We start from the raw sequence: 64,306 nt of genomic DNA, 5'->3' as shown, positions 1-64,306 counted from the left end.
TATGGTCCAGCTCCTACTACTGTTGAAGGATCTATTCAGAGTCCTGCTCCCAGAGGTTCACAGTCATTTGGCAGAGGAAGAGGCAGAGGTAGAGGCACTGCTTCAGCGATCATGCGCGATTGGTCAATCAGCACAAGGGAGTGCTTCAGCCAGAGTCTACACGATGAGACAGCGAGAAGAGGCTGAGACTTCTGATGTGGTAGCTGGTACATTCTCTATCTCTGCTCAAGATGTATTTGTATTGTTTGATCCGGGTTCAACCCATTCATATGTTAGTGCTAGCATAGTCAGTTCACTTGCTGTTCCATGTGTGCAAATGGGTTTTGAAGTGCTAGTAACTAGTCCATTAGGACAAGAGGTCCTGGTCAACAGAATTTATAGAGACTGTCCTTTGGTGATCCAAGGACATGTTTTCCTGTCAGACTTGATTGAGATGCCCTTCAGAGAGTATGATATTATCTTGGGCATGGATTGGTTAGCCAGGCATCATGCTATGATGATCAGAGATCAAGACGTCACTTTTGGTCTCCTCTCAGACGGTGATGTGGTAATACACGGGAGAGGCATTTATCGCCATCAAACATCATTTCGGCTGCACTAGCCGTAAGAATGATCGTAAAGGGGTGTGAAGCATACTTGGCACATGTGATAGACACCCAAGTGGGAGTCCAGATTAAGGGACATCCCTACGGTATGTGTCTTTCCTGATTTGTTTCATTATGAATTGCCTTTATTACCTCAAGAAAGAGAGGTGCGATTTAAAATTGATGTTATGCTCGTGTGGATCCAATCTCCATAACGCCATATAGAATGGCACCGCACTGAAAGAGTTGAAAGTGCGATTGCAAGAATCGCTGACAAGGGCTTTATCCGCCTAGTGTGTCACCTTGGGGAGCGCCGGTGTTGTTTGTAAAGAAGAAGGATGGCACTCTCCGCTTGTGTATTGATTATCGCGGTTGAATAAGGTGACAATAAAGAATGATATCCATTGCCATGCATTGATGACTTGTTTGATCGGTTGAGGGGTGCAGTGTGTTCTCAAAATTAACACGAGATCGAGTTATTATCACCGAAAGTACAAGAGCGAGTATTTCTAAATCGCCTTCGTAACCCGCTATGGCCATTATGAGTTCTTGGTCATGCCATTCGGTTAACTAATGCTCCTACGCTTTTATGGATCTGATGAACACTATCTTCAGACCATACCTCGACCAGTTTGTTGTGGTATTCATAGATGATATATTGGTCTATTCGAGGAATGCAGAAGAGCATGATAGACATCTGCGGATTGTACTGCAGACTTTGAGGGAGAAACAGCTATATGCCAAATTGTCGAAGTGTGAATTTTGGCTGAAGGAGATATCCTTTTTGGGGCATGTAGTATCAGAAGAGGGCATTAAGGTAGATCCAAGCAAGATTGAAGCTGTCCTTAATTGGAGGCCACCCAGAAATGTCATAGAGATTCGCAGTTTTCTGGGTTTAGCTGGATACTACCGTAGATTTGTGAAGGGATTCTCCATGTTGGCATCTCCATTGACCAAGCTACTTAGAAAAGATGTAAAGTTTCAGTGGACGGATAAATGCCAGCAGAGTTTTGATGAATTGAAGAGATGTTTGACTGAAGCTCCAGTCCTGACTTTACCTACACCGGGTAAAGAATATACGATTCTGATGATGCTTCTCACAATGGGTTAGGTTGTGTGTTGATGCAAGATCGAAATGTCATTGCCTATGCATCACGCCAGCTAAAACCGCATGAGAGGAATTATCCGACACATGACTTGGAGCTTGTAGCTATTGTGTTTGCTCTTAAGATCTGGAGACATTATTTGTATGGGGAGAAATGCTACATCTACACAGATCATAAGAGTTTGAAGTATTTGGGCACTCAGAAAGAGTTGAATTTGAGACAGAGGAGATGGTTAGAGTTTATAAAAGACTATGATTATCTGATAGACTATCAGCCAGGGAAAGCTAATGTTGTGGCTGATGCCTTAAGTCGCAAGACTATGGCAAGTCTACGGGTTACTCCTTTGTCTTTGGTACATGAGTTGAGATCATTACATGCCAGCTTAGAGATTAATGATGATGGGCAGACAGCAGTTGCATGGCATGTACAACGGTGTTGATTGATCGATTAGAATGGTTGCTCGTAATGATCGGGTATCGTGTCGTTGGAAGAAGTCCGGCAGGGCAAGAAACCAGAATTCTCAATAAGAGATGATGGTCTATTGCTACACCAGGGCAGAATGTGTGTTCCTAATGATGTTGAATTGAGGAGGATCATTTTAAAGGAAGCACATGAGTCTCCTTTTGCCATGCACCCTGGTGGTACAAAAATGTATAGAGGGCTAAAGGAGCATTACTGGTGGATGGGTATGAAGAGAGATGTGGCGGAGTTTGTATCCAAGTGCCTAACTTGTCAGCAAGTGAAGGCAGAGCATCAAGTACCCGCTGGGTTGTTACATCCACTACCAGTACCAGAGTGGAAATGGGAGAGAATAACGATGGATTTTGTGATGGGACTTCCGAGGACACAGAAGAGTCATGATGCAGTTTGGGTCATTGTTGACAGACTGACTAAATCTGCTCATTTTCTGCCAGTCCGGATGGACTACAGTTTAGAAAGATTGGCCAAGTTATACATCGATGAGATTGTGAGACTGCATGGAGTGCTAGTATCCATCGTGTCAGACAGAGATCCTAGGTTCACTTCTAGATTCTCGGGTAGTCTTCAGAGAGCCCTAGGAACTAGATTGAACTTCGATCGCATTCCATCCACGCATGCATGGCCAACTGAGAGGGTAATTCAGATCTTGGAGGATATGCTACGGGCTTGTGTGATTGAGTTTGAGGGCAGTTGGGATACACACTTGCCTTTGATTGAGTTTGCTTACAACAACAGCTACCAATCAAGCATTGGGATGCCTCCATATGAAGCTTTGTATGGCAGGAAATGTAGAACCCCGTTGTGTTGGGATGACGTGGGTGAAAGAAAAATGATTGGACCCGAAATTGTTCAACAGACTGAAGAGAAAATCAAGGTGATCAGAGATCGACTTAAAGTCGCATCGCATCACAAAAGTCCTATGTTGATTTGAAAAGAAGGGACATTGAGTATGCAGTGGGTGAGAAAGTTTTCCTCAAGGTTTCTCCTTGGAAGAGAATTATGAGATTCGGTAGAAAGGGGAAACTGAGTCCTCGTTTCATTGGGCCATATGAGGTTCTGGAGAGAGTGGGTCCTTTGGCTTATCGTTTGGCACTACCTCCAGAGTTGGAGAAGATACATAATGTCTTCCATGTGTCTATGTTGAGGAGGTATCGATCAGACCCATCTCATGTACTACCAGTAGAGGAAATTGAAGTGAATCCAGACCTCACATATGAAGAAGAACCCATAAAGATTCTGGCTTATGAGGTGAAGCAGCTACGGAATAAGCAGATACCGTTGGTAAAAGTGCTGTGGAACCATCATTCGGGCCAAGAAGCTACTTGGGAACGAGAAGAGGACATGAGGAGACAAAGACCCACACTGCTCGTAGATTGATACTGTAAAATTTCGAGACGAAATTTATTTAAGGGGGGGAGAATTGTAACACCCCTATTGGTATAGCCTGGTATATTTCACTGTTTCGGTGACCGGTGTCGGTCCGGACAATTAATGGGATTAGGGTCACACTTAAGACAATTTGAGAAGCCATAAATACAAATAATTAGTAATGTTTAATTAGTTAACTATAAATAAGAAAAACAGAACATAAGAGGTTAAACGAGCCGAGAGTCACAGCGATGAGTGACCTCCTCGGGAACGACTGCGAAGTCGTTTTAAACTCAAATTTCGAACCGTAAAAAGTGACGCTGCGGTCCTTAGGACCCTTATGAACACAGTGGAAAAGAGAAAATCACGAAAAAGAACTGTTAAGTCAGTCAAATAATTAGGTCAAGGAGCCGGAAGAAATATTGGATTATTTGCAAACCGGGATGAACCGGTGAGGGGCAATTTGGTCAATTGACCCCGAGAGCTGACTCCTGACCTAACTGTCAAATAAAATCGGAGAAAAGAAAATTTCGGAATCAAGAATTAAATTAAAGAACTAATAGAAAAATAGAAAAAAAAAAAGAGAAAAAGGAAAGAGTTTGGAAAAGTCAAAAGTTATGACATCATGCATGATGTCATAACTAAATTAATAAATTGAATTAATTAATTTGGATTTAGGGGTCTTCCATAAGCAAAAAACGTGTAAAAGGAAAACAAAGGAAAAAAATTTAGGGTTTTCTTCTTCTTCACCTCTCTCTTTGCCACCCCATTTTCCCCAAAATCCTCCATGAATGGTTCTTCATTTAAGCTTACATTTAAGCTAAATTTTCTTCACTTAACCTTCTTAACTTCCTTAAATACCTCACTAGAACCTTTAATCTCAACTTAAGCACAAGAAAGAAAGAGGAAAGAAAGAGAACAATTGAAGGTTTGGCATTTAAATTGAGGTTAGTATGCTAAACTCTTTATTTATCCATTCAAATGCATGTTTAGGTAATTAAGTGAGCTTAGAACTTGATTTAAATGAAACAAATATGGGAGAGGGACCAAACTGAAATTTGGGCAGCTTGATAGGAGTATGAATTACATGAAATTGATGCATTAGAAGGAGTTTAAAAGCTTTGATTAGTTGAATGGTTAAGGTTAAGTGCACTAGTTATGGTTAAATGCAAGTGTTAGTGAGTTTAGGGTTTCAATGCAAGGGTTTATGAACCAAAAATTAGAGAAATGCATAAATGGCATATTTGACCTATTGTGAAATGAAATAATGATCAATTAGGACCAAATAAATTGTATGGGAATGGTGGAAAATTTAGCTAAATTCGTAGGTCAATGGTCATGCTGCTGGCAGCATGACCAAACCCACTTTGAAGGACCAAAACTCAAATTTTACAAGTCCAATTGATATGCCACCAATTGGAGATGAAAATAGACATAAAAGAGTACAATTTTCATTAAGGAACCATGACAAAAAACTGACCAAAACTTGGTGAAACAATTGACCAAAGTGAATTGATTGCAGGCTGCCCTGCACCAAAACTGACCAAATGAACAGTAACTGTTCATTTGGTCATAACTCGAGCTAGGTAGGTCAAATTGACCTGAAATTTTACCAGCAATTAGATATGATATAGACCTAAAACTTTCATGAAGAACACCAACCCAAATTAGGCCATTAACTCATTCAAATCATTGAGCAAAGTTAAAATTACTGTACTGAAACTCTGCAGAATTTTCAGTTGAGCAGCAAGGTTTGGATGGCTATAACTCTCTCTAGAAAACTCGGATTTAGGCGATTCTTGAACCGATGGAAACCTGAGACATAGTAGAACATTTCATATGAAGAAAGTGAGACCAAATTATGAACTTAACTTGATCAAATTACTGACCAAAGTTGGATCAAAAATCTGCCAGCACCTAAATTGCAGTATGAACAGTGCACGTAAACAGTAAACTTATTTTGGCCATAACTTGAGCTACAAAACTCCGATTGAGGTGATCCAAAAATGAGAATACACTTAAGACAATAAGGAACATTTTCTATGAAGGAAGTTTTGTCAAATTCCAACAGTAGATCGACCAATGGAACAGTGTAACTTCGGAGAACCAAAACCGAAAATTGGCAATTTTGCCAAAATGACCTAAGCTTTAAACAAATGACCAAAACCAACAAGTTTGGTGACCAAAATGTGGTATGTGGGTGAAGTTGGAATTCCCATACCTATTAAGCCTTAGAAAGTCAATAATTTGACTTGAATAGTGCAGTGAATAGTAACTCGAAACACAAAATTTCGAGAACATCGAATTTAACACGTTAGAGCTAGCTAAATGTGAAGTTAAGTTTATTTTGGATTTATTTTAAGTTCTAGTACTGAAACATTGTAAAATTGTGTGTTTCAGTTGAAAAGAATATCGGGAAGGAACCCGAGGAACCGAGTCGAGACTAAAGGACGACTCGTTTGAGGTTTGTGCACAATGTATACTTTTTAATAATCATCTTTTGCATATTGTTTTGAATAATGTGAAATATTGGATTATGGCATTCTTATGATATTTGATCTAAATTGTCGAAATTTATTATGTATATTTGAAATGACAATGTTTAGCAAATTGTTAAGATAAGTTTTGAAACCACAGTATCATGACCATATATTTGAACACCTCACTAGCACGACTAGTGGGGGTAATTTGTTTCGAATTTTGATTCCTTCTCTGGAGAAGTGTTGAGGTGTGCCATTAGAAGAGGATGTGAATGGATATCCATATATTTGAGCTAGCTAGCCTTGTGATATGATTTCTCTTTAGCCTCTGGCTATTGAGATTCATGTGATTTCTCTTAGCCTCTGGCTATTGAGATTCTATTGGTTTCGAATGGCGAGATCTAACTGTGGGTTTTATGAAATGTGTTTGATACTTTGAAATGAACTTGGTTTACATGTAAAATCTTACAATGCATGATTGTATTTAATTTTCATGTTTAGCCAAATTTTTGAATGAATGTGCTTTAAGTTTTGCATAAAGATTATTTTAGTATATTGTGCACCACTGAGTCCTAGTACTCAGCGATAGCTTTTATTGCTATCGCAGATACAGAGACTAGAGGAGCAGCAGACTGAGCTGCTGAGGTGTGAGAAGCTACCAGCCTGAAGTTTTCGAGTATAATTTATACCCTAACTGTAAATACTTCTTTTGATGTATATATTGCACATAAATGTATGGACATGTAAAAATGGGTTTTGAGCAGCTTGTACACAAATTTGTATGAAGTTTGTAATAAAGTTTAGTTTGTGTTTCTTTTGATATAAATTTGTAAGGTTGTGTATAAATTATTTTGTTTTTAATGAAATATAAATGATATTGATTGACAGTATTTTGAGAATTATTGAACTTGTGAATTTTGAGAAATTGATTGAGTTTGATTGTGAAACCGAAGTAGTGGTTGAGAAAAACTTTTAGAAGTGCTTTTTACAGGTATTCGAAGAACGGTTTTCTCAAAATACAGAGGAAACTCTGTCAAAATTTTTATAAAATTTGCGGAAAACTAAAATGGCCAAAAATATTAATTAGTTTTAATTTCAACTAAATGTTTTAAACACTTATTAGAAATGCTCACCACTTATCAGAAATAAGAAAATTGTTTTAAAATCCCTTGTAGGGTACTTAATGAGTTATCGGTAGGTGAAGTGCGGTAGTTCATTAGGTATTCTACGGGATCATGTGATGCCTTACAGAGGAGTAAGGTGTGACACATATGATGGGAAGCTCCTGTGTCAATAATCCAAGGAAATATCCTCTGCGTACCTGTCAGCCTCTCATTGCCACCATTCTGACAAGAATTCAACATGCCCAGCAAAGCAGCCCACTACTCTTCATTTAATCCATTAAGACCCTTTCGATCTGAATCTGTCACAATTCCACACCCACCATCAACTCCAGTTGCTTGTGTGGCGTTGGCACGAGCAACTCCTCCCTTGCTACGTCCTGCTCCATTGCCACACTTTTAACCACCTCCTCGTCCAGCAGAAGTTCCACGTGGTCTATTACCCTACCATTTTGGATAACCTATCAGCTAGAAACAACTTTCAGCATCATGTCCCTCTCGGTTGCAATTAGAACAAATTGAGGATTTGTCTTTATCCCCCCCCTGAATTTCAACTACCTGCTCAAATTGCAAAACTCATAGGATTGCCTCTTTCTTCCTTAGTTCGTGTCATAGTTCGCACCCGCTCTTGCTGAACAACCATAGCATAGGCACGATTCAAATTGGGCAAGGGTTCAGTGCTCAAAATATTAGAGTGCACTGTTCCGTATCCTTCTTCATCCAAGCCCATCAAAAACTGATGAACTCTCTCTTCTTCACACTTTTTTTCCAATTCAATGGTAAGATTGCATCTGCAGCCTGCACAGATACACACTGGTATCTGATCATAGTTGTTTATTTCATCCCATAACGTTTTGAGTCTTCCGAAATAGGACACGATCGGTTGACCTTCCTGCCTACAATTCGCCAGATCCTATCTCAGTTGCTGCATTCGTGGACCATTCCCAATCGAGAACCTCTGTTTAATATCCTCCCACAGATCCTTTATGTTCTCCATGTGAGAGATAGTCGAGCGAAGCGTCGGTTCAATGGTGTTAAACACCCAAGAAACCAACATAGAGTTAACCGTCTACCAATCTTCGAGTTCCAGTGAGTCATCTACTGGTTGCTTGACAGATCCATCAATAAAACCATATTTCTTTTTGGCCCGCAATGCAGTTCGCATAGCGCCTGCCCATTCTTCATAATTCTCGTCCTTCAACTGAACTTGGGTAATCAAGTTACCTGGGTTGTCATTCGAATTCAGTGTGTAAGAACTAGAAGTTTCTTTCCTGATCCAGAACTCTCATTTTTCTTTTCATCAGCCATGGCTCTGATACCATGTAAAAGAACTAAGAAATTTTGGAATAAGAATTCTGATGTTTATTTCCTTAGAAATCAAAGATATATATAAAAAATTACAGCTAACAAATAAGTTTCTAATCAAGCTAAACTACCAAAATTATATCAGAATCATACAACAAAAAGGTAAGAACAGATATGCACACAAAAATTCCTAAATAAATGCCCTAAATAAATGCAAAATAAGTGACAGCTAACAGCTGCCTTTCCAATAGCCTAGTTGGGATTCCAAAAGAGTACAACTAAAATAATTATGTATTTTTTGCAGATGAGTGATGACAATCCTTATGTCATTCCAGAAATGGATCCAACTCTTAGAAAGCAAATCCAGGAATGTAATTGGCAAGTCGTAAAAGTTACAACCCCTGCTAATTACTTCCATGTCTTGCAGCGTCAGGTTGGTCCAATTAATTAATTGTTTGATGAAACAGCCTCTTAAAAAGATGGAAATCTTCATTTTCTTGTGTTCTATAGTTTTATGTTCCAGCTACACAGGGGATTCCGTAAGCCCCTTGTTGTGATGGCTCCCAAAAACATACTTCGCCACAGGGACTGCAAATCAAATATGCCTGAGTTTGATGATGTCCAAGGCCACCCTGGCTTTGACAAATAGGGAATCAGATTTAAGTGTCTCATGAGGATCAGAATGACCACTCTGATCTTGAAAAGGGTATCAGACGCCTGGTTCTTTGCTCTGGAAAGGTGTGTTATGCTTTCAGCTATTGCCTGCTTTTCTCTTATAATCCTATTGAATTTTGGTTTCATATCGAAGATTTAGAAGATATTTAATGTTTAACGTTTGAAACTCTTGCTTGTAGGTTTATTACGAACTTGATGAAGAGCGCAAAAAGAATGGTGCTTAGGAAATTGCAATTTGATTTGGTTCTATTTGAACCGAATACTTGGCCCTATCGGGGGAGAATAAAAACCTTATTTAATCTACATATAGAGTATATTATAACCTTTTTTTTTTTAAATCTGATTTTGATGTTCTGATTTTGTTTTTGAATTTGATTTTTTAAATCTAATTTTTAATCAACGCACAATTATGAAAACTGAGCGTAGCTTTATTTTTAATATGATATAAACATAAATTAAGAAAGAGAATATGTGTTGAAATTAACATTGGATTGAAATATGTATTGAAATTGTGTTGATTGTTGAAAGTAATTAAAAACAAGTCTTTAGAAATTAAAAAACAATATTTGAAAATTGAATTAACAGTGATTGAAGAAATAATTGAATGTTGGAGTCTTGGGTTGTTGATTGATCGATTAAGTCTTAGTTCTTAAGCAATTTTAAGTGTACACTTCCTCAGCTTCACTTGATACATTCAAAAAAGAAGGGGCACCCAACTTGTGACCATACTTTGGCGTTTACATGGTGCTTTTGCTTTTAAATGGCGAAAACATTTCACACAGCATAATGCAAAGCGAAAAATGGGAAAGAAATAAAGAAAAATATAATCATCAATGCATCGAAGTCCCATCCCATAACTTCCTATCATAAAAAAAAATGCCTTAAAATTTATGTATAGATATGTTTGCGTTTCAAGACATGCTCACCAACACACCAAGCCACCACTTTAGTAGACAATATTTTGGCTTGGTGCAATCAGCCTCCTTATCCTCTCTGCCAATGATCATCAGTCAGCACATTAAATTAGCAATGGTGTTTGATATTTTTATTATTTGAGAAGTGACTGCTCCTGTCCTCTCGGTATTGGAAAGAGATGTGGTTTTTAAGTATTCTCCCAATTTTGGTTAGCTAGTGGAGTCCCGTTGCTTCAAACCAAGACGTGCCGGTATTGTATTGTATTCCATGATATATATATATATATACTTAGTATTGTAAGCTCTCCATTTACAGAATAAGCTTCTGAAGAGAGGTTGAGAAAGATATAACTAGAGTTGGAAGAATATAACAAACTTATGGAATCCTGGGCTCAGTTTTTTGAAAAAGCCAAGCCATTTTTGGCTGTGATTTTTCTGCAGTTTGGGTATGCAGGCTTGTCCATAATTTCAAAGTTTGCTCTAAATAAAGGGATGAGCCAACATGTATTGGTGGTCTATAGGCATGCTGTTGCCACCATTGTAATTTCTCCTTTTGCCATTATTTTTGATAGGTCTCTCTCTCTGTCTTTCTCATGTGGGTTTCATGCAATATTCTCATTAATCATATTGATTTCAATAATTTTTTGTATCACAGGAAGGTAAGGCCAAAGATGACCTTCTCCATCTTTGCCAAGATACTGTTACTAGGCTTGTTAGAGTGAGAATCTTATAAGACAAAAATTTTACTAACGAGCTTCAAATTAATTTTATTTCATGCGTGTTTGTATTTAACTTAATTAGATAATGGCTTGCAGGCCAACTATTGACCAGAACTTGTTTTATACTGGAATGAAGTACACCACAGCAACTTTTGCTGCTACTATGTGCAATATTGTTCCTGCTTTTTCATTTCTCATGGCTTGGGCCTTAAGGTATTAATAATTCTCTGTAACCCAAAGAAATATATTTGTTGTATAGTGAATTTGATTATTCTTTTCTTGGTTGTTGTTGTTTTTTTTTTTTTCTTTTTTTTTTTTTGCAGGCTTGAGAAGGTTAATTTGAGGAAATTGCATAGCCAGGCAAAGATATTAGGGACTCTAGTGACAGTGGGAGGAGCAATGTTAATGACTCTAATTAAATGGGCAAAGTTTGATTTGCCATGGACAAAAGGATATGATCACCATGGATCTACAGTGTCCTGACCACACATGATGATCCCATTAAGGGTGCTTGTATGATTGGAGTAGGCTGCTTATGCTGGTCTAGTTTCATCATCCTTCAGGTAATAAATTAATTATATATATACTCCTTTAAATTCAATATTTTCTTAAGTTAATTTTCTAACAGTATAGATTTAATGATTGGTTCGCAGGCTATAACTCTAAAAACATACCCTGCGGAGCTCTCCCTAACAGTTTTGATATGCTTGGTGGGCACTATTGAAGGCTCTATATTTGCTCTTATAATGGAAAGGGGAAATCCCTCTGCTTGGTCTATACACTTTGATTCTAGGTTATTAGCTGCTGTTTACGGTGTAAGTAATTAATACTTGAAAGGCATTTCTGCTTGGAATTTACAGTATTTTTTTTTTTACAGTTTTACTCATTTCATTATATCACATATTTTATGCTCTATATATTCCACTGTAATCACTCAAGGAGATGATTGGTAGTATGTCCTAACTCTGGACTGAAAGAGCCTCTTTCACTTAAATTTTTTAATTATAAATATTTTATGTATTTTGGATGCAGGGAGTAATTTGTTCAGGAGTTGGATATTATGTACAAGGACTGGCAATGAAGAGCAAAGGTCCTGTTTTTGTGACTGCCTTCAATCCTTTAAGCATGGTTATTGTTACGATTTTAGGCTCCTTTGTCTTATCAGAGATAGTCTACTTAGGAAGGTGAAGCTCTCTGTCATTCTCCTCCTACTTGCCTACAAGTGTTACTATTAATAACAAAGAATAAGACTATTTTGTCTCTACATCTTAATCATACTAATTACTTAATTCTTTTATTTTAAATAGTATAATATTTAGTCCCTTATTCTTGTCCATGAACTATTTAGTCCCTCTAATTAACTTTTCTGTTAATCAAGTTAGTTAAAATAGAGAGAATAATTGTAGACAATGACTGAATAGTTGATGGATGTAAAATTATAAAAACTAAATAGTTGTGTTATTCAAATTATAGGAAAGGATAATTGAGTTAGGAAAAAATTTTACTTTAAAATGACGAGAGTGACTGAACAGTTCATGGATTAAAAAATAGAAATAATGTATTTTTTAAAATAAAATAATTAAGTAGCTAATTTTATTAAAATATAGAGATTAAATGATATTTTTTTTGTAATAGTAAAATGTACTTCTTTGCAAGGTCTTGAGTTCAATTAGAACCATTTGTAAAAAAAAAAAAAAAAAAAACCTTCTTTTTGTCATATTTGCTTAACCTCATGTAAGAATTTTTTATTTTTTGAAATTATGAGATCTCCAATTCGAATTTTAATCAAATTGTAATGAAACATATATATATATATATATATATATATATATATATATATATATATATATATAATGTTCCCTAAAAATAAAAAATTGAAGAATTTTGAAGTGCAAATACTGTCAAAATTTAAGTTTCTTATTAATTTCTCTTATTGTGACTTAGAAGAAAAGTATTTTGGGCATTTGTAGGGACTAAAACTTAGTTTATTGATGTATTATTGTAGGGTAATCGGAGCACTAGCCATCGTCATTGGGCTATACCTAGTTTTGTGGGGTAAGAGCAAGGATCAATCTCCATTAACTTCAACAAATGATAAGGTAGCTGCAACTACTGCAGAAATGGATACTATAAATGAGAGTTTTGAGACTTCAAATCAAGAATTTGTTGCCATTGATGTCATCAAAGTGAAACCTACTGGTGAATCTGCTTGAAGGAATTTTAATTCAGTTTCAAAAGTAATTAGCAATAATTGCATGGAATTAATTAACCAACCTTCATTCAGCTGGCTTTGTTTATTAATTTCTAAACGTGTTTTTGTCACAATCCGATTTTTGGGCCTGATAGGCAGTAGAACCTGGGTCGGCATAAAGCTCCTGAGGCCCGTAGTAAGCCTCACTATTCCCAAAGCCATATCCAGGATCAAAATCAAAGCTTAACATACAATAAAAAATAAAATAAAATATTATAAATTTATTCTGGGCCGACTCAACTCTATTTCTATCAGGAAACCAAAACTATGGGAGCCCAGCTTAACCTTGATACCCATAATGTACAAACTATTTAATGTCATAAATTTTTCATTAATTAATATAATATATGCATATAAACTATTATTACAGCGGAGCTCTAGTTATTAAACAAATAAACAAACAAATAAATAAATAGACACAATAACCTATTAACTAAGAAGCACAATTATGAAGGAAAATGCAGATTAGACTCGAAGAAATAAACTCGCTCGTTCTACAACTTGGGAAAAAATTATTTGAACAGGAATGAGCGTTTGACTCAGAGAGTTTAGATATTGATTATGGATGTAATTTTTATAACTATCTAAAACTAGTGCAATCTTACCATAAAATGCACATCGAACATATAAAACAAATAATTTACCCAATATTAGTACGAGAAGTTAATTTGGAGCTAATCACACACCCAGTGTATCACATTAATATATATATATATATATATATATATATATATATATAGCTCTCCTAATCCAATACCTGCCAGCGATGTTAACTCAAATCAGACTTTCGATTAATAATCCAAGTACAGGGGTCAGCGAGATCAACTCAAAGCCATACTTACCTCAACTTATCCATATATAAGGATCAGGTCCTAATAAGTCAAGCTCCGGCTGTGACTACCCGTCCTATCCATATCCATATCCACACCGTACTCACGCCAACACACACACACAACTCCATTTTATTCCTAGGGCGGCATTCACAAATAAATAACAATAATTAAATATATAGTAACCAAAATGCCCCTAATATATTAATTATTTATGTGCATAATTAATTATTTATAAAATACATAAGCATGCTAGATATATAAATAATATTGAAATTACAAAAATAATCAATACTCAACTTACAGACTGGTCGACTTGATTGCAGCTGGTCTGGTTGAAAGGAGAAAACGATTGTCACCAATTACCTAAACATACACACTAACCTCTATCAAATTTACTGACAGAATTAATTAATTAATTTAATCAAAGAAGCAAAAATAATTTCCTAAGGTCTTGTCGAAATTTTGGTAGTCTCCCTTATAACTGGACTTAACCTCCCTACAAAAAAAATGTAATAACAGCAACACATAGGGCGTCAGGCCCACAACAACAATTATAATGTTCATCTAGGGCCTACAAGAATCCTCATCTAGGTCTAATCCTCCAAACTCTAGCAAGGGTCCCTAACTCCTCTACAATCTAAATATTTATTTTCAGCACTTTAAAAATTATAAAATATTCATAGAGATCTTCTACATCATCATTGTATTAATTAAATTCATTTTACTAAATTTATCTAATCCAAGAATATTTTACAGATTTAATCACCTAGCTTAAATAAGGAACAAACTACACAATTTGAGTTAGGGATTACCTTTTTAAATTCTGCTACCTAGAATGCGTCTGAGATGTCTAAAAATGCTATGATTGCCTATAATATTGACTATGTTCCAGGACAAGCCACCGGGCAGTTGAATCAGGCTGAAAACTCGGTCTCGGGCACTGGTGAACTATCATCAATCCAAGTGCATATCCGGGATGCCCATGAGCTGCTGGTGATGGATTCACTGACAGTTCATCAAAACTCTGCTCCGATTGCCCAATATCAGTCGATTTAGTTTAGGCCATCCGATAAGCATCTTCTCCGTTCTATCTCTGTTCGAGGCATAATTGGTGTCAAAACGAAGCTTAAGGAGTGTAGATCATGATCGCTGGGTCTGATCGTCTAAACTAACTACCGGTTGGCCAGTATCTAGCCAGAATGTCACGAAAATCCAAAATTTCTCTCCTCCTGATCTCACTTATCCGACCACCAAACGCTGCAAAATTTGTATCATAAGAAAGCTCACAGAATAAGCTTTCCAATGCCATAAAAAACGTTCGGATCGGACTTCGGATGAAGACGGAATTGTGCCTGAAAAGTGGCACCCCTGCGTGCGCGTTGGAGGAGGAAATTCCTCCATTTGCGCTGCCACTACTATTACTGCTCTAGCCGGCAGGCAACTTATCGGCATTGCCTGGGCAGTGGTGTGCCTTGCCAACCATTGCTAGTGGCTGGTGGCTAGCCGGCCAAGAGAGGAAGAGAGGGTGGTGATGGGAGAGAGAGGGGGGAAAGAGGGAGGGGCAAGAGAAAAAAAAGTTGTGTTTTTTTTTTTTTAACATTTAATTATACTTTCAGTCCCAGAACTTTTTGGATATATGCAAATAAGTCCAAAATTCTTTTCAATTGGTCCCAAAAATACAAATTTATGAATAATTAAATAATAAAGAAAATATAATAATAATAATAATAATAATAATAATAATAATAATAATAATAAAATTAATAATAATTAAATTAAATCTTAGAACTAAGGTTAACAATAATATAATAATATATTTTAATAATTGATTTAACATTAATATTTAAAACTAATAGTTCCAATTAAAATTGGACTATTAAATAATTAATAAAATATGTTTAGAAATAATATTAAAAAATAATATAAATGAAAGTTTTACAAAAATTATAAATTAATTAGATAATATTAAAATAATATTTAAATACTTTATATATAAAAATATAAAAATTTTTATTTTAAAATTTAGATTATTGCAGTTTTTGTTTTTTTTTTTTTAATTTTTTTTTAAAAAGAGATGCATCGAGGGTTTTAGCAAAGTGAGGATGCTAAAATTAGTCTCTAACTTTTTTGTATTTTTTTTTTCTTATTTGTAGTTCGTAATTGTATTAAAAAGAACGTTTATCAAGAAGTTGGTTTTTTTTATTTACAAAAATGGGTGTATGGATAGGCTCGACATATATCCAGATGAAACAATATTGTACATTTTACATTCACACATATCTGAAAGCATCTCCACTTAAATGTCTGGAGTCAAAAGTTTGGAATACTTTTCAGTTTAAGCGACAATTTTGGGCTCCTTTGTGTTATCAGAAAGTCTACTTGGGAACTTGAGGCTCCCTCCCATCTTCTTCACGTCGTTGGCAGAAGAAAGGGACGAAGGTCCCAGAAACCCTAGACTCTGAGCGGAAAATCTCTGTCTAGAGACTAGAAATAGAAGCATCATTTTCAAAAATTTTAATCATTTTTAAAAATTTTAAGTCTCACTTTGGCTTAATATATACATTCAAAATAGCAGGGGCACCCAACTCGTGAACAGACTTTTCCCTTTACATGGTACTCTTACTTTTTAATTACATGGCGAAAGCATTTCAGACAGCATAAAGCAAAGCCAAAATGGGAAAGAAACAAAGAAAAATACTCATCAATGCATCAAAGTCCCATCAACTTCCTATCAAAAAATGCTTTAAAATTTACATATATGCTTGGTAGCGTTTAAGAAACGCCCACCAAGCCACCACTTTCGTAGACAATATTTTTGCTTGGTGCAATCAGCCTCCTTATCCTCTGCTAATGATCATTAGTCAGCAAATTTAACAATGGTGTCTGATATTTTTATTATGTGAGAAGTGACTGCTCCTGCATTCTCATTCTCTTTATATTGGAAACAAATGTGGTTTTTGAGTATTCTCCCAACTTTGGTTAGCTATTAGAGTCCCTAGACTTCAAACCAAGACGTGTTGGTATTGTATTTCATTCCATGATATTGATATATATAAACTTAGTAGGCAAGCTCTCCATTTATAGAAAAAGCTTCTGAAGAGAGGTTGAGAAAGATACGACTAGAGTTGGAAGAATATAATAACAAGCTTATGGAATCCTGCGCTAAGTTTTTTGAAAAAGCTAAGCCATTTTTGGCTGTTATTTTTCTGCAGTTTGGGTATGCAGGCTCGTCCATAATTTCAAAGTTTGCTCTAAATAAAGGGATGAGCCAACATGTATTGGTGGTCTATAGGCACGCTATTGCCACCATCGTAATTTCTCCTTTTGCCATTATTTTTGATAGGTCTCTTTCTCTCTCTGTCTTTCTCATGTGGGTTTCATCCAATATTCTTATTGATCACATTGATTTCCTTAATTTTTTTTTATCACAGGAAGGTGAGGGCGAAGCTGACCATCTCCATCTTTGCTAAGATACTGTTGCTAGGCTTGTTAGAGTGAGAATTTTGTACCCTTAAAAAACAAAAATCTTACTAATGTACTTCAAATATTATTTTATTTCATGTGTGTTTGTATTTAATTTAAGTAAATAATGGTTTGCAGGCCAACTATTGACCTGAACTTGTATTTTACTGGCATGAAGTACACCACCGCAACTTTTGCTTCTACTATGTGCAACATTCTTCCTGCTTTTGCATTTCTTATGGCTTGGGCCTTAAGGTAATTAATAATTCTCTATAACCTAAAGGAAAAATATTTGTTAGATAGTGAATTTGACCTTTTTTTTTTTCATGGTTTTTTTTTTTGTTCGGCAGACTTGAGAAGGTTAATTTGAGGAAATTGCATAGTCAGGCAAAGATATTAGGGACTTTAGTGACAGTGGGAGGAGCAATGTTGATGACTCTAATTAAAGGGGCAAAGCTGGATTTGCCATGGACAAAAGGTTATGATAATCATGGATCTTCCAGTGCTCTAAACACACATGATGATACCATTAAGGGTGCTTTTATGATAGGAGTAGGCTGCTTATGCTGGTCTAGTTTCATCATCCTTCAGGTAATAAATTAATTTATAAGTATACTCCTTCTAATTATGGATTTTTCTTGATTAGACCACCCGTTCACCATGATCCCAAGACAAAAAATGTCTGGTAACATCAACCTATTAAAATATGGATATCATCTATTTGTGTTTTTTGTCCGGTTAATTTTCTAAAGATTTAGTGATTGGTTTGCAGGCAATAACACTAAAAAAATACCCTGCGGAGCTCTCCCTAACAGCTTTGATATGCTTGGTGGGCAGTATTGAAGGCTCCATATTTGCTCTTATAATGGAAAGGGGAAATCCCTCTGCTTGGTTTATACACTTTGATTCTAGCCTATTAGCTGCTGTTTACAGTGTAAATAATTAATACTTGAAAGGCACTTCTGCTTGGATTTTTTCTTTTTTAAAATAGATTTACCCATCTCATTATATTTCATATTATATGTAAATATTTTGAATGCAGGGAGTAATTTGTTCAGGAGTTGCATATTATCTACAAGGAGTGACAATGAAGAGCAAAGGTCCTGTTTTTGTAACTGCCTTCAATCCTTTAAGCATGGTTATTGTTACAATTTTGGGCTCCTTTGTCTTATCAGAGATAGTCTACTTAGGAAGGTGAGGCTCTCTCCCATCCTCTTCTTGCATGTGTTACCATCAATAGCAGCAAAAATTATTATTTAGTCTATATATTTTAACGAAAATAACTACTTAATCTTTTTATTCTAAAAAATATACTATTAAGTCCTCTATTTTTGTCCGTAAACTGTTTAGCCCCTCTCGTTAAACTTTCTGTTAATCTAGTTGATTAGAATAGAGAGAATAGTTATAAATAAGGACTGAATAGTTGATAGATTTAAAATTACGATGATTATATAGCTATATCATTTAAATTACATGGATTGAATAGTTGAGTTGAAAAAAAAAATTGTTTTAAAATAACAAGATGAACTAAAAATTTCACGAACTAAAAAATAGAGGAACTTATACTATATTTTTCAAAATAAAAAAAATTAAATAATTAATTTTATTAAAATACAAAGACTAAATGATAACTTTTTCTTAACAGTAAAGCGTACTTTTTTGTGTCATATTTGTTGAACTTCATATGGGAACTTTTTGTTTTGTTTTTTTAGTTTTGAAATTTATATTATTAATCAATTGAGCTATATAAATAGGTTGTCAATGATCTTTAGTTTAATAATAATTTTTTTAAAATTGTAAGGTCTCAAGTAATCAAATTGTAATGGAATTCAAATCTTTTTTTTTTTTGATAAAATGTTCTCTAAAAAATTTTAAAGTGCAAATAGCATCAGAATATAAATTTCTCATTTCTCTTATTGTGACTTAGAAGAAAAGTATTTTGGGCATTTGTATGGACTAAAGCTTAGGTCATTGATGCGTTGTTGTAGGGTAATTGGAGCACTAGCCATCGCCATTGGGCTATACCTAGTTTTGTGGGGCAAGAGCAAGGATCAATCTCCATTAACTTCAACAAATGATAAGGTAGCTGCAACTGCTTCAGAAATGGATACTATAAATGAGAGTTTTGAGACTTCAAATGAAGAATGTGTTGCCATTGATGTCACCAAACTGAGACCTAATGATGAATCTGTTTGAAGGAATTCTAATTCAATTACAATGTAATTAGCAATAATTGAATGGAATTAATTAACCAACTTTCATAAAGCTGCCTTTTTTATTAATTTCTGAATGTGTTTTTGTCCTTTTTTTTTTCTTTTTTTAGTAAGAGATGCATTGAGGGGTTTAGCAAAGTGATGCTAAAATTAATTAGTCTCTATCTTTTTGTAATTTTTTTTCTTATTTGGAGATCCTATATTTTATTAAAAAGGAAGTTCATCAAGAAGTTTTTTTTTTTGTTTTAATTTAAAAATGGTGTATAGATAGTTGATCACACACAATGGCAGAAAACATTGTGCCTTTCACTCCTACACACATTTAAAAGCAACCCACCACACCTATTTCAAAGACTAAAGTTTATGATATTTTTGTAGATGAGATCAATTCGACATAGATATATTATCACGTTTAAGGATGTGTTTAGTAGAAGGTTAAAAAATCAAGTGGTAAATGTTACTCTTATAAGTTATAACTTTTAAAGAGGATAATTATTAACTTAGCCCCCCATGATAACATTTAAACCCTTAAGAAGATATAAATATTAATGAGATGAAAAATTAACCTAATCTTTTTAAGTATCCAAATTAACCTAATTTTTTTAATTATCCAAATTAACCTAATCTGATTAATTATCCAAATAACATTAATGAGGAGTTAAAAATTATAAGGATAATAATTACCTCTTGTTAATTTTATAACAAAAACCCCCTAAAAGTTAATGGCTGAGTTTAAACCTAAGACCCCCCTTGACTCCAAGAAGTTAATTTTTTATTTTTTTCCTTCTAGTATCTCATTCTTCACTTTCATTCTCTAGTGATCGTAATTACTCTTATTTAATTAGATACCTATTATTTGTTAATTAGTGATCTATTGCTTAACCCACTCCTAATTAATTGTTTTTACGGCTGTAGATAGTGGAACGATGAAACAATTCAAAACCACTAAGTTTTCTCCATGTGTACAAAGAAAAGAAAACTGGATAATGTATTTCTTTAAAATAGAGCTTTATGTAATGATGTTATTTAGAATGCTACTGAAAATATAGTTTATTTGAGCATGAAATAATAATTAAAAAATTACTAAAAATTCCTGCGGTTCACCATGTCCACTCCTACAAGTGAATGAGGATGAATTAAATTCACCAATAAATCAATAGAATAAATAGAAAAAAAAATCCCCAAAACTTTAGTGTCTTTTATAATAATATGTGTTTACGACAAAAATAACTATTTTATTTATTCATTATTTTTAGACCTAAAAATTAATTGAATTATTTTTTTTGTAAAATTAATTTAATTAATCTGTGGCCTAAGATAATTGATAATTGAATTAATGGTAGTTATTGGATCGTTATCTAAAAGAAAGGAGTTGACAATAGTTGGAAGCGGTTCCAAGCAGTTCTAATGAGTGAGCAGGTGGCTACAAATAATTATAGATTGTGTTTATTTATTAATTATTTTTAAGCCTAAGAATTAATTAAATTAATTTTTGAGAAATAAATTTAATTAATCTGTAGCCTGAAATAATTAATAATTAAATTAATGATAGTTATTGGATGGTTATCTGAAAGAAGGGAGTTGATAACAGTTTTAAGTAGTCCCAAGCAGTTCCAAAGAGTGGGCAGATAATTACAAGTAACTGCAGAACGTGACAAAGTGTGTTCCAAAGGTCTCCAAGAGTCTTTCAGGCACCTACAAGCAGAACTATAAAAGCCAAATGAGTAGCAACTTGAAAGCCCCTAACAACATCAAACAACAATAATTCAACCCAACTCTAGCAGTCTTTTATCTTTATTTTATCAGTCTTTTATTTTTCTAAAGCTCTTATATTTAATTTCAAGCCTTGTACTTTCCTTTTAAGCAATTAAAGCATTCAATTCTAGTTCACTTACCTGTAATTACTTGTTATTCGTGAGATTGATGAAGTTGCATATAGTAGATTCAATTCCCACAATCATTTGATTTGAGAAATCAGAGCGCAATGCCAAGTGATATACTCAGTATCTAGCACGCCCGTGCAACTGTAAGATATGAGACAGCCAAATTGCTTCCCAAAAAGGAAATAATTTTTGATACGCTCAATGGGACAAAAGTCTCATCACAACACACATCATCAATGTACTTGGCCAAAAATTAGCAAATAATTTTTGGTACGCTCAGTGGGACCTATTCTTACACAATATCAAAACAACAATCTACACTGTTTCCACTATTCTTGGCCAAAAATTTGCAAACAATTTTTGGCATGCCTAGACAAAAGGTCTTACATTTCAATATCATGCACGTTCTTCATGAGGTGTCACAAAATGCCTTATATTGATGAAGAAAAACTTGCATCAACCATCGCTGATGTCTTGGAGAAAGGCATAGGAAGGCGGATAGATATAGTCTTTGACAGAATTGATATAAGTATGGAGAAAATAATTTATTCTACACAGTCATTATTTGAGAAACTTGGTTTACTAGTTCTAGTACTTCTTGATGGCCAAACTTATAGGCTAGAGGAATTTCATTCGACATCCAAAAGTGCCAGGGTACTCGGCATGGCAGGCTTTGCCACAGACTCCCTGGGGTTAGGGGTGTGCAGTTTTCGGTTTAAACCGAAAAATCGAACCTAACAGATTAATTCGGTTCAATCAGTTCGGTTTTAAAATTTAATCGGTTTGGTTCGGTTTATAATTTTGATAATTTCGGTTAATCGGTTAGGTTCGGTTATTTTCATAAAAAAATCAAAAAAATCGAACCGAACCGAAATTATTAATATATATAGAAAATCAAAAAAAATCGAATCAAATTGAATCAAACCGAATCGAACCGAACCGAAATCAACGAAAATCGAACCGAACCTAAAGATTTTTTAGTTTTGATTTCTAATTTTTTTTGTTTTTATGTTTTTATTATTTATATTTAATGTTAAAAATATGAAATTTTATAAATTTCGGTTTGATCGGTTTAAAACCGAACCGAACCAAAATTTATCGGTTCGATTCGGTTCGGTTTTCTCTTATCAATCGGTTCGGTTCGGTTTTTAAAATTTTCGATTTTCGATTTTTGATTTTATCGGTTCGGTTCGGTTCGGAACCGAACCGACCGTTTGCACACCCCTACCTGGGGTAGTTTTGATGGAAGCCAAGTTCAAAGCGATAGAAAGTAGCAGCCACCTCATGAGAGAGGAGCAGGTGGCTAACCACTCCAGAACATCTATTCAAATCAGTCATTATGGTGGTAAGACTGATGCTCCTACCTAGATTCTCAGCAATTCTAACTCTATGACTCACTCAGGAATTTATGATACAGAGGTAATTGAAGGATCTCAAGTCTCACCAGTGCCTCAATAGGTGCAGATACCCTAAGTGACATTTGACTTGGGGGACAACAGTCATAGAGGAACTAACATATCTACAGTACAAGTACCTTAACTAACTGCACCAATGTCCTAGATACTAGCATCTATGGTCCAAGTTCCTAATATCACAATTCCAATTGATAAAACTCTAGACAAGCCGGTAATCCTACAGACGATGAAGGGAAATTTTGGTCTTCAAGTTCTTATAGCTTGTAATGACCAATTCCTTAAGCTAGAGGGGCAAAACTTAACTTTCAGGAGTATTAGAGAACTTGAGGGGTATCAAGCCAAGAGGAATCAATGTTCTCACAGTCCATATTCGTTTTATGATAATTATAATTGCTTCGATTTTTAAGGTAACGATTCAAATGATGCGATTTTGCAAGTTCCAAGCCATCACACCTTGTAGGAAACCAATGGGATAACATGAAGCATAAAACTGCCAAGGCCGACCCATGACCTTAAATAGCCGACCTCGTGGCTTTTCTTAAAGTCCTTATAGAAATGAAATAGAAAAGCCTGACATAATGGCTGACATGTTGGAGCATTCACATGTAATCAAACAAAAGCTAATGCAAAAAATAGGCCTCATGGGCACTTTCATTCATAAATAGAAAGCCAAAACATGGCTTATTATTCAATAAGTACCCAAGTGATCAAATGTATGCTAAATTTGTTGCTTCAAAATACAATGATTATAGCATGAAGGAAAGTTCCTGGAGGAAGGTTGAAATCAATAGCAACTTTGGAACAAGGCTAAATTGGCAATTCCCTAATATCTGATATTGTACCTGATGAAGAAGCGCTAGAGACCTACACTTACATTCTCTGCAAAAATAAAAATAAAGAAATGAAGTTAGGCACCTGTAAAAAGTACCTGAGGAAATTAGCTCTTCACGTATACAGCTGTCTTAAGAGACCATAGGTACTTACAGGAACTTTAATAAGAGTGGATGAAGGCTAAGCACTTACAAAAGTACTTGTAAAGGTATCAGATTCTAGGTACTTGTAGAGGTACCTGTAGAGGCACCTATAAAGACACTACTGATAATTTTTTAAAATGTCATATCTTTATCATTTCATACTTAGTCTTTTGAGTTTTTTTCTTATTCAATCAGCTTGTTAATGCTTATTTTTATGTTATTAGGTGTTTACAAGAGCATGTAAAAGCTTATGAAGCATAAAGAGGTGAATTAAACACAAAAAGAAGCAAAACACACATCAAGCATTTTAAGGCAAAAGGAGCTGCGATTTTGATGATGACTTAGCCAATGACAAAATAGCTTAGAGGTATCTTATTCATGGTATTTGGAGACTAATGGTGAAAAACGAACAGATTCTGACATCAATCCATGTTAAGCTTCTTTGTATAACTGTAATGGAGCTTGTATGTGATCCACTATTTAAAGTGTGAATCTAACCTTATGGGCTTATATGAACCTTAATTGATATATTTTGAGATGATATATGAAAAAAGAGAGTAATTGGGCCAGATTACATTAAGGGTCACATGTTAAATATGTTTGGGCTCTTTGTGGTTAGTTATGTGAGACTAGGAGTTAAGGCCTTAATTGGTGGGTTTAATTATTTTATTTAAGGCCCAAAATAAATAAAATAGAGGTGTGTGGGTCCCCAAATTTGTGCAAGCTGTAGATCTATATAAGGAGAGTTTTTTTTAACTTGTTTTCCTACTTTAATTAGGATTTTTTAGAGAGTTTTAAGTCAGAATGCAACTAGGATTTTCAAATCAGATCTGAAGTCTTAATTAACCTATTTTTCTCTATAAAAAGGATTCAAAATATAGATCAAGAGTAATAAAAAAAATTTTCTTATACTCATAGTGGCCAAGTTCTCTCTTTATGCATTCAAAGATATGAACTGTTTGATCTAGTTGCTAGTGTGATTTCTTCTCCGTCTTTTGGCTTGTGGAGTACTTCTACATCCTTTGAAGTGTGCAGCATCATCATCAACATTAGATCCAAGTTGTTCAAATTACTTTTAAAAGGGTCAGCAAGCTTTTCTCTCTTCTTTTGTTAATTTGTTTATGTTTAAAGTTTTTAGTTATGTGTGAGTAGTTTTGTAATTCAGTAGGAAGAGAGTTGAAGCCATGGAACATATTGTCGTGAGACTTTGATTTAAGTTTAATAAAATCCAAATTTGTTCTATATTGAGTACTACTTTTCTTTTGCTTTATGTTATCAATGTTGAATGTATGGTTAGTTAGGATGGCCAACTAATTAATTATGCATGGAAACATATTGCTAAGTAAAGATAATTTGAGTATATAATAGCTTGAATAATCTGACTACAAGTAGCACATGATGATTCATTTCATTATAAAGATGAGTGTCTAGGTTGAATGAACCATGCTGAATGAGTTTGTTACCTTGAATTAGGATGTCTTTCTAATGATTAATGCTACCATTAAACTTAATTATAAGCTGCTCTAGTTTTAGATTGAGTGCGATGGTAAGGGATTAAGTGTAGAGCACTTCCTGGCTAATCTAATCTGTATGGAAAGATAAGAAAGTTGTTAACTTCTATAACCAATTTACTCAATTGAATAAGTTTGCATCTTTAGTCAATGATTGATACATATTACATGGTAGATACACTCTCTCTACTAAATTTGTTGCACTCTGATTGTGTTGAGTATTCATAAGTGTCAGTAGCCTTAGTTTATATTTTAGCATTATTAGTTTAGCTTCAGTAGATTAGCAAATACAAATCAAAATCCCCCTTCATTTTACTTTGCATATTTAGTTGATAGATTAGATATTTATTTTGTCTATTTTAAGTTTCTTTTGTTAAATTATGTCTCTAAGATCTATTTTCTTATTTGCATTTGCTCATTCCCTGTGGGATCGACCTCTGCTTACCCTATATACAAGTAGTTTAAGTAGAATATTTTTAATTGGTGCATTCGACATGCATCAACTATAGGTCAACAAAGGTACCTAGGGAAACATATAATATAAAAGAGAGCAAGATTCATCCAGCAGGCGCAAAAGTGACAGAAGTACTTGCACCAGACCAGGTGCTAGTACTTAAATGCAGGACCCTGCAGCAAAAGGAACCAGATGTCAAGGTACTGTAATAGGAGAGCTGATACTCAGTGGAGCTGCAGGTACCTCCAAGGTGGTAGGTATTTCCAAGTAACAATAGTTAAGTAAGAAACACAGGTACTGACATACAAGTTCAAAATATAATACTTATATTTAACAGAAACAGATAATTTGTAGGTATCAACCAATATATTATGGGTACTGACTAATACACTGTAGATATCAATCAGTATATTATCAGTAACTAAGCAGCTGCATGTAAAATTCCTTAATCTAAAAACAATCAACATAACCTATTCACATTCATAGCAAGATCAACATCAAAAGAGTAATGAAATGTTCAAATCTTACCTAAATCAGGATAAACAAGAGCATAAGGAATGGTGTGGCGCCAATCAACAATACAAAGCTGATGAATGAACAACTGCGCGATGTTTGTTAGACAAGGAGAAATTAGTGTGTCGAAATCATGACATGGAATGGCAGTAGATGATTACTTCGAATCGTAAACCGATGGCAAGGTTGGGGCGTGGCATTGTCAATGGAATGAATAGTAGATGCTAGTGTGGATTGATCGATGAAGGTGGGACGATGACAAGAATGGGATGATGCCGATAGCTTGTTAGTGATGAACAGAGTAGTGCACTGATGGGAAGGAAAGAAAGAAAAAAGAAAAAGAGAGAAAGAGAGAGAGGGAGAAAGAAGGAGAGGGAAAGAAAGGAAAAGTTATTTATTGGTTTCCCTTGGTTGGATGGTGGTAACTGAGAGAATGAAAGAAAAATAAATTAGCTTTAAGCACCCATTAGAAAGACAAATCTGCAGTAATAAGAAGTTTGTAGTAATTAGAATTCAATGAGAATGGTGATTTGCAGTGATTAGAGTTTTATAGGAAATTGAACTCTTATTGGAGAGAGTTAGCTTAAATTTCAAATTCTCAAGAAGATCACAAGAGATGTTAGATTATTTTTTGAACTTTAAACAACAAAGAGATGAGCTAAAATCAGTTCTTATCCACTCACAATAGCTTAATTAGCCAATTCAGGTGCGGGGGGCAATTGTTTACACAAAAAATAATCATTTTATTTATTAATTATTTTTATGCCTAAGAATTAATTAAATTTATTTTTTGTCAAATTAATTTAATTAATTTTATTTTATTAATTAATTAATCTGTGGCCTGAGATAATTAATAATTAAATTACTAGTAATTATTGGATGGTTATCTGAAAGAAGGGAGTTCATCAAGCTGTCCCAAGCAATTTCAAGGAGTGGGCAGGTGACTATAAGTAACTACAGAACATGACAAAGTGTGTTCCAGAGTCTTCCAAGAGTCTTCTAGGTACCTACAAACAGAGCTATAAAAGCTAGATGAGCAGCAATGTGGAAGCCCCTAACAACATCAAACAACAATAATCAACTAGACTTTAGCGGTCTTTTATCTTTATTTTATCAGTCTTTTATTTTCCAAAGCTCTTGTATTCAATTTCAAGCTTTGTTCTTTCCTTTTAAGCAATTAAAACATTTAATTCAAGTTCACTTACCTTTAATTACTTATGATTCATGAGATTGATGAAACTGTGTATAGTAAAGTCAGTTTCCATAATCATTTGATTCGAGAAATCAGAGCGCAATCCTAGGTGATATATTCAGTATCTGGCATGCCCGCGCAACCATAAGCTGTTAGACAGTTAAATTGCTTCCCAAAAAGGAAACAGTCTATTTGGTATTGCTGTAGGAAATGCTATTGAGAAAAGCATTTTTTTAAATATACTAGTTAGATAATATTAAAAAATAATTTAGAATTAAATTTAATAAAATTTAGCTATAAGATATTAAAATAATGAAATAATTTTTTTCAAACTATTTTTTTTCAATAGCATTGAAAATAGTTTTTTTTTTTTTTTTAAGAAAAGTAGTTTTAACTCTTCAACTTTAATACTAAACAAGCATTTAGAGGAGGGATTGAAGATATATATACCGCAATATAATAAACTTTTAATATTCAATTAGATCAAAATTAATAAAAAGAAATATACTATTTATACATAGATCTACCATTTCAAGCAATATCTCCTGTTTGTAAATTAAAATTTTATAAGAATTCAATTCAATTTATTTATTTTTAGTCAAATTTTTTTAATAAATTAAAAAAAATCATTTGAAAAATAAAATCAAATATGATTGTATGAGAATTCTATTGAATTTTTTTCTTAAAAATAATTTATTTCAAAGAAAGTTCACAAGAATTAAAAGCTATGAAAAATCCCAGCCAAGAATTCCTCATCATTTAGGCAAGTTTATTATTTCAATTTTATTACATTTTTTATTAAAACTTTCAAGTGGGATATATAAAAGAAAAAAAATATATATATACCATAATCAAATCCAATATAAGTTTGAAAAAAAATGAAATCTAGTTCAAGAAGTGAAAATTCAAGCATCAAACACAAATACAATGCTGTCTACTCCAATCTTACTGCGTTAAGCTTCATATAATAAACAGTTAAATCCCATCAAATCCCAAATTTGATGGCAGTGGAAGCTAATTGATTGATATACCACTCCCCACTACTGCCTACAAGTAATTTAACATCTTAAATCTTCATCATTTACCTTGCTCTATATCCAAGCCTGCACCCCAAATCTGAAATCCAATTTACGACCCTAACATTAATTACTCTAATAACTGTCAATTTTTTTATTAGCGATTAACGGTTAGATATTAAATATTAGTGATTAGCTATTTATACAGTTATTTAAAGCAAAATATTTGATAAAAATAGTTATTAAATTAACAGTTAAATATAAAAATAATAGTATTATCTTATTATCCCTAAACAAAATACTTCCTCAACCTGATGACTAACTTTTCATGAATCACTCCATCAACCTCTAAATATTAGTATAAATATCATGCCACTAAACAATATAAATAAGAAAAGCAGTATTTTAACTATAATCAAAACACTAAACGCTACTTATTAATAAACATGGCCTACAACCGCTCAACTCTTGTCAAGAACTCATTTTATTACAATCTTGTATGATAAAATTTGGGAGTTTAGGATTACCAACAATAGTAGAGGCAGAGCAAAAAAAAATAAGCTGGTACAGAGTTAGAAAAAAAAAATTGTTTTGCTCAATTCAAAGGAAAAAATATTATATATAATAATAAATTATAATAATGTACACAAAATTTCAAATATATAATAATAATTTAGTAAAAAAAGAATTTCATAAAATAATGAATTGTTTAATCAATAAAATATGTAAACAAATTGAAGAAACCTTACTCCAATTTATCTTCAAAAAATTTCGACTCAAAGTTTCTTCTGCTTAAACAAAAATTTTGCACCTTAGTATTAATTCCATGTCTTATTTTATGTCAAAGAAAAAATTTTATATTATGTGACATGATTTTAATATCGTTAAATTAAAATTTTTTAATGAAATTAATAATTTTTATTTATATACGAAGTACACTATAATATCGGATAACCAATTGCACTTATAGTTATAGACGTCTCAAATTAATTAAATATAATTAAAATAAATCAACAACTAAAGAACAAAATGATTGCATGCTAATTTTAATATAATGGGCATTAAGCATTGGTCACCATGGAAATGCTACGGCCACAGAATGAGCACCTCTAGTGCTGTGGCCGCAAGTAAGAAATATTGTAGCATCATAAAAGAAAGAGACCTTGGATGTAACTAAATTCTGTAAAATGTTCAATTTTGCTCGGAAAATTTAATTTAATTTATTTTTAATTTAAATTAATTTAAAATTTTTAATTTAAACTTAATTTAATTCAAAATTTAAAAATTTATGAATTAAATATTTTATTTTTTATTTAAATTAAAATTTAAGAGTTTCAATTTCTTAATTTTTAGATTAAATTTATTAATTATTATTTTAAGTTTTAAAATTAAGAAGTTTAATTTCTTAATTTCATAATTTTTGAATTAAATATTATTTAGTTCAATTTTATGATAAAATTCATTTAAATTGTAAATAAATTTTACCATACAGTACATTCACAAATGAATTTCTTTGTTTGGTATATTTATATTAAATATAAAATTTATTTTAAATAAAATAAATTTTATATTTAAAATAAATAAAATAAAATAATATATAATAAGAAGATAATTCTATCACTTGAAATATATATAATTTTAAGTTAAGAATTCATTCGTAAATTTTATCAATTTTGATAAAATTTAGTTTTGTTATAATAAATTTTACGAAATTAATTTTTAAAAATTTCAAATTTTAAATTTACATATGAATTCCGCAAAATTTTATAAATTTCATTTATAACAAACACTACCTTAAAATTAAAATTTTTAAATTAATTTAAACAAAAATTTAAAATCAATTAAATTAAACTTTTCCAAGTACAGGATTAAATTTAGCTTTAAGCCAATTGAATTCCAATTTGATGCTTATAAAAAAAAAAAAAAATTCCGATTTGATGCAGAGAAATAATTTAGCACACATGTGAAACTCTATAAGGTGTGATGGAACAAGTGGAACTAGATTTTGTTCCTAATTATTAAGAGTGGAGGATACTCATTAGTGGTGGAAATCTAATTGCCACCCAACAAGTTAAAAATAAATAAATAATGGAGCCTTGACTTTACGAGTAATTGATAGACCACTAAAGGCTTGTCGTCAAAGATCAGTTCATGTTTACCAAATCAATAATGTTGTTGCTGAGCTACTTATTGTAATCAGAAATTAACATCTTAAACTACAGTTTATGATTTGTTCAAGTCAATTTATAGGGTTATTATATTTAATGCTCGATCAGTGACCACCACAACTTCTTGTTGCAGTATACTGCAGCAACTACTTATTCCACCGATTCCTATTAGTTTATCACCTATGATAGGCAATTCTCAACATGCTTTTGTGTGTATTCACTTTGATTCACTATTAATTGGCGGGATCAATTAATCAAAGCAAACTGGATAATCTGGAACAAACTGAAGAACTCGCTAGCATTCCCATTAATATGTACCATGGGGTTCATATGGTCGCCCTACAACGAGGCCACTCCAGCAATGGTGATGTCGCAGAAATTGTCGCGAATTTCATTCAATCTATCAAAGAGAATAGTTCATCTTTCTCTTTCAAGTAAACTCAGTATCGTCAGGTTAGTGAATAGAGGATCAGTAATGCTCCCCAAAGGGGCTTGTTGCATGACTTCCATCAAAACACTTTCACCTCAGCTAAAATGGAGATGGCACCTCTAGTGCCAATTACACACATATATGATAGTTAACTCTAATTTTTTTTAATTCTCCGAAATTAAATTTTAGATTTTTTTTTAAGAAAAATATACAAATCTAATAAACATTGTCTCCTCAAAATTATTAAAATCCCAAAGCAAGTCGATAATTTACCAAATATATATGCTGCTATGCACAGAACACACGGCCACATATTCCAGGGTTAGGATCTTCATCTCAAGATGGCATGGCAACTTCATCCTTTCCATAGATACGCTGAAGTTCACGGGTGGCAGCTTGATATGATGCTAATTAAAAAAAGGGAGAGAAACTTTGTGAGAAAGAGAATAAAGCATATTTCCCTTTTACAATTGGGTTCAATTCATGTAAAATTCCTATAAATGCATTACCTTTCCAGCTACGAAAATTCTTCTGATTAATAGGAGACCCAGTCATATTTTGGATTGCATCAAACAGCATCTCCTGAGGAGTGTTCTTCAGCTCCTGAACAACTGCATAAATGGTCTTCCCATTCTCAAAGTAAATATGATTGTTGGGGTGCTTGGTCTTGCAGCTAGCATGACGCTCAAATTCATAAGCATTCAGAGCCTGTAAAATGCATTTGTCATGTTTCGAGCATACTTATAATTTTAATCAGAGAAGCTAAAACTATTGTGAATTAATTACCTTCGAGAAGTTGCACTCCTGGCAACCACATAAATACCCAGTCCCCTTTATAATTCCTTTAAGATTTTTCTGCCAAGCAAGAAGGTTAATACATTTCAAAAGAAACTTACTTGGTGAACCATTCACATTCTCTCTAAAAACTTACGAACATTTGACACATGATATATGAATCTCAATTCTCACCTCCCTTGACCATGAAACATATTTAACTGGAACCCCATCGAGCATGCCAGTCGATGACAAACTTTTGACATTTGAAGGGAAGTTGTTTGGAGGAACCTTCTTAGACGTCTTGGCATCTTTGCTCTTGGGGGCCATATCAAATTTTGAATTAGCTTTTGGGGCATTATTTACAGTTGGATTTGCATTTGACTGAACAATATCTTTTGGGGCAGGTACTCCTGAAGTTTGAGCTGAGTTCTGATTACCCATTAACACATCATATCCACTAATAATAGTGCCAGAAGGATTTGCATCTGGTTCATCATGAAAGCCTCCAAAAGATATGGTATTGTTCTCACCTTTGTTAAAGTTGTGATCCATGGATAGAATATTGGAATCTTCTTTGTCCTGGGCAGAACAGATGGAAGTTATGATGGAATCTGCCTTGTCATAGCTGGAACCAATGGATATGATACTATCATCTCCCTTGCTATAGGAGGGAGTGGGACCCATAGAAATGAAATTCTCATTTGCTTTATCATAGGTGGATCCCATTGAAATGAAATTTTCATGACCCTTGCTAAAGGAATGAGCCATTGATATGACATTGCTATCTTCCTTTTCATATGATTGACCCATTGTGATAAAGTTGGCGTCCCCCTTGTCAAAGGTCTGACCCATTGATAAGATATTGTCATCTCCCTTGTTATAATTGTGTCTCATCGATATGAAATTTTCACCCCCCTTGTTGAAGGTTTGGCCCATTGAAATGAAATTGCCATCTGCCTTGCTGAAGTCGGCACCAACTGAAATGGTATTCGCCTCCCCATTATTATAAGTTGGACCCAAAGATATGGCATTGCTTTCATGCTTACTATAGGTAGTGCCTATTGAAATTTCATTGTTTTCTCCTTGACTATAGGAGTGCCCCATGGATGCAGAAATGTCATTGCTGGAGTCCCTAACTTGATTGATTTTAACTTTTCTGATTCCACCAAAACTGAAACATCCCGAGGGATCCTCAATGGAATGAGACATAGATAAACCCATAGAGGAATTGCTACCATATTGATCATTGAAATCCTTTCTTCCCATATTTATGTTCATATTTCCACCAGCAGCAGAAGGAACATTTCTTTCAACCATATTGCCGGTCCGCACAGCCTCAGACCCAAACAGGCGGTCACTGAATTGCCCTGAAACTGATTGAAAACTGGAAGCATTATGCCATGGAGAAATGTTCATGTGAGAAGTTCCCAAAACTGGCCTATTACCAACAGCTTCAATTGCTTGCTTTTTGTTGCTGAATAATTCTGGTCCACTGGTATCCATAAACCACTGATGTCCACGCTTTGGTTCAATTCTTGTGGAACTATCATAACCTATCTCTCCATCAGTTAGACACCCTGCTTCTCTTGACATCCAAAAGCTTTTGTGCTGGAAAGACTGCAGAAACAATTACGCAAAACAAGTCTCCAATTGAGTGACATAAGTTGCAAACTTAAAGCAGCAAAAGTTGCTAAGAACAGAAACTGAGAATCAAAATTTCACAGGTTAATACAAAGAGGGGAATTATAATTGGAAAAATATGAAACAATCCAACTCATGCTTCATTTGTTAACAGAATAATGGACCATAATCACCACAAGGACATGAGTTAACTAGAGGCACTTGCTTTTCAATGCAATTTTAGAGGCAACAGATTTTAAATCCACAATTTTTCTCTGAGACTAACCTATGCAGGTTAATTTTCATCAGTCCTATACTTGTATTAGCAATATTATCAATCTCTCATTCAACTATTGAAAAATAAAATACCAAAATACGATCATGTAACTCAACATAATGTTTATGAAGATACAGGAAAACATCCTCTGCCACTTCAAAGTTAAACATAACCGATGAAAGAAATTCTTTCCCGAGAATCATTTGAGGAACATGCCAACATGTGGCACAACAAGAACACTACACTAGTAGATCCACATAAAATCAGATTCCATTTTAATGTTTAATTCACAAATAGTGCAATATATTTAATTTGCTTATTTTGGAATTACACACACACACACTTACCTACGAGCATCAATGTGCAAGTTTGTGTAAGCCCTACTAATTAGTCGTCCATGAAGACATTAGTTTGAATTTTCACCATGGATACCAGAAACAGACAAAGTTTTGACTCTGACTGTGTGTTCCAGACATAAGAAAAGGATTGGATGAGTATGTTTGTGGTTTTATAACACATCTTTTAATGCAACTATGAACATATGATCACACTTATGGGATCCTATTGACAAGAAGTTTAAGGCTATATTCAGGATAATTATTTATCGTATCTAAATTAGTTAATTCATTGAGGATTAGATTTACCTAAGGATCAAGATTTTTCATTTTTAAGGTTTTATGGCGCATCTTTCTAAAATATAAGCTGCAGGAGCAAAGCAATGGATGTTTTCTTTACAAATAGACTTATTGTTGGGTGCAACTTCACATTCATTTTGAAGCTAAAAAAATTGTCTGATTTAGCACCTTAAAAGGAACAAAAAAAAAAAAAAAAAGATTTCCCTTTGTTTCCTCACATAAATATGAGGGCTTCCATGTATTACTACCTGTACCTCATTGCATTACCAGCAGCATCAACCTTGTAGAAATCACATAGACACTTACATAGAATTGGTTTGACATCTCATGTAGAAAGCAACACTACAAAGCTTATCAACTCAATGAATTGAAAACAACAAAAATATAATCACTTATAATGAACTGAGGTTTGATTCTCGCATCATGGATAAAAATTTTCAAGAATTGTAGCTGTGAAGCTGCCTATGAAATGTTTGATACAGGCTATGGGATCCATTTCTCAACCATTTCAAGCAAAAAAGATGTTGTACTCTCGCTGACACAACAGTTACTCAGAGAAAGATTCAGAGTCCTCTTAGGGTTGACAAAAATAATTTACTAAATGAGGGTCCTGGAGGTGATTAATTTCCACACAAGTTGCAAGTTTTGCATGGCTTTTTTAATATGCTTTTACGGAAGGGAGACAAAGCATAAATGCAGATCATTGATTGCTAGCGAAGTTAAGGAACAGGAGAAAAGGGTGATCTCTAACCTTTATATGGAGAAGGCTAATGAAACTGAATGTTGGAGTTTCCATTTGTGTCCTAGAGAGGATGAGCATTTTAGGAATCTATGATGTAATTGTAAACCTACTTTTCCTATCCAGTATCGGCAATTTTTTTTTTCAGAAAAACAAGGAATTTATTGATAGAATAAAGAGGAAATGATTACAAAAGAAGAGTAACATACCATCTTCTAAATAATTGCCAAAGGAAGAGGAATAGAAGAAGAAAAGCTCTCCCATATTGTTGAATATAGCCAAACCCATTATCATTAACCCATATTGAAATTAAGAAGGCAAGGAAATTCCCATAACACCCACACAAGTAAAACTAGATGTCTACAAATCCTATCGTCCTTCCAATTTCAGAATTTCCAGCATCCCCTTCTTTACAAATACCTAAACATCAATTTCAATATTTCTTCCAAGCTTGGAGGAGAAACTATTCCCTAAAGAAACCAAAAAATCAATTCCAAATTGGCCAGGGAAGAGAGCAAAGCAAAGAAGTGAATGTAAGTTTTAGTAGAAGAAATACATAACATAAACATCCAGTGATAGAGCTTTAATAGGTCTACTTATGTGCAACAAATCTTATCCCACTAAGGACAACTGACCAAACAAAAACCTCAACTTTAAATGGATCTCAACGATTTTCAAATAGAATCACCGAGGAAAAGGAGTTTATTTGTAAGTTGAATAAAAAAGTTACGAAAGAACTTTATAATTGTCCATACTCGAAATTCTCCTATCTACTACAAAGAACGAAGAAATAAGGTTGTTAATTAAGCAATGAAGTAATATCCCTTATCCCTTACCATTTTATTTGGTTCTAATCTAATGGAGGTCCTAAGCAAAAATACGGAAGATGGTGAAAGAAAAAGACTATTGAGGACTCTTCAAACAAATTAGGAGAATAGGGCAATCACAATGTCTTGTATTCATTTGTCCTGAGACATTATTATATTTTGTTGTGAGGAGTCTGAGTCTTTTGACAATGCCATCAGTATGTTTCACTTTGCTTTGAGCCTTCTGAGCTTAAAGGGAGTAGGGAAAAATATAGGTTGCACTAATAAAGATACTGATGGCAATTTATTAAAACTGTTATGTAGGATGCCAACCTTTTGACTTATTTAGGTCTTAAAGAAGTTTATCTTGAGGCAAAATCCATTGGATCCTATTAAGGAGAAGTTCAAGAAAAGGCTAATGGGAGGAGGCACTATCTAGGGGAAGAGACTTATTTGTGTTAAGAAAAACCTCCTCCAACATCCTGCTTTGTCATAGTCCCTTTTCCCCTCCCAAGTTCAATAGGTCAATATCTAGAGAACAAATTAAGAAGGATTGTACAAACGAGGATGACGAGTTTGAATATGACCAACTAGGAACTAGGAAGGGATCATCAAGTAGCCCATTTCATAAGACAGGGACAAAACGAATTCCTTTTCTTATTCGCTAAATGCTCCTTTGGGTTAAGTAATCATACTAAATTAATGAGGGGGAAAAAATTAAAGAGGGTGAGAAAATCTTTTTCTCCTTTGTGCTTTTTAAGGCAAGGATTAATGAAGCAATTCTATTTTAATATGACAATTGTGAAACAATTCTCTATTACAATCCAATTCTTTGCTAGCTTGAGATAAAGATAATTTGGTTAGTTCACCATTGAACCATATAAAGAAAAATGTTGCCATGCATGCAAAATTTATCTTTTACTTTTATCATTGGGAATTAGGAGCCTAGGTCTATCTTAAACTATCTGTAAGCTCTAGTCAACAAAAGAAAAAGGCAAAGTTAGCCATTTAATGTTAAGTATTTTATTGTCAATTAAGCAACAACCCCAAATTTGATGTGATCCTTAATTTTCATGGACAAGAATTTGGAAGAGATATGCTCCCTTCAAGGTAGTTTTTGCATGGAAAGCAACTTCAAAGAGGATTTTATATATATACATTAACAATCTTGCAAAGATGCAAGATTTTGGTTAACAAATGCTCCCCTTGAAACACACAACTTATCATGTATCTAATAAAAAGATGTTTTATTATATAACGTGTATGACTAGAAAAACGCATATATATCACGTATCTAATATTGTTCAAAATCATCTAAGAAATACCAAAACAACTTGAAACCCAAAACTATTGCTTTAGGGTTTGATTGGCATTATTGTTGTAGTTTTTGTTGAGAAAAGCAAAATCTTTTACATTTCGATTAGTGTAAATTAAAATTTGTTATTAAGCTAGATTAGATATATTTTGATCATTAAAACACTAATAACTAAATAATAGTTTCAAACTGCCTTTTGTATAAAAAATTAATTAAAAAAAAAAAGTCTCAACTTTCAACTTCAATGCCAAACAGACTAAAGTTCTAGGTATCTTTTAGGAATATACAATACAAAATTGAGAGGGTCCAAGAAGCATCAATTTGAGGAAAAAGAAAAAGGAACACTATTTCATCAAACAAGTAGAACAATCCTTGCTACATAGGTTGCAAGAAATTTCAAAGTTAGTTTATGGAGAAGAATTAGGAGCAATTGTACACGTCTTGATGCAACAGAATTTAGGGTGGAAAAACTTATGAAGGTGTTATTTCTAGTGTGAAAAGGAACCCATACGAGATGCAATTGCAAACTTTGACTCCATCGAAAGAGTGATTTCAGCTATGAAATGGATGCTCTATAGTTAAGATCCTAGCAACATGAGTGGATAACAATCCCTAGAAGCACTTGTCATCACTTGCACAAAAATGAATTAGCAGTTACGGTGACAGTCCTTTCTTTGAAATTTATTAGCAATTAGCAAAAAGCTAAGTGAATTCTTCCCTTACACCCTTGACAAAGGATCCCATGATAAAGTATATGAAAAGTTGGATTTATTCTAGAGTTTCAACTTTTTCAATAATGACGATCCATTTCGGTATCCTCACTAGGGAGAAAATGGTGATGAAACAAATTCATACATGATTGTGCTATAAGCGTACAAATGTTAAGAAAATGTACCACCTTCTTTATCGCATTTGCATGATCACTAGAGGAATACAATTTCTATTTTCTTTCACTTTTCAGCACTCATTATACCATAATTAAATTAGCAATAAAAAAGCATAATACCTTAGAAGCATCTTGATTATTGAAGGCAAAAGAAAGAAGTTAGAGATTTACATGGAAAAATACATCAGGCAATTAAGATTATGTAAGGATTTTATAGGAGTGTTTTTATTTCTTCATTTACAAGAACACTTGTTCTTTTCCACTTTTTTACCATGTTGTGGATCTTTAACGCAGCCCATTGATGTTATTGCAGTTTCAATTTTCTACTTCCCTCTTTTGTGCTCTCCGGTATACCTTACGCACTAGGGCTTCATCTATTGACATTAATTTCATCATTTGTTAATGCCAAGTATGCTTGTACTAATAGTAGTCAACATTCCCACATGACAGCCAGAATGCCTCCTTGGTTCAAAATGAAGGTAATCTTTTTATGCAGTTGGAATGTTATTGCAGTTTCATTTTTCTATTTCCCTCTTCTATGTTCTCTAGTATACTTCATGTCCTAGTGCTTCATCTATTGACATTAATTTCTTCATTTCTTAATGCCAAGTATACTTCTACAGATGTACTAATAGTAGTCAACATTCCTGCATGCCCACCAGAATGCCTCCTGTACAAGATGAAGCCACGCAACCCACATTGTCAAAAGGTCGGGCGGTAACACTAGTAGCAACATGTTTATATGCATGTACTTGGAACCTCTAAACTAGAACATGTTGCATATTCAAATCAAATAGTAAATGTGATGCTTTAGAGTACATTAAAGTTACAGGGGTAAATAAGAGGTTAGTCAATAAATGTATTACAATCATCCTTAGGGGCACAACATTAAGTATGACGATATTAGGGAGGTAAATGTTAGCTGACTCCTTAACAAATCCAATCCCACTGAAGTTGAACCTATATTACTGTTTCATTCAATCCAACCGAAGTTGAGCTTTCTTGCCTGCACCAATGCATACTCCAAGTTCCTTTCAACATTTGCTCTTACCTTAAATAGTTGATAAACTATATATTTGACATTGTTCAAGCTACATATACATCCGGGAAACAATTAATTACTCTTGTTAGAGCTCTTCTTGTAATTTCCACTTTAGCTCAATAGATTGCCATTGAACTTCTTCCATCAATTGAGCCATAGAACTATGACATTTAGCTCTTCAAAGGGATATTTCAGCAGGTTCATCCATGCATTTTGAAGAATACTGATGTTCATCCCATATTTGTAAATGTTGAAATTCGAATATGATGACTTCATAGCAAAACAGTAATATGCCCTCCTTTACTGGGACTTTTAAACTTGAAGGGATTTGAAAACGAGTGGAAGAAAGTAAAAATAGCCATTGGCATTTTTAGGAGGTGGAAGGATAAGCAATTGAGAGCCAACAGTTGGCATTTAGGACCCCAACTGTTAATTTTAGATGTTTGATAATCATAGCAGCTAGAGTAATGTTTCAAAATCCAACAACTGGCATTTCAAAACTTTAACAAAATGCTAGAAGTTGAAATTTTTAACTGTTAGCAGTTTGGGCCTCCAAACGCCTTTCCATTGCCAACAACTAACTACAAATAACAATCCAAACAGGCCTAAAATCTTGCAGGCTATGAAAGTTGATAAGAGTATGAATTAGGAAAAATGCTCCCACACAGGGACCATTTTTACTCTCTTAGGAGATATGAATCTTTTATGTCAAAAGACAGGTTCAAAATACAATTGTGAAAAAGCAAATCTCTTCACCAGATTTTCCTGCCTTCAAACTAATATATATATATATATATATATATAGAGAGAGAGAGAGAGAGAGAGAGAGAGAGAGAGAGAGAGAGAGAGAGAGAGACACACACACACTACTTTTCTTTAAATCACTCCAGAATAAATTTCAACTTCACTGGCCCACTAGAATCCTTCAATGGCCAGTAATGACATTATGCATATCTAATTAATTACTGAGAGAAGATGATCATAAAGGGCGTCATCTTAGTCCTCTAAAGGTCAGGATATCTCTGAATCTCTAAGGATTCTCCCAGAACCAAACAACCCTCCCTCCTCGCATTCCCCTCACCCCCGCGCCCAAAAAAAAAAAAAAACCCTCAACATAATAAGATTGTTGTTACAGCTCTCATTTATACTTACTCCTAAATCAAAACAGGAAATCAACATTTCCAGAAAGCAAATGTAAAGAAAATTGTAAAATCAGTCATCAGTCGACCCATTCACTTACTCTTCACACGATAGATGATGAAGTATAAAATATAAACAAATTACGAAGTTGGATAAATGGACCACTTATAATCATCATTCCCATAATTAAGACTCAAAACATCATTCCATTGCACCAAATAATTCAACCAATAAATAAGATAAAAACGTATTTCAGGTACGAAACTTTAAATATAGAAATCTAACACAAATTAATTTCATTCTAAATTGACAAACAGAATTCATAGAAAGCAGAACACACAATACAATAGTTAATGACCAGCTACAAAATTTAACACAGCAATTGCACTCACAAAGCTTCAATAAAGAGTTCCAAGCCTACCATTTTCGCTGCTATCCAATTCACAGACTCACTGAGTCGAACAAACCAACTCACTTGACTCGCTTCCCCTCTTCAGAGGAGTGTGATTCACACTCAAAAGCTCGAACTATTATCCCAAAGGAACCAACTGTACACCTTAGGACGCCGTTTTACTCACAGAAGCCATAGATAAAGATCGAGCTCCAGCCATGCAAAACCATACACACACTCCAAAGCTTCCTTCTACTCAAATTACCTGCACAAAAACAAACACCAAAACCTAACGATTTAAATAAACGAATGACAAAGTCAAGCTTCGATCGCACACAACATGCAGTAAAAGATCTGGATAGAAACTATTATACACTTTTACAGAGAAAGAGAGAGCTTCGGAATATCAAAAAAGTCCGTACACATTCATGAACAAATTATACAATATCAATGGAGTGAAAAAGGAAATTGAAGCGTGGGAGAGAGGTTTAAGCGGAGCTACCTTCGCCGGAGATATCGCCGGAGAAATATCCGGCCACAGAAAGAGTGAGGTTTTCTTCATTTTTTTTTTTTGGGGGAAAAGAAAAATGTGAAAATTAACAGAAAATGACTTCTGTTCTGTTTGAAGACTGCAGGGTGGAGAGTGTGGGTTTTGGAGAAGAGTGGTTTCTCACAAGAGAAGCGGACGCGTGGCTGCGTGATGCTCTAGCTCTCTGGTTGTCCGTTGATCTTCTTGAGGATAATTTAGGACCGTTAAAGAGGTTGCTGAATTTGGAGGGTTCTTTTATGGTAATGTCCACAAGGAAAGTACTGCGAACAATGTGTTGCCACTTGGTGCTTTTCTATTGGCTTCGATTTCTGCCGCTCGCTTTGGGATGGGTGATCCGTGGTATTTTCTTTAGATAAAGAAAAATAAAATTCATTGTCATTTAAAAAAATAATATTTTAAATATATTAATTAAAAATAATAAAATTTCATTTTGAACATAAATTTAATTATTTACTAAATACATATTTACACTCTTATATTATTTAGATTAATCCATTAAACACTTGAATTAAAGCCGTAACATATCCAATAATTAATCTTATAAAAATCGTAACACTCTGTCAATTTTATTAAAATAAATTTACTTTTAATCTTTATTTATCATAAATTATAAATTATTTTTTGTAAATAATAATTTATTTATAAACTTACTAATAAGCTTTATTTAATGTGCGCTGAAAAAGTCAAACTATTAGTTTCCATAATAATAACCACACTCAAGTTTGTGAGAGGCATTTATGAGCTAAATTTACCACGTATGATACTTGCATCTACCATTGACTTTCGGATGGTTTTGGTGCGTAATTAGTCAACTAATTTAATGATTACTCTTCTATATTAAAACCAACAAGGCTAAATCCTATTAAAAAAAGCTAATTATTAATAATTACAGTATTACACAAATATATATATATATATATATATATATGATTTTTTTTATCTAAGGAGATTTCCTTTTGAGTGCATCTAAAATATGTTAGATTTTATATGAGAATAAATTTAATAATTATTTAATTAAAATTAAGGTAAAATTAATTAAAATATATATAATGAATGCAAGAATTATGTGTAAATATTTAATTTTATAGTTATTAAGTTCATTTTATATGAATTTGAATTTTTTATTGCTATATATTTTTTTTAATAAAATTTTAGAGAAAATTATTAGAAAAAGGTGTGGTTATGGAAAGTTCAAACTCATATGATAACGAGCTTAATAATTTTCAGATTACGTATTTACATTTAAATTTATGTATTCATTATATATATTTTAATTAATTTTACACAAATCTTGATATTAATATTTGATCTAACAGTTATTAGATTCATTCTCGTATGAGATCAATCTCATGTTAGATGCACTTTAGATTTAGATAATATGTGGGCATTCCTATCATAAAATTTCTTACATGGACAACTAAGCTGCTTGAGCTATCCATGCAGCTCTGCGTTGGCTTCTAGAGCAAGGTTATACAAAAGTCTTGCTGGAGACAAATGCTAAAGGGTGTTGGTTGGGCATCACTTCTAACTCGCAAGGAATTGACGAGTGGCATGATGTTCTTCAAGACTGCTGGAGTCTGTTACACCAAGGAGTTGGTTTCACTCTCTAGGCTCGTAGGTCTGCTAATCAGGTGGCCAATGCTCTAGCTAGGGACGCTTGCTCTTACGCCAATCCTACTTTATGGACTGAGCCTCCAAGTTCTATCCGAGTATTGTTATCCTTTGATTTGCTTGGAATGTCATTTCCTAGTTTTCTCTAAAAAAAAAAAAAGTTAATTATTTTGAAATTTTTACAAATTAAAATGTGTTAAATATAATTTTAAAATAATTTTTCATATAATTTAATTAATATATTTAATAAAATATTTTTTAATAACAGTTTCAATAATAATATCAAATAAATTATAAATAATTTTATCTAAAGTCTTTTATTTACTTATTATTTAATTTGTTTTTTTATATAAATTAAAAGGTAAATAAGTTACTAATAAGTAGTTGAATTAGGGCCTGTTTGGTTTAACTGTTGAATACAATCGATACTGATAGTCATTCTTGTTAGTGATAGTGATAATCGATAGTGATGATAAATTTGTTTTATGTTAAGTGTTTGGTAAAATTATATTTAGTTGTTGCTGTTGAGATGTGAAATGACTAATAAGGGTATATATCATATAATTTATTTTATTATTTAAATAAATATACAATTATAAATTTATTACATTATATTAAATATATAATTATTAAATTAATATATTATATTATTTAAATAAATATATAATTATTAATCTTTTATATTATATCATTTATATTATTGAAATAAGAAAATAATTATTTTTTAATATAATTAAATAATTTTAAAAATATAAATAAAATAATAAAATTATTATTATTGTTAATAGAAAATTTTATAATTAATTTTAAGTTTTTAGATATAAATAAATATTTTATATTTTATGTTATTAATAAAAAATATTTTATTAAAATTAAAATACGTTAATTAAAATGTTAAAATTTAAAATGAACAAATAAAAATATTAATAATATTAATTTTCTAGTTAAATAAAAAAGGATAATATGGTCAAAATAAAAAATAAAACCAAATCAGCTATCAACTGATGAGAAATTTCAATTCAAAAATAGAACTTATATAAATGGTGATGGGTATCATATCAGTTGCCCATCAGCTATCAGCTCTATTTTTTTGAGCTTGCCAAACACTATAGTTTATCTGTTTGGGTGTCTATTAGCTATCAGCTGCACCCAACAGGTAAACCAAACACCCCCTTAATGGTATAAAGGTTCCCTAGATTAACGGTCAATAGAAAAATGTTAATAGATTTACAATGGAGTTGGTGGCCTTGTCAAGGATCCCATTCCAGAATTCATCTTTTCACCAGCTTTTCTCATTTCAATTTTTGTAGTAGTTAATTGGAAAATGTACAATTTAAAACCCATTATTTTTCATTTTTTAATTTAAAATTTAAAAAAATTTTCATAATAATTTGATAATTGAATTATCATACCGTTAGTAAATTAAAAGAAAAATAATTCACATCACTTATACAGCATTGATGTATTAAGTTGACATCAATTCTATGTATGATGTGATATGCTGATATTAATATCACATATGACATTATGTACAGACATCAATGTGTTTTAATGATGTGAAGTTAACATTAATATGCAATATCAAAATTGTATTAATATTAACATGCCACATCAGTGTAATTAATAATATTAATAATTGAATCTTTAAAGTACTAACGGTGTAATAATTTATTTCTTAATTTGTTATGAATTTTTATTTTAATGCTTAAATTAAAAAAGCACAAAAATACACAATACTAAAATGTAATTTTTCCTAGGCCGCGTGCTGCTCACGTTATGGGACGGGAGTAAATTAAAATAACTGATCGAATTAAAATTTTGAATGGATAATTTTCTTATTTATTAATATAAAATATTTGTTTATGTTCTGCACATGGGTGCTAGAAACTATGTTTCCTATTCAACCATGCTCACATTAGATGACTCTAGTAAGTAATTTATATTCGTTTGGTTTCTGCACATGGCTGCTCGAAACTGTGTTTACTATTTAACCTTGCTCAAATTAGATGGTTTTAGTCAATAATTTTAATATTGAGAATAAACAATCAATTTTCCATTAAGGTATTCCTGAAACGTATATTGTCAAAGGGAACGTAGGGGTGTGTTAACGGTTGGTTCGGTTTCGAACCAAATTAAATCGATAAAATTGAAAATTGAAAATTAAAAATTGAAAATTAAAAATTTTAAAAATCGAACCAAACCGATTAATAAGAGAAAATCAACCGAATTAAATCGATAAATATCAATTCGGTTTGGTTTTAAACCGATCAAACTGAAATTTATAAATTGAGTATTTGATTTTCAATTGGGTTCGGTTTGATTTTAAACTGATCAAATCTAAATCTTATGGTTCAGTTCGATTTTCTTTGATTTTCTTGATATATATATTAATAATTTCGGTTCAGTTTTATTTTTTTATTTCTTATGAAAATAACCGAACGGAATCTATTAACCGAAATTATCAAAATTATAAACCGAACCGAACCGAACCGAACCGATTGAGTTTTAAAACCAAACCGATTGAATCGAATTGACTCGGTTCGGTTCGGTTTGATTTTTAAGTTAAAACCGAAAACTGCTCTCCCCTAAGGGAACATTCACTAAAAGAAGAAAAAAAAAAGCATAGCATTCAACTAAAAAAAAAAAAAAAAAAAAAAAAAGTGGAAGGTAAATAGGCTTCAGATTAGATGGAAATACTAGCATTATGCCCTCATCTAAATGTACAATATGTAGAATTGGTGAAACATCTAATTCTTTCTTCTTTAGTTCATTGAGCAAACTTTTAAGGATTTTAATATTGATAATTTTTGTGATAGAATTATTAATTAAGTAATATTTAATATCAATAATTAAATTTATAATTAAAAAATAAGTCAAAATAAAATTTCAAACCCAATTAGATTTTATTTAATAAAAATAATTTTACTTTTAAAATGAAACTCAAAATTTTTATATTTTTAAAATTTTAAATATTTTATAGTCAGTCATAATTAAAAAAGATAAGTGAAAATAAAATTTTAAATATTTTATATTTCAAATAAAAATATTATTTTTATAATTAATAGTAGATGCAATTTTCAAATTTTGGTTAATAATTTTAGGCTTTTTAGCATTACCTAAAAATAATTATTAAGTTAAGTATTATCTAACACCTATAATTAAATTTATAGTTAAAAAAAAAAAGCTATGTTAAAATAAAATTCAATTTCAGTTTTCTAATAAAGCTAATTTCACTTTTATCATAAATTTTAAATATTTTATATTTTAAAATAAATTTTTTAATTATAATAGGTGTTAATTAATGGTGAATACAAGTGTCAAATTTTATTTAACACTTTTTGAGATTTTGAGACTTTAGCGTGTGTATGTATATAAGATTTTGAAATAAGTTGATTAATAGATTATTTTTATTATTTTTCAAATTATACTAAATTAAGTCTTTTGATATACTATTATTTTCATCGTCATAATTTCTATAAAAAAAAATTTAATTATTTGGTAAAAAATAATTTATAAATTTATTCTAGAATATAGCAAAGATTAGGGTTATACACAGTTCTTAGGGGATCTGAATCAAACTAAAAATCGATCTAGAATCGAAAAAGAACAGTTACTATAGGAGTTGAACTGAACTGAATTTGGTTCTTCATCAAGAACCGAATCAACTTGAAGAACTGATTTTATATATATGTATTCTTTTATATATTTTAAATATATTACATAGTTTCAATAAAATTATATATATCATCTGCAATTAAAATTGTTATATATATAATTTAATTTGTTATTAATTAGAAGTATATATATGAAGAACTGATTTTATACATATGTATTCTTTTATATATTTTAGATATATTACATAGTTTCAATAAAATTATATAGTCATCTGCAATTAAAATTGTTACATATATAATTTAATTTGTTATTAATTATAAGTGTATATATATTAATTTGTTATTAATTATAAGTATATATATATATATAACCTAAAATTAAATTTTATTATTTTTAATTATAAATATATTAAACCACTTTATAGTCATTAATTATCTTATTAAATTACCTTTTAATTATGTAATATACTTTCTTGTTAAAAATTATATAATTGAAATATATTTATAAGATAGCATAATATATTTATTAAGATATATGTTATGAAGTGATTTAATTTATGTATGCATTATTTCATAAGATTGAGTTATAGCTCACTCAAAATGCCAATGGTGTGATCCAAATAAAATATTTTGTGATGTCTATGGTGATAGTGGAAAACATTGTTAATAGTATGCCCTAGAGCATATCATTTATTTGTATATTGTAAATAATTATTTATCAATAAAAGACAATTATTCTTTTCTATTTATATAAATTATTTAAGTATAATGAAAAAGGAGCTTTAATGCTTGAGTAGTTGTTCTATTCTTAAGATGTTAAGAATATGAGTGATAAAACGTGCTTATTGTAGACCCTTATTTTGTGATGAGTATGTGCATTGAGGCCGTGGGAAACCCGATGATGAAAAATTATATGACTGTAAGATGTAATTGAAGGCATGGAGCTGAATTATTAATTCTGTGGTATGATCTTGAAAAAATAAAAATAATAATAAAGTTTTGGGGAAATTAATTTAATTAAATTTAAATAAAATTTTATTTTGTTTAAATTTAATATGGGCAGTTCTTAAATGGATCTAATTAAGTTTAATTGGGCTCTATGGGTCTAAGAAAGTCTAGTTAGGAATTTTAAATGGGACCCATTTAATTATTTTCTAAAAATTAAAATAACAAAATATCTCTCTCCTCCTTGGCCCCACTCTCTTCCTCACTCCTTATTGGTGCCTTCCATTTTTTCCTGTCTTCCTATTGGTTGAAACATCTCACCCATATCCTAGTCTTATTCGAATTCTGCAATCGTAGTTGTTTAAGTCATCTAAACTTTATCACCCTAAGACTCCAAATCCTACCACACCTCTTCCTCATTCCCTATTGGTGCCTTCCATTTTTTCCTGTCTTCCTATTGGTTGAAACACTTCACCCATATCCCAGTCTTATTCGAATTCTACAATCGTAGTTGTTTAAGTCATCTAAACTTTATCATGCTAAAACTCCAAACCCTATCACACCTCTCTCCCAAAACCCTATAAATACCCTACTGGAGAGAAAAAAAAAAAAAAAAAAAAGGGATGATGGGAGAAAAGAGGAAGAGAAAATTCAGAGCTATAAGAAATTTAGAGATATTTAAGACTCTTTGAGTTCTTCCTTATTTTTTTTTTCTTGAAGAAGATTTTCATACAAGATTTCTGAAAGCCCTAAGGTAAGTACCAAAGAGGGCATTTGCGTGGAGCTTATATGGAGCTAAACGGGAGTAAGCCAGGGATATTATTGCCATACTAGAAGAGAAGACCCTTTTTAAGGGTAGCTTGCCCCAATGGCAACTGCATTTACCAACAGGTAAGTAGCTCTAAACTTCTCGAATAACCATTGGCATGAAATTGTAGTAATAATAGAACTTTTATTCGGTAAATTAAAATTAACTTTATTTTTAATTTAACTGACTTTTGCATGTAATTAATTTAAATAAATACTTTGTAAATTAAAAATTAATCTTGTTTGTAAATTAAACTAACATTGGCATGTAAATAAATTTAATTTAATACTTGGTAATTGTAAAATAAATTTGCATGTTAGAAATCTTTATTAGGTTGTAATTGTTTGGGCCTTATGTGATATTAGAATAAATTACACATGTACATAATTAAATTAGTTTAATTATCCTTAGGGTAACTTGGTGAAAATTAATTAATTATGTTAAATGGAAACGTAGGGTTATTTGAAATTGAATTTGTTTGTAAATTAAATTCTCAATAATAAATTAATTTTAGTCATCTGGTAAATATCATTTAAATAATTAGCAACCCCATAGATAGGAATTACTTGTGCATGAAAATTGTGTGTAAACAACAATCCTTTTGTGAATTACTTGCGTGTGTAGGATTAGAATTGCATTTTTAGGATAAAGTTTAATAAAGGAATAATAAACAAGACTTCTAGAAACATTAGTAGAGGACTGGCACTAGAATTAACGAGGTTAGACCAGGCGTAAGGGGTGCCTAACACCTTCCCCTTACGTACCCACTATCCCGAACCTAGACATTGGGCTATGGTAATGACGGTTGTAGAAACTCTGCAAGGAGTAAGTTGCCATCCATGACCCTCGAAAGAAACACTGAATATGTCCCGGTTATTACCCGGGTGGTGACTCCTGTCTATCTATGCCTTCGTGACATAAATCCTTAGTGCCGTGGTAGTGTTATGGGAAGACGGTACTTACCAGTGGTTTGATTCTATTAGGATTGTATGAAATGCATGTCTAGGAAATGCTGTCTAAGGAGGTGGTACTTAAGTGAGACCATTGTGACTCCACCATCTTTCCTGAGCATTACCTGGTGCATTTTATATAATTCTAATGGATGATATTTCGCCTCACGCCCCACCCCTACACTTATACAAGTATTATAAATTTGGTTCACATTCAATGATACTTCATAAGGGACATGACTTATCCAGAAAGGTTGTCATTCATGTTTGTCTCTATGGATTAGTATGAGATACTAATTAGATGAAATGGTGAATCTCTTACCATATAACAAACATAATAGGCACTCATATGATGAATAGGCCGAACCAGTGACGCTTATGACATGCACATAGAGTTTACTATTGTCAGTGCAATGTCATAAAGATCACGCTAGTGCATATAATCCCTTGACCTGAGATAACACAATTATCCTGTATATAAGTGGTTTGAGTTTGACACTGTTTTCATACTCATGCTATGTATGGGTATATGGGTATGTGTTGGCTCTTACTAATTATATATGGAGATAGGTGTTAGTCAATATGGGATCCGTTACCCTATGTAAATGGGGATAAAATCATATGTTCATTTAATAGTTCTTGATATTTTAAGTTCCTAGCCAGAACAGATAGACTTCGCCAGAAAGAGTTTCTGACAAGGTAGTCTAATTAATCAAGAACTAGAATTAAAAAATAACATATAATTCAATGCAATTAGAGTTTGACATAAACCATGACTCCAGCTAGAATTGGGATTTTATAACAAAGAGATTCTAATGCATAGAACATATGATTACGGGTTCATAAATTAGAGATATAATTCATAACTAATTGGGTAGTCATAACACATAATATTATATGTCAATTATGACTTATAGGGACTTGAATGGAATCGGCATTTCATTCTTAGTTTGGAACGGTTCCAATAATATTAAAGAGTTAATATTATCCTAATTGCCAATTAGTGATAAATCTAGTAAGTCACACACACCTAATAGCATTTTGACCAAAGCATCAGTTAATTTGATTAATTGATTAAAGAGTTTAATTTATTAATTGAGTTCCCTAGCATGACTTAAAATTAAATTTATCTAAGAAAGTACACAAGTTAATAGTTAAATGGTTTAAATATAAACTTGAAAATAACTAAAAGGATGAACTTGAAATTTGGAGAATTTGACTTGGTCAAATATTGACCTCTTTGACTTAGTCAAAGTTTGACACTTTGACTTAGTAAAATTTTGACACTTTGACTTTGTCAATGGAAGACTATGATTGGTTAATTAATGATGATTAATTAATTAATTTTAGCCTAATTAATTATGATTAATTAAAGCTTAATCTCTTGATGAATACCAAGTAGTGACAAATGGAGTAATGAGATTGGGACAAGAATTTTAATTAGCCAATTAAAATTCATCATTTGTAAACTTGTATTAAATGAGAGATTAAAAGGGATAAGAAGAAGACAACTTCTTCTTCTTCTTCATCATTCGTTGAGCCGGCCATCCTTGGTCTTCCCTCTTCCCTTTTGTTTCATCTTCATCCTTAATAAAAATTCAAGAGCACAAGTGTCGTTACTCTTGATCAATCCATTGGAGAAATTGTTTCTCCTCACTTCCAACTAGAATTACCTTGAAATCCAACATACTCTTCCTCCCTTATTTGTTGCTGCCCTAATTTGAAGAACAAGGAAAGGTTCTTGGCTGGTTAAGGTGGCTTTGGTCAAGTGCTAGTGTGGATAAGCTAGTGTTGAGGCAGTGGGTGTAGAATAGGCTTTGAGGCGTGATGAATCACTATCTTTAAGGTATTAATTGCCCCCAATAGATTGCTGTAAGATTATGGCAATATACCTCCAGGATACAACAAAGCCTGAAATCTGCAGACAACAACTCCTGAAGATTTCCCTTAAGAACTCTTTATATGAACTGAATTTAGAGAGACTAAAAGAAAAGAAGAAGTAGAAGTAGTATATATCTGGATTGAAAAACTCTTCCACATTTATAAAGAATGAAAAGTCATGGCACCTTTACTAGATAGACACATCTGTCTATCTCCAATAGATACAACTGTTTATGTAATTGACATGTCTGTCTATTAACAAACACATCTACTTGTTAATAAACACATCTGTTCGTAATTTATTTACGAAAATTACAATATGATAATTATTTTATTTCACACATATACTTGTCAAGTGCCATAATAGAATAATATATATAGAATTATATATATATATATATAATTCTATACATATTTCACTCTTGCCATTCCTTCACTTTCTTATATTTTAATAATAAAGGAATTCTTTCTCTCTATACTATCTAACATACAAGCTATTTATAACAATCCCCCACTTAGCTTGTATTGTTAGATCCCATTGTTTCATGCATAATGAAAAGTATTTTTCGATTTAAACTTTTCCTTAGTGTAAGTATTTTAAAGTTCTAAAAAAATCATGGTGGCCTTAGCTTAAACCTAGATTCCTATTGAATAGAACAGGAAATACTATACACACGAATCAATTAGTTCGACTTAAAAAGTTCACCAAAATTTTAGCACGAATATGGCCTTGTGCTACCTCCTGTTTTCATGAACATTTACAAAAGTTATTCTCACTTTTATTGAAGCGGCACCACTTCCTATGTTCATATAGGTGAAGTTTCCTTTGTAATAATTTTAAACTTCATTAAGAGTATAATTACTCATTCTCATTCCATTAACTTAGTCCACTAAGTACTTAATTATAACATTTACTAATGACTTGTTGTTACCCTTTAAACTTTATTTAGTAATAATACTATAAAGTAGGGTTCCCATCAGTAGTAAATTTAATGGAATATTTTAAATTCTAATCAGCATATGTACTTATGATCATAACTCTCGAGAGCCCTTTTATTAAAGGATTTGCTAGATTATTATAGGATTTAACATAACATGGTAATAACACCATTAGAGACTAATTGTCTTACATTTTCATGTCTTAAGCTTATATGTATATACTTTCAATTGTATATTTTACTATAAGCTTGAGCCATCATGATTTTGACTATCATAATGTAAAGAAATAGATGGCACAGGTTGTGGCCCAACTTAATATCCAATAACAAGTTTCTCAGCCATTCTGCTTCTTTACCAACATTAGCCAAAGTTTTAAATTCTGATTTCACCGTAGAATGAGTTATACAAGTTTGTTTCTTTGGTGCCTAAGAAACAGAATCTCCACTTAAAGTGGACACCGAACCAAAGGTTGACTTATTATCCTTAGTACTACTTATCCAATTGGCATTTGTATAACTCTAGGATTTCCACCATATTTGTTTCACTAGTCAACCATATAATCACATGTTTATAACATGAATTACATAAATAATTCACAGTCTAGATTTGTACCTTATTTGTAGAAATAAATTGCTCCATAACTTGTTTAAAATGAGAGTATCCAACAATAAAAATCCAAGCTAAACTTGCACATACACACAAATGCATACTCATTTGTCCTTTTGTCACTTCTTACAAATGACTTGTAAGGCTCTTATATTTACTACTCAAAATGTATCAACCTTTTGGCCAATAAATTCATCTCTTCATACATGTAACTATTAAGAAGAATTGCATCTTTTTATTTAGTTACATCTTTTGGCCAAGAGACACAACTCTTTGCATGAATACAACTCTTTACATGGTTTTAGCACATTTAAAAATTTATCACAGAATAATCTATAATTTATAATTCTCTTTTTTAATATCCAAACCTTGAAATTTCTTTTCAGTATTTCATACTAATATTACTAGTATAACTTGATAATTTAAATACTGCGAAAGCAATATCAAGTCTAGTGTAATACATAGCATATATTAAGCTATCAATAGCATTAATATACTCAATTTAAATAATTATTCTACCAAAATTTTCAATCAATTTGCAATTAATATCATATGGAATATTTGCTTCCCTCAATATAATGAAATTGACAAAGAGTAAAACCCCCACTATGTTACAGCTAGGTAGTTTAGGCAGATCCCTCAAGGATAATAACCAAAATATAAATCTAGACAGTAATTTTAAAATTCTTTCAATAATAAATTAAAGAATAATAATATTAATTGTAGGTAAAAATGAAAAGAAGAGACAAAAAAAGAAAAGTTAATAGATTTTTATTCCAAACTGCTATTTATAAAGCATTTGCATCTCTTCAAACATATACAATAGTTCACTTTGTATCTATTAGAATAATTATATCTGTTCACTTACACCTTTTAGAATAGACACAACAGTTCATTTCGTATCTCTTATAACAATTACATCTATTCTCTTGCACCTTTTACAACAGATACAATCGTTCACTTTGTATCTCTTAGAATAATTACATCTGTTCACTTATACCTTTTACAACAGATACAACTGTTCATTTTGTATCTCTTAGAACAATGATATTTGTTTACTTATACCTTTTAAAACAAATATAATTATCGATAATAAATAGTTCATTTTGATATCTTTTAATGAACAGACATAACTCTTTTGAAATGAGACAAATTTTTCTATCACTAATATTTTAACAATATCTCCACCTAGTTAGTGATAGACACAATCAATATGAATTAGGATTTATGCATATAAAAAATGTTTTTCGACTTATGCACATAAATCTTATTATCTTCTTTAACACATTCACCATGAGCTTTAGCATCATAATATAACCTTATATTTCTTCTAATTATAAGCATGTCATCAACATAAAATAAATTATCACATAAAAAACTTTTAATGTGTATGTATTTCTGAATCTATTTAAGAGAAAAGTCGTATGTGACATACAATAATTTCTTCCTATAATCATTCAAACTAGAAGTATGATGTGCTCTTATTCCTCCTAATTGCAATGATTTAGGAACTAACACTTTCAAATCCTTAAACTTTGAAACAAAGATATGCAACTCATGGACTTATCCATAACAAGAATATTATCAAGTATTTAGAATTCAAAATATTTCATAATGAGAAATTTATCCATACCTTTTTTTTCTGTATTATATTCGAATTCTAATGAATTCTAGATTTCCTTTGGAGACTTGACAGAGGTAAACAAATCTTATAGCCTATCTGATGAGTTATTGAGAATATGACCTCGGCATGGCAATTCATCTTCTTTTCTTGATCTGCTTTCACCTTCTCAGTGAACATAATTTTTTTCCTTAAAATGATCAAGTTTCACGAACTCTTGATTCATCACGGAAACAACTTTAGACTTTTTTGCGATTAATACCTTAAAATTGTTGAGGCAGTGGGTGTAGAATAGGCTTTGAGGCGTGATGAATCACTATCTTTAAGGTATTAATTGCCCCCACTAGATTGCTGCAAGGTTATGGCAATATACCTCCAGGATACAACAAAGCCTGAAATCTACAGACAGCAACTTCTGAAGATTTTCCTTAAGAACTCTTTATATGAACTGAATTTAGAGAGACTAGAAGAAAAGAAGAAGTAGAAGTAGTATATATCTGGATTGAAAAATTCTTCCACATTTATAAAGAATGAAAAGTCATGGCACCTTTACTAGATAGACACATCTGTCTATCTCCAATAGATACAACTGTTTATGTAATAGACATGTCTGTTTATTAAAAGATACCTATATAAATAGTTGTGACTATTTGTATAGACATATCTGTTTATTAACAGATACCTATACAAATAGTTATGACTTTTTATATAGAATAGACATGTCTATTTATTAACAGACACTTATACAAATAGTTGTAACTGTTTGTATAGAATTGACATGTCTATCTATTAACAGACACATCTACTTATTAATAAACACATCTGTTCGTAATTTATTTACGAAAATTACAATATGATAATTATTTTATTTCACACATATACTTGCCAAGTGCCATAATAGAATAATATATATAGAATTATATATATATATATATATATATATATATATATATATATATATAATTTTATACATATTTCACTATTGTCATTCCTTTACTTTCTTATATTTTAACAATAAAAAAATTCTTTCTCTCTATACTATCTAACATACAAGCTATTTATAACAGCTAGAAGACTCGCATTTGAGAATCTACACTATCCGAATTAAGGTGAAATTGATTGATTCTGCGCCTTGAAGGGTATATAATCTCAAAAACTCTAGTTAGGTTTAACTTAGAGAAACTATTTCTTAATGACAATCAGGTCTATCCTGGACTTAAAGCATAATTTAGTGTGACTAAATATTTTTCAAAACATTTTAAAAATTTATGTGATTATTTAATATAGTTCAAAGCGCCTATTTTTGAGTAATTATATAGTAAATTTGTAATTCTATATAAGATACACATATGAAATGACAAATCACAAATAAGTTAACACGTAGATGAATTTAATTAAAAAATAATAATTATTTATTTTAAGATTTATATTTTTATTTAAAAAATTTAATTTTATTTATATAGATTATTTACGTGTAGTTACAATTTTATTATATAATTTTTCTCGATTTAAACGTTATAAAAAAAAAAAATCAAATGCAGGGCAGGCAAAAACAATTGTCATCTCTTGTTTGGCCACCACTTAATTGTCAGTCCGTCATTACCTACTATTGAATCACGTTATCATTACCATCACCGTCACTTTCACTTCTAATTCTATCACTAACCATCACCACCGTGATGGCCACTGATCGCTTGGGGGCTGTGAGAGGCAACTACCTACATTGGATCCAGTCGTTCAAAATATACGTGGGGTCATTGGTGGGTGGAAAGGGGGCAATCATCATCATTTTCTTCTATGGGCTCTTGGAAAAAGTCACACGCACACCCAATGGCGATCACACAATACTGAATCGACGGGCCTACTCAGGAAACCAAGCATGTCCAAGGTTTTGAATTTGACATTCTACGGATTTAATCCGCATTCAGACTTGGGCTAATTGGGCCTAACTTATAATCGCATATAATACATTTCTTATGTATTCAGGCTGAGCATCCGTTTATTTTACGAAAAATATTTTTTATATTTTTTACATTTAGAGTAAATTTTTAGAAGTGGGATAAATTTTTTTTTTTACTGTTATAAAATATATAAACTTAGTTGGGAGGGAGGTTATATGAAAAAAATAAGATTTTTGAGGGTTTTTGAAGGTTTTTACTTTCAGTTTTTCAACCCATCAAATTAGAGTATTGATAAGATTTTTATAAATTAAATATTAATTATACTCGATCTTTACTTTCACATACCTTTAATCCAACATAAGGTTAGTACATCATTACCTTACTTTTCTCTTAAACAACATAATATTAAAAAATTTTATCTTACCTTTCATTACTTTATTTTACTTTACTTAAAAAAAAAAAAAAAAACCCTTATCTTACCTCCTTATACTCTTTCCCAGATGAAGTATTAGCATATTAGTTAACGAAAAATATTTTTCTGATAAATAAGAAAATTAAATTATTTTTCATTTTATATATTTTGATAGTCTTATTAAAAAGTAAAAATGCTTATTTATGCATATATTATATAGACAAATAATATTAATTTAAATTGCAACTAAATCTTTTAGAAAAATATTTATATATACAAGTTATTTTCTATAAAATAAACGGAGGCTAAAGCACATTATAGATAATTACTGACATTTCAGTCTAATGATAAATTTGAGAATTAAAAGAATGAATACTTAAATTTAGATTTATTAAGTGAATAATTTGCCTTAAATTTATTAAATTAAAGCACGTAACCACTTCTTCAATTTTTTTTACTTATTTATTTATTTTATGAAATTAATTTTAAGTAATAAACACAACTACTGATGATTTCCTACCTACTGCTAAGTAGATTTTTTTTTTCTCATACATTGTATCGAATGGAAAACAGTCAATAATTTTAAATTAAAAATTGTCAACTTGAATGTCACAGGTTAAATTATTATTAGAATTGATGAAATAGAAAGTAATGTAATTTATGATTCAATAAATCTGCTAATGGAAACCGAATTAAACCTAATTTTAATTTCCAATCTTTTATTGGCATATTTTCTATTTGAATTTAATTTCACCAAACCAGTCATTGAATATAGGATCATTTCATAAGTCATCATTTATTATATATGGAAAGAAAATATTGGATATAAGAAGAAAAATTGGGTAGCTTTTCTAAGGGAAAAAAAAAAATCTTGTTGATCATATTTTAAAAATACATCCTATATGAATTTGACTTGTAGAATTGTATTTATTAAAAGGGTTTTATTTAAATAATACTCTTGAATCTGAACATGAATTACTCTCATTTGTATGTACAAAGATAGAAAATATCACATAGTTAATTCAAAAATACATATTAAATTATAACTAATATCTATATAAAGAGATTAAATCTTCATAATTAAGCATGTCATTTATTTTTTATTTTGCAAATCTATAGAAATTTTTACGGACTGAAACAATATATATATATATATATATAATGAAAACTATGCAAAATTTGAAACCCAGCTGGATGCTTAGTAATTGACAATGATACAATCCTTATCAATCGAGAAGCACACGTCATGCTTGTCTCATGACTATGTAAGAAAAAAAAATTGCTTTATTCCACTAATTGCAAAGAGTAATTGAGAAGAAATTCCCATATGCTCTGATCTATTTGTATAAAAATGAATAAATATTATAAATATAAAATTTTAATCCTGTATATATTGAAAGAAAAAGAAAAAAAAAACATGAAATTGAAAAACTTCATGAGCTATAAGGGTATATTTCTGAGATTTATTTACATGTAATTAAGATGATCTACAAGAAACAATCAATAACCATGGGAGCTGCCTTGCTGCCATGCCTAAACAACTCCAGATCATTCTCATATGGAGTCAAGTTCAAATCCAAGCACAAAACCCTAGATTTCTTCACAATAGGAGGCACCGCCACTTGTGCACTACAACTTGTCGGATGACTCAAAGGATCATCATGACCCTGCAAGCTGCTTTGATCATTCAGGGCAGCTCTATGCCTCCTCATGTGACCTCCCAAGGCTTGCCCTATGGCAAACTCTAATCCACAAATAGAACATTCATGGGTTTTAGGCTTCGCTGGAGTTGAAGAAGAAGACGACTGAGTATCAGAGCTCCCATCTCCACCAGCGCCCATCAACCTAGGCTTCTTGTGGCTAGCACGGTGGCCGCCTAGGGCTTGAAAGGAAGGAAACTGCCTGTTACATGTCTTGCACTCAAAAACACGACTAGGGGAATTAATAACCCCACTATTTTTGATAGCTTCAAAGGAAGGAAATTGCGTTTCCCTCCCTTGGGATAGAAGCATCAAGCAATTCGCCATGGTTATACTATCAAGCTCTGCTTCATGAAAACTTCTTTTCATGGTGACCAAATAAATGTGAAAAAAGATTTTTCAATTTGTGGGTTTTGATTCAAATCCTCTAATATGAAAAGGGCTAGAGTTTTCTTGAAGAGAAAATGAAGGGGAAAAAGACTATGTTTAGGACATAAGGTTAAGGTATTTATATAGTTTTGGTCGTGTTAGCTTGCTGAGCATGGAAGATGGAACTAAAGGTGTGGACTTTCACAGTTGACCTTTTCTAGAATGACGCTGGTGCCCCTTTTTCTTGGTAGATAAGGAAGAAAGAGGGATGGGGATTTTTTTGGGAATAAAATAATTGAGTTGTAAAAAATGAAAAATGAAAAATGAAAAATGAAGTAGATATGAGAACACGTCACCATGACTTTGATGCTGAGCTGACCGACGCAGATAACGAGTCTAGAAGCCGACTGGTCGTAACTCCTAAGTATTGTATTTTCTCAGATTCTTGCTAATTTATTTTCGCAGTAAATAAAGATTAAATTCTGGACCAACTCAAAGATTTTTTGATCTTTACATATCCGAAATCACATTCTCTGTTTTAAAACTTAAAATTTTATAAATTCAAAATTCATAGTTTGAATATGAATGCAAGTTTTAAGAATTGCTGTATAAAAATGAAAATATTTAAAATATATAAATTATAAGTACAATCACCAAGTGAGTTGATTAGATTGGAGAAGAAGTAGAGCAAAAGGCGTAAATAGGAAGGCTTTGACACAACTTAGGAGTGAAGAAGTTAGATTTGTTTATAGATGAAAGGGTTGTGTTCTCTTTACGTGACTTGTGGTTAAGGGTGGTATGGCGGCTATCTAGATACTACCAAAGGACAAATTAGCGAAGGAGGTCGGTCGGTCCTTTGAAGACTGTGTATGTTCATCTTCCATGCAAATTAATTAAACCCTCTCTTTATCCTCTACTATTTAACGTTTTAGTTGCTATGCAGTTTCTGTGAAGCTGACCTTTCTCATCTGTTTGGAAAATTAATAATTTATTAGAATAAATTATAGCTAAAATCTCAAAATAAATTTAGGGGTTTTAAATTTTATCTTCTAAGCTATGATTGATAAAAAAAAAAATTATAGTCGGTACATTTTGATTTAATTACCAAAATGAACCATAAGAACCTATTTTAAGAAAAGAAAATTAAAAAAGGAAAATTAAATGAAATTACAAGTAATAAAGTAAAATCCCTATAGAAAAAAAATAATTTTTTTTCCTTACAAATCTTTTTCATAGGGAAAAGAAAAAAAAGAAAAAGAAAAGAAAAGTATGTGATTTATTTATTTTTTATATTTTGATGAAAAGAAAAGTGGACAGAGAAAATTATTATATTTTTAATATTATACTCATAACAAATAAATAAGATTATATTGAAAAATAATTATTAGAGGAAAATAAAAGAATAGAAAAAAAAAGAGTAAAATTTAACATTGTTTTCCCCTATTTTTCACCAATTTAGATAAAAATAAAATAATTGTAAATGCTATTTGAGCATTTTACACACAAATTCTCACAATTATTTTTTTTCTCTTGTTTCCTTCTTACAAAATAAGAGAGTTTAACTTTTAATTTTTTTCACTTCTTCCTTTTTCGTTCTAATAAAATAAGGGAATTATTATTTTTTTCCCTTTTTCTTATCATTTTCTTCTTTTAAATATTGATTATGATATAATACAATAGTGAAAAAGTAATTTATCCAATTTAATATAATAGGAAATGATTTTTGAACAAAGATTTTATTTTATTTTATTTTTTTCCAAAAGCATGAAGAATGTAATTTTGCTTCTGCTTCTTGTTTTTGTTCTCTCTTTCTGAATGGCTTCTAAAATAAGTTGTGCAAGAAACTCCTTTACTTTAGCGTGATAAAAATTATTCAATACTCCTTTATTTATCGTTTAAGAGCGAAATTGATGAGTGAGGAGAAATTTCTTACATTTTGATTTTTTTTTCAATAACAAAAAATTATTAATTTTTTTTTATTTCTTATAATTCTGAAGTTTTGACTAGTTGAAGGTAAGTGCATATAATATTCAAAAAGATAAACAATATGTGAAAATTCTTTATCTATGACTCTTATTTGCTTTATTAAGAAGGAAGAAGAAAAAAAAAATAATTTGCTATTAATTTATTTTTGTTATTATGATTTTCCTTTCATAATCCTTTTAATTAATAAATAAAAGGAAAATAATAGTATATATAGGTTTTCTGTTCTCAGATTATATTTAATATAAATTAAAATATAAAATCAAATTTACCTATTAAATATATAAATTTTATATATTTATATTTTAAATTTATAATAACCTAGATATAATTTTTAAGAATACATAATATTACTTTTATATATATATATATATATATAGAGAGAGAGAGAGAGAGAGAATGACGGGATGTGTGTAAGTGCTAATTAAGCACACGTCAGCGTGTATATAATTCGGTGGATAAAATCAGCCATTATCCTTTAAAAAAAAAAAAAAAAAACCCACATTTCAGTAGTGTATATTTGTAATATTAACCCCTAAAGACTTTTGAAAATCCTGCGAGGGACTTGCCCCTTGAATCTATCCTTAATTATAGTAATTTTATAATATATATAATTATATGTTATCTATTTTAATAGAAAATAATTTATGTATAAAATGTATTTTTTTGAAAAAATATTTTTTATAATTTTTTTAAAATTATAATATTAAATTAATGATATATATTTATATAATGTATATATAAATATTTTTATATTTTATAAAGTGTCAAATTCAGAAAATAATTTTTTTTTGAAAAGGGAAATTTATTTTTTTTAATTGACTGAATTTTTTCTTCATTTAGAAAAATATTCTCATTTCACTATTTTTTTTAATACCTCAAACATTAAAAAATACAAAAAAATATTTAAAAAAAATTGTTTTCCGCAAAATGGAACCTAAGCCTTTAAAAGTATTCATAGATCTATTTTTTTTTTATATTAATTATTTTATTTTCATATTATGACAAATATTTATATTGTATATTTTTTTATTTAGTACTTAATAAAATGATAATTTTAGAAATTATCTATCAAACATAACATGAACACAACATGAAAATAAAGAATTATGATTAAGTTTATTCATATTCATGTTTACTTTCTCATGCCATATCAATAATCATGTTGTGCTGCTGAGTTAACAACTAACTCGATTTGTCATGTTTATTTATTCGTGTCACATGTTAATTTATGATCCACTACCTTATTAATAATATTATTAGAAAAATAAAAAAAATAATGAATATAAACCTAATTATTTATTATATTTAAGATTTGTTATTTTATTATAGTTAGTTTGTAATTTTGATTAAAATTTATTTAGTTTATGAATTTATATAACAATTTATTTATTTATTTTTTAACTCTAATATTAATTAAATATTGAAATATGCTTGTTTGTTTAATTTTAGATTTTATATTTTTATATATTATTAATTTTATGTATGATTAAAATTAATGTGTAAATTTCATGCTTGTAATATGTTGTCTTACAAAGATTAAAAGCATTGAATGGTATCAAAATGTGTCATATGAGTTATATATTTGATTCTTATCAAATCATATTAAATGAAATTAATAATATCAAATCGCCTTAAACATATCAAATCATTTTAAATGGATTTTATCGTGTTGAATTAATCTGATATAGTTTAATATTAATTGTGTCATGTCATGTTCGTGTTTAGATATTTAACATGATTTATGTTGTGTCAATTTTAATCATATTTATTCTATATGTTGACACGACAAGAATACAATTCACTAATTTAAATTGCCCAGATATTCTCGGATCAATTTATATGCATCAAAGTTAAATACTTTTTTAAGCAATTTTAAAAGTGAATTTCTCTATATCAACTTGATGTATTCATAATTTTTTTAAATAAAATTATAGTAGAATAGAATTGGACTATAATTAATAAAAAAAAATTATTTTTATTAATTGAGTTAACCATATTAAGTATCTATATTAAATATTAATAATGTAGCTTTCAGGTAGCCTAAATCATTTACTTAGGAATAATAAAAATCAACAAGGTGCGTTGGTCATTGCAGAAGTTTAGCAAGGACATCGTGACCTTTGGGAAACATCTAGATGGATTGGCAGGCGCAAGGAAAAAGAAATAATTATATATATATATATATATATATATATATATATATATATATATATATATATATTCTAATTTAATTACTGCACGCTTACAAAAAAATCTCTCCTGTAAATTGATCTAAATAAAAAATTTGTTAGCCGTCTTAATTAATTTCTTTTATATATAATTTGTATGGAAATCAATGTAATTTCATAAAATAAAATAAAAAATGTAAAATTAAAAAGAAATTATAATTGGCCATTGTATTCATAAATTAATCGGATGAGGATTGTCTCACATTGACGTGGGATAAATTAATTTTGAAAGTGAAGTTAGATTTTATTTATTTTCTCAACATGGTATCAGAATTTACTCTGCTTCAATGTTGGGTGACTGCTAATGTGTTTATTTGCAAAATTTACATTTCAGATGTTCATATCTATATCTGAGAGAAGTGTGTTGTTCCACATTGATTTGGGATAAAATGTTTGAATTATATATAAGATTTGAGCAAAACTCATTTTTTCGAGCTAATTTTTGAGGTAGAGTTAGTTTTGATCCATTTTCTTAATAGAGTGATTTAATTATAAAACATGTCTTTTTGATGTAGCTTCATCACAAGTACAAAAAACGAAAGCAAAACTTTCTTCTGGGGTCAGGATTCTAGAAGCAGTGAAGTAAGGGTATTGTACTTTTCATTTTGCGATGCCGTGCAATTCAATATATACATTTATCCTAGCCATAGCCGCTAAGCAAGTCTTTTAATTTCCACTTCATAATAATAATAATAATAATAATAATTCAATTAACATGTCACTAATTAATTTTCTAGTGCATCAATTTGAAAGAGTCCTGTGCTCAATGGTAGTTGGTGACTTATTGGAGTTGGGTTTATATCAAGAATTATCCAATATAGTTATTATTACGGAAAATTTTTATTTAGATTCAATTTATTATAAATTTAAGATACAAATACGTAAAATTTATATATTTAATCGATGAATTTTACTACGTATCTTGTGTTTTAGTTCATAATAAATCAGGTCTATATAAGAAAAACTCCATTACTACTTGATGACGAAGATTGGCTTAATTACCACGTCCCCACCTTCAAGTTCTTCACTAATTAATGCTTAGGAAAACTACGCAGAAATATTGTTTAAGCCCTTGACATTTATGCCAATTTTTCTTTTATAATATTTATGGTATTTTCTTATTAGTTTTCACATATTACTATTAAGTGTTTAAGATTTTTTTTTCTAGGCGATCTTAAAAACACACTCCACCACATCAGTTTAATACATTTAAGATAAATAATTTTATAATATTTTCAGAGAAATTAAACCCTAATCGATAATAAGGAAGGAGGGCAATATTTAAAATATTTTTAAGTAAGCTTTTGAGCATCAAGATTAAATCTTCTTCTCTAGTGATATTAAGAGTGCACTCTCTACATCGCCCTAGTAAATTCGAGATAAATATCCCTAAAGTATTTCAGTGGAATCCAACTCTAATTAATGGAAAAAAAAAAAATTATCCCTATCAATTAGATATTATTATCAATGGAATTTAAATTTTAATGCTT

At 31.3% G+C, this 64,306-nt stretch overlaps 3 protein-coding genes and 1 pseudogene across 4 annotated transcripts; 2 read left to right on the top strand and 2 right to left on the bottom strand.

Moving 5' to 3' along the window:
• The first annotated feature begins 9,930 nt into the window (after positions 1–9,930).
• LOC131168829 (WAT1-related protein At2g39510-like) lies at positions 9,931–13,077 on the top strand (annotated as a pseudogene).
• Positions 13,078–16,520: 3,443 nt separating this feature from the next.
• On the top strand, positions 16,521–19,553 carry LOC110640157 (WAT1-related protein At2g39510-like). Its single transcript, XM_021791360.2, has 7 exons — positions 16,521–17,179; positions 17,268–17,330; positions 17,437–17,553; positions 17,649–17,889; positions 18,071–18,232; positions 18,341–18,492; positions 19,287–19,553. Exons 1-7 carry the CDS (start codon positions 16,986–16,988, stop codon positions 19,492–19,494), a joined length of 1,137 nt encoding a protein of 378 aa, XP_021647052.2. The 5' UTR covers positions 16,521–16,985; the 3' UTR covers positions 19,495–19,553.
• An 11,452-nt stretch (positions 19,554–31,005) lies between these two features.
• On the bottom strand, positions 31,006–41,324 carry LOC110640170 (uncharacterized). 2 transcript variants are annotated; one of them, XM_058151713.1, is made up of 7 exons: positions 41,198–41,324; positions 40,726–40,960; positions 32,375–33,461; positions 32,037–32,254; positions 31,854–31,922; positions 31,577–31,775; positions 31,006–31,474 (listed from the first exon to the last, which is right to left on the bottom strand). In XM_058151713.1, the coding sequence occupies exons 2-7, from the start codon at positions 40,726–40,728 to the stop codon at positions 31,404–31,406; spliced, it is 1,647 nt and encodes a 548-aa protein (XP_058007696.1). In that variant the 5' UTR covers positions 40,729–40,960; positions 41,198–41,324; the 3' UTR covers positions 31,006–31,403. The 2 variants fall into 2 exon arrangements, with proteins under 2 accessions (XP_058007696.1, XP_058007695.1); XM_058151712.1 differs by having other exon boundaries at positions 32,037–33,461.
• Positions 41,325–57,956: 16,632 nt separating this feature from the next.
• LOC131182359 (zinc finger protein ZAT11-like) lies at positions 57,957–58,821 on the bottom strand. The gene has a single exon (XM_058151711.1). It carries the CDS (start codon positions 58,600–58,602, stop codon positions 58,021–58,023), a length of 582 nt encoding a protein of 193 aa, XP_058007694.1. The 5' UTR covers positions 58,603–58,821; the 3' UTR covers positions 57,957–58,020.
• Positions 58,822–64,306: the final 5,485 nt, after the last annotated feature.

Source organism: Hevea brasiliensis, chromosome 8 (assembly GCF_030052815.1).
Source record: "Hevea brasiliensis isolate MT/VB/25A 57/8 chromosome 8, ASM3005281v1, whole genome shotgun sequence".
Classification (NCBI taxonomy): domain Eukaryota; kingdom Viridiplantae; phylum Streptophyta; class Magnoliopsida; order Malpighiales; family Euphorbiaceae; genus Hevea; species Hevea brasiliensis.
The sequence above is the reverse complement of the archived record's forward strand: the minus strand, read 5'-3'. Positions and strand labels throughout refer to the sequence as shown.

Coding starts and splice junctions, on each gene's coding strand:
- LOC110640157 (XM_021791360.2), top strand. CDS start 16,986: ATGGAATCCTGCGCTAAGTTTTTTGAAAAAGCTAAGCCATTTTTGGCT. Junction 17,331..17,436: donor CTGTTGCTAGGCTTGTTAGA/GTGAGAATTTTG, acceptor AATGGTTTGCAG/GCCAACTATTGACCTGAACT. Junction 17,554..17,648: donor CTTATGGCTTGGGCCTTAAG/GTAATTAATAAT, acceptor TTTGTTCGGCAG/ACTTGAGAAGGTTAATTTGA.
- LOC131182359 (XM_058151711.1), bottom strand. CDS start 58,602: ATGAAAAGAAGTTTTCATGAAGCAGAGCTTGATAGTATAACCATGGCG.
- LOC110640170 (XM_058151712.1), bottom strand. Junction 31,776..31,853: donor AGGAGTGCAACTTCTCGAAG/GTAATTAATTCA, acceptor TGCATTTTACAG/GCTCTGAATGCTTATGAATT. Junction 31,475..31,576: donor GAATTTTCGTAGCTGGAAAG/GTAATGCATTTA, acceptor TTTTTTAATTAG/CATCATATCAAGCTGCCACC.